This window comes from Miscanthus floridulus, chromosome 7, assembly GCF_019320115.1.
Source record: "Miscanthus floridulus cultivar M001 chromosome 7, ASM1932011v1, whole genome shotgun sequence".
Lineage (NCBI taxonomy): Eukaryota > Viridiplantae > Streptophyta > Magnoliopsida > Poales > Poaceae > Miscanthus > Miscanthus floridulus.
Window position 1 is genome coordinate 18,775,194 of NC_089586.1, and position 71,371 is coordinate 18,846,564.

General features: G+C 46.4%; 5 protein-coding genes and 1 pseudogene across 6 annotated transcripts; 2 read left to right on the plus strand and 4 right to left on the minus strand.

Annotated features, from left to right (window-relative positions):
• Nucleotides 1–13,535: 13,535 nt before the first annotated feature.
• LOC136462715 (uncharacterized) lies at nucleotides 13,536–15,593 on the plus strand. 2 transcript variants are annotated; one of them, XR_010760800.1, is made up of 5 exons: nucleotides 13,536–13,900; nucleotides 13,981–14,319; nucleotides 14,504–14,663; nucleotides 14,775–15,005; nucleotides 15,122–15,593. XR_010760800.1 is itself a non-coding variant. In XM_066461773.1 (3 exons), the coding sequence occupies exons 1-3, from the start codon at nucleotides 13,844–13,846 to the stop codon at nucleotides 14,705–14,707; spliced, it is 600 nt and encodes a 199-aa protein (XP_066317870.1). In that variant the 5' UTR covers nucleotides 13,536–13,843; the 3' UTR covers nucleotides 14,708–14,840. The 2 variants fall into 2 exon arrangements, 1 of the variants encoding a protein (XP_066317870.1); XM_066461773.1 differs by lacking the exon at nucleotides 15,122–15,593 and having other exon boundaries at nucleotides 14,504–14,840.
• Nucleotides 15,594–19,198: 3,605 nt separating this feature from the next.
• Nucleotides 19,199–20,419, minus strand: LOC136465172 (phospholipase A(1) DAD1, chloroplastic-like; annotated as a pseudogene).
• Nucleotides 20,420–24,755: 4,336 nt separating this feature from the next.
• Nucleotides 24,756–25,493, minus strand: LOC136465173 (3-ketoacyl-CoA synthase 1-like). The gene is made up of 2 exons (XM_066464018.1): nucleotides 25,470–25,493; nucleotides 24,756–25,373 (listed from the first exon to the last, which is right to left on the minus strand). Exons 1-2 carry the CDS (start codon nucleotides 25,491–25,493, stop codon nucleotides 24,756–24,758), a joined length of 642 nt encoding a protein of 213 aa, XP_066320115.1.
• Nucleotides 25,494–41,058: 15,565 nt separating this feature from the next.
• LOC136462716 (uncharacterized) lies at nucleotides 41,059–45,330 on the plus strand. Its single transcript, XM_066461774.1, has 3 exons — nucleotides 41,059–41,476; nucleotides 42,302–43,288; nucleotides 44,953–45,330. The coding sequence occupies exons 2-3, from the start codon at nucleotides 42,357–42,359 to the stop codon at nucleotides 44,993–44,995; spliced, it is 975 nt and encodes a 324-aa protein (XP_066317871.1). The 5' UTR covers nucleotides 41,059–41,476; nucleotides 42,302–42,356; the 3' UTR covers nucleotides 44,996–45,330.
• Nucleotides 45,331–46,876: 1,546 nt separating this feature from the next.
• On the minus strand, nucleotides 46,877–52,676 carry LOC136466665 (putative adagio-like protein 2). The gene is made up of 2 exons (XM_066465131.1): nucleotides 52,193–52,676; nucleotides 46,877–49,083 (listed from the first exon to the last, which is right to left on the minus strand). The coding sequence occupies exons 1-2, from the start codon at nucleotides 52,432–52,434 to the stop codon at nucleotides 47,484–47,486; spliced, it is 1,842 nt and encodes a 613-aa protein (XP_066321228.1). The 5' UTR covers nucleotides 52,435–52,676; the 3' UTR covers nucleotides 46,877–47,483.
• A 421-nt stretch (nucleotides 52,677–53,097) lies between these two features.
• Nucleotides 53,098–55,574, minus strand: LOC136466666 (adagio-like protein 3). Its single transcript, XM_066465132.1, has one exon. It carries the CDS (start codon nucleotides 54,024–54,026, stop codon nucleotides 53,211–53,213), a length of 816 nt encoding a protein of 271 aa, XP_066321229.1. The 5' UTR covers nucleotides 54,027–55,574; the 3' UTR covers nucleotides 53,098–53,210.
• Between the last annotated feature and the right edge of the window lie 15,797 nt (nucleotides 55,575–71,371).

Consider the following 71,371-nt stretch of genomic DNA (forward strand, 5'->3'; position numbering starts at 1 on the left):
GAACCTACCCCGAAGGTGAGGGTAGCTCAATGACACGCTTTACTAAAGTTGCTCTTCGCGGCTCCCGCGGGGCGAGCACAAGTACCCCTCACAAGCTCTTCTCCGGAGCGCTACACAAGCTTATTGCGGGCTTCGATGGAGACCACCACCAAGCCATCTAGGAGGTGGCAACCTCCAAGAGTAACAAGCACCACCGACTTGCAACTTGATCACCTAGTGCCACTCGATGCAACCTCACAATACAATCGCACTAGAATCGCTCGCTCACATAATTGAATGATCACTATCATGTATATATTTGATTGAGGGCTCCCAAGCACTCACAAGCATGGACACTAAGTCCCCTTAGGTGCTCAACCTCAGCCATGGTCAAAGGCCACTTCTATTTATAGCCCCAAGGGCTAAACTAGCTATTACCCCTTCACTGGGCAACTGTCGGGTCGACCAGACGCTCCGGTCGTGTTGACCGGACGCTGGACCTCAGCGTCCGATCACCTAATGACAGCCACATGTCACCTGCGTTCAACGGCATTCTTCCAATCTCAACGGTCATCTTCTGACCGGACGCAGTAGCTTCAACTGACCGGACGCTAGACCCTCAGCATCCGGTCGTTTATAGTAAGGTACCGACCTTGACCGGACACGCCCGGTCGGTCGTGATCGGACACAGCCCTAGTGTTCGATCACTCCCCAGCGACACTACTTCGTCCGACAACAGGACCGAACACTACCACCAGTGTTCGGTCACCTTTAGAGCTAGCATCCGGTCAAATGACCGATGCTGCACGCTGACTGCCACCACTAACTGGACGCTGAGCCTCAGCGTTTGGTCACTGCGTGACCAGAGTTTGGTCCACTCTGTGGGACCTTTCTCATCTCCATTTCTTCACCGAGTTGATCCACATCAACTCCAACTTCATCTCCTTTGTAAATGTACCAACACCACCAAGTGTACACCACCATGTGTATGTGTGTTAGCTTTTCACAATCATTTCCCAAAGGGTTAGCCACTCAACTTGCCACGCCACTCAATCCTAGCGATAATGCGAAGTTAGATCACTCAAGTGGCACTTAGATGACCGATATGCAAACAAGTTTGCTCCTCTTGATAGTACGGCCATCTATCCTAAACCCGGTCATAAACTTCTCTACACACCTATGACCGGTGAAATGAAATGCCCTAGGTTATACCTTTGCCTTGCGCATTCCATTCTATCTCCTCCTATGTCGATGCAACACATGCACCAACACGATCAACAATGATATGATCCACTTCATATCATCACGTGATCATATTGGTTCTTCGATCTTGACTTCACTACTCTTCACCGTTGCCATCGTCCATTGGCGCCAAGTCATGCTCAAGCTTCACCGCCACGCGGTCCATCACTCCAAAGCCTTCAACTTGCCCTTCACGCTTGCAACCGGTCCATCAAGCCAAGTCTTGTCTTGATCTTCTCCACCTTGATCACATGACTCAATGTCATGTCTCATGTGCATTTAAGCTCCTTCATCATCACATGTGTGAGCTTTGCAACATCTCCAAGCCATTTTCACCTTCATGGTATATGTTGCTCACACACATGTACCTGTGGACTAATCACCTGTGTATCTCACATAAATACAATTAGTCCACCTAAGTTGTCACTCAATTACCAAAACCAAACAAGGACCTTTCAATCTCCCCATTTTTGGTAATTGATGACAACTCTACAAAGATATGGAAATTAAGCTCTTTTGGATTCATGTTGCTTGCCTAAGCAATTTTACCATGTGAAAATGATTTTGGACAAGTACCACAAACCCAAAGTGGTAGTATTAGCTCCCCCTACATATGTGCTAGAATGTTTGATTTTAAGCTTGCACATATGCATAGATTAAAAAAGGTGGGAGAGTAAATACTACAAAATGATGCTAAGGTGTATAGAATAAACCTTTGAAGCGTGTACCAATCGGAGTTGCACCTTTAAGTTCATCCTTAGCACCATGGTTAGCTAGATATCACTTGGAAATAAAAGCACTAGATACCTTGTGAGATCAACATTAAAAGCAAGGTACTAGCATTACTTGAAAAGCATACCAAGTGTCTAGCTATCATCCTATGCATGCTAGTTATCAAATCATCATTCAAGTTCTACAACTAGCATACACCACACAAGCATGCATATTGAATTTGAAAGTTTATGCAATGCAAGCAAGCACATGAATATGCACATATCAAATGCAATCACTCAAAGTTCATGAGCTTGCTCTCCCTACTTATGTGTTTCTCATTGTCCAAGAATTTTGATCCTTCTCTTTTCTCCAATGTTGCTCCCTCTTTTTCATGTTCATGTCCAACTTCCTAAGCTTTCATATCTTATCTCTCCCCTTACACAATTTATCTCTCCCCCCTATAGAGGCTTTTATATCTTTGTACAATCTCTCCCTCTTTGTCATCAATTTCCATAAAAGGTGTGCTTCTCATTGATGCAAAGGTATGTATTTGGGGTAGATGGTTGTGGCTTGAATCTTGCATTTTTTATGGACATCTTTCATGATTGTTGGAATGACACCACTTGAGGACACCACTTGTAACTTAGACCACTTGTATCTTGTGTAGGGCTTCTTGAGATACCACACATAGGATCTTTGATCTTGATATCAATTTGTGTGACACCTCCCCCTATGTGATAGCATGGGTCATCCATTATACTTGAGCTCTTGTAGTTGAGGGATGCATTCTTCATTTGATGATCACTTAAAGTTGAGGATCACTTGTGGAACCATCATTATGTGTAGATACCATTTGTAGGAATGAATACCATTTGAAGGAATCTTCTAGTATGGAACCACTTGTTTGATTTATCAATAAAGACTATTTCTTGGATATTTGCTATCTTCATGAGTACCACTTATAGGATATTATTTGTGAGTTGATCTAGATATCACTTATGAAATCTTGATGAAATACTTGAGTCTAGATACCATTTGAAATAGACAAACTAGATATCCATTTGCATTGTTGTCTTGTGCTTATACTCTTATCACCATTATGAGCTTCTATGATTGACTTGAACTAAAATGATTTGCCTAAGCTTCCAAGTTCGGTTTGAACCAATGACAAGCTTCTTCACACCTCTTGCAAGGGTTATCTTGCCAATGTTGTACTTGTCACTTGTTAGCAATCCAAATTAAGTCAAGTACTTGGGTTCACTAGCTCATGAACAAATTCATGTACTAACCACTAGATCAAGTAATCATTCAAACAATAGTGGTAGGCTATGAATTTAAACATTTCATTTGTTATGCATGATCCTATGAAGCATGTACTATATGTACTAACCGTATACTAGTAAGGGATGAAATGATCACGCACATTACAATGATACCTTTGCTATGTTGGAGTAGAGGATAGTCACAGATTCTAATTCATTACTCCAATAGCAATATGAAGTCCAATTATAAGCTTGGTGAAGACCAATAGATACCATGTTGAATTTCATTCTTCACCCATATGAAATAAGTACCACTTATGATCAAGTGCACTTTCTTGTTGTGGTTGACTTGCTTTATCTTTTGATCTTTGCTTGCATGAGAGTATCAATTTGAGAATATCACTTGAAATATTATGATTAGCTCTCTTTTGGGTGTTGCTTGCTTTTCTTGATCAACCCTTTTGATTGCTTCAACTAAGCATCTCAAATGTTCCTCGGATCACCACTTCCATGTTAGCCTTCCAAGTACCACACTCGGCTTAACTACACATAGGCGGCAAGCCCCTACACTAGGGAGAAGTGACCTCTCTCCAAGAACCATTCTTGATACTCACTTGAAATGACTTGATTGATTGATCCTAGTGATGGACTTAACTTAATGAGTAACCTTGATTCCTTCTTTAAGTCCTTTTCTTTCTACTTGTTTAAGTCCTTTTCTTTCTACAAAATGATTTCCAATAGTCACTAGAACTTAACCTTTCAACTTCATCTTGAGTTTGATCTTGATCTTTCAATTTGAGTACCGAATGTGTGTAAAGTACACTTCACAATCAAATGGCCTTGTACTCATATCTTGTCATGCTTCTAGATCATCTCAAAACCAAACTTAGATACCTCAAACACTTGTAAACATGTTTCCAACTTGAGGACCTTTCAATCAAAGTGACTCTAGATTAATCCAATATTTGTTACTTTTCTGGCAGATTCTGTACCCTTCAAAGAAATAAGCATATCTCCCAAAGTACAAATCCAAATACCACGAAATTTGGTGGAGATGTTTTTTACTAAGTTATCTAGAAGCTGTAAAAATTTGAGCTTCATTTGACTTCTATATTGCTGACATATATCAATTCTTCCACCACTGCTATATGCTGAAAACTGCTGCACTATAGCTGACAAGATCCACTCCAAAACCAAAGCATTTCTTATCCAATTCTCATGAAAATTGTACAGCATCTTATACCATAAGTCTAAAGCATGTACACCAATTTTTATGCCAATCCAATAGGTTTTGATTGCTCAAATATGGCTAAGATCATAGCTAGCTCAGATTCTCAATTATAGGGCAGATTTTAACAATTGAGCTATACTTCATCCAATGTGAATCAAACTTGAAACTAACTTGTTTGAATACTTCCATAAGACATACATCCATTCAAACCACTTACTAAAAGTCATCTCATGAATTTATCCAACACAAATCAATCCAAACTTGATTACTAAGCAATTATCCATTCAATCATCTTATAGCAAGCAACATTGCATATTTATCCAATTCAATCAACTCATATGCACCCAAATGAAATGATCAATAAAAGATATACCTTTGGTTAGCTCATGATCATCCAACTAGAAAGCTTCAACTCAATTATTTGCTAGTCATCAAATAATATCCAATGAATCACCACAACTTGAATATGACACTTGTATGTTGTAGCACATTTGGACTTCACTCAATTTGTCATGGCATTGGGATAATGATCATCACTTAGCAATATTTGGCTCAACTATATGATCAACAAGATGAATATCATTTGAACCAAGCCTCCAATGCCGATGGTACCTACAAACAATCATCCACTTTTTGATGGTACCCAAACAACTTTGGGTCCTCTCAAGTTAGGAGCAACATACTTAGGCGATGCCTTAGTATGAGTAGCGGAATGTTTTGCAATAGCAACCATAGAGGTACCATCACTATCCTTTCTAAGCATATCATGATCATCAACTGAAATAGGCTTAGAAATTTACCTAGGGGACATGAATGTGTCATGTGTCCTCTTTCCTGGCATGAGTAGCACTTTCTCTTTGCTTGAGCCCTTTCTTCCTTGCTCATGTGGTGCTTCTCATTGCCTTGCCTCTCATGGTTTGCTTGAGCCTTCTTTTCAAGCTTGGTAGGACACTTAGAGGCAAAGTGTCCCATACTTCCACACTTGAAGCATTTGATGTGAGCATAATCTTTCTTCTCATCTTCATTCTTGCTCATCATCTTGGCATCTTGAGTTTGCATTGGATGCCTTGCCTTTCCACCCCTTCTTGTTTTCTTCTTCTTTATCATCAAATCACCACCATCTTCATGGTTGACCTTGATTTGCTCTTAGGGTGTCTTCTCTTGCTCAACTTGTGGCTTTGGTTGAGGCTTCACTTGTTGCTTCACCAATTGCTTGGTTGGGCACATTAAGGTAAGATGACCCTAAGTGCGGCACTTGAAGCACTTCACATGCCTTAGCCTCTCTTCTTCTTTCTTCAACTTGAGCTTTTCTTTATTGGGGCAACCATTTGCAAGATGTCCCACTTTATGGCACTTGAAGCACATGAAATGAGAGTGCTTCTCTTGTTCTTGCTTCTTCATCTCTCTTTCATATATTCTCTTGCCCCATCTTTTGCCCTTGATCTTGCTCTTGTTGAAGCCAATGCCACTTATGTCATTGCGGCTTTCTTGATGATTGACTTTGCTAGTCTTGAAGCTGACTCCACTCTTGTCACCAAAGTTTCTTTGAGTCTTCAACACATGTTCAAAGGTGACTTGAGAATTGTAGCACCTCTCTAACTTGTTGCTCAATTTCTTCACTTCACTTTTGAGCTCCATGTTCTCCTTCAAAATGTTAGTCTCACAAGACATAGAAGTAGAACAAGCATCTAATTGTGAAGAGCATGGCATATCTAATAAATCATCATAAGAGGTGGATACATGCTTCTTGCCTACATCACAAGGGTTAGCAATATTTTGCAATTTATCATCTGATCCATGTGATGTGCTCTCATTATTTTTAAGTTTCTTTGTAATCACTTTAATGAGAGAAGCATGCTGTTCTAATAATTCATCATGAGATGCAAGTAGTGTCTTATGATTCAATTTAAGCTCATCAAGTGAAGATTTATAAGTATCAAGTAATTTCTTATGTTCTTCACAAGAGTTCTTTAGAAATGAGTTTTTATTTTCTAATTTTAATGTTTTAGCTTTCTTATTTTCTAAAGACATGGTCATGCTAGCAAGTCTACTAACAAGCTCATCATATGAATCAACATGATCAACCATATTATCATTTGATACCTTGGTGTCACCTTGTGACATGAGACAATGTGGTGTAGTGGATGGGCTTGTAGTAGCATCATCATCATGGCTTGAGCATGAACCAACATCACCATTAAGTATGCATGGGGTAGCATCATCACTTGCAACACTTGTGGCATCATCATCAACCTTGTCAAGTGAACTTGTGGTAGATCGATCATCATCATTGTCACTTGACCATGAGGTGGAGCAATCTTCCACAATCACCAAATTGTGGTTATGCTCAACACACTCATGCACCTCCTTCTTGGGCTCATCCTCCTTGAATTTGCCATCATCCTATGTGGAGGAATCACCGAAGGTTTCCTTGATGGACTCCCATATCTCACGAGCGGTTCCCTTGATGTTTACTTGTTTCATCAAATCAAAGCTTAAAGCATCCATTAGAAAATAACAAGCATGTGCATCAAATTCATAGAGAACTCTTTGAGCTTTGGTGAGATTTCTATGGTCCAAGACATGGGTGAGACCACTTGTGACAACCCACCAAAATTTAGGTCCCTTTGCACGAAAATGATCAAGCATGTGATTTTTCCAAAGTGCAAAGTTTGTGCCATAAAAAATGTGTGCCTCACAAACATCTAGCCCATTAGATGCCATCCTCTTGGGTTGGTGAAGACCACAAATAAGAGACCTAGCTCCGATACCAATTGAAAGGGTCGAGATGGCGACTAGAGGGGGGTGAATAGTCCTTTTTAAAACTTAATCACGTTGGCTAACCGAAACAAGTGCGGAATTAAAACTATCAGTCTAGCCAAGACTACACTCCTCTATCTATGTTCTCTAGCACCTTCCAAAGATACTAATCAAGCAACAAAGGTGCCGGGCTAGCTAGAGCTCACCTAACCAATTCTAGGAGCAATGTCACACAAACCTATGCCTCGAGTACTTTAAGCAACAAGGGAGCTCCTACACATGCTAGTAAGCAAAAGCCCAAAGCCAACTAAGCTCACTAGCAATGCTCAATAACAAGGCAATCAATGCCAAATTAGAGAGCGTACTACACAAACTAAGTAATGTGACTAACAAGGTTACACAAACCAAATTAGCTACGTAAGGGAGCTACTTCTATGCTACACAAGCAAGAAGGTAATTAGCAAGCTATACAAGCTATCTAATTACTAGAGCAACTACATAAGCTTAATATGTATAAAAGTAATTGCAAGCTTGTGTAATAGGGATGCAAACCAACGGGAAAAACAAGGTTGACACGATGATTTTTCTCCTGAGGTTCATGTGTTTGCCAATACGCTAGTCCCCATTGTGTCGACCGCTCACTTGGTGGTTCGGCGGCTAATTGGCATCACCCGCCAAGCCCGCACGTCGGGCGCCGCAAGAACCTACCCTGAAGGTGAGGGTAGCTCAATGACACGCTTTACTAAAGTTGCTCTTCACGGCTCCTGCGGGGAGAGCACAAGTACCCCTCACAAGCTCTTTTCCAGAGCGCCGCACAAGCTTCTTGCGGGCTTCGATGGAGACCACCACCAAGCTATCTAGGAGGTGGCAACCTCCAAGAGTAACAAGCACCACCGGCTTGCAACTTGATCACCTAGTGCCACTCGATGCAACCTCACGATGCAATCACACTAGAATCGCTCGCTCACACAATCGAATGATCACTATCATGTATATGTGTGATGGAGGGCTCCCAAGCACTCACAAGCATGGACACTAAGTCCCCTTAGGTGCTCAACCTCAGCTATGGCCGAAGGCCACTTCTATTTATAGCCCCAAGGGCTAAACTAGCTGTTACCCCTTCACTGGGCAACTGTTGGGTCGACCGGACGCTCCGGTCGTGTTGACCGGACGCTGGACCTCAGCGTCCGGTCGCTCGATGACAGCCATGTGTCACCTGCATTCAACGGCATTCTTCCAATCTCAACGGTCTTCTTCTGACTGGACGCAGCAGCTTCAACTGACTGGACGCTGGACCCTCAGCGTCCGGTCGTTTACAGTAAGGTACCGACCTTGACCGGACGCGTCCGGTCGGTCATGATCGGACGCAGCCCTAGCGTCCGGTCACTCCCCAGCGACACTGCTTTGTCCGACAATAGGACCGGACACTACCACCAGCGTCCGATCACCTTCAGAGCCAGCGTCCGGTCGACTGACCGATGCTGCATGCTGACTACCACCACTGACCGGACGTTGAGCCTCAGCGTCTGGTCACTGCGTGACCAGAGTTCGATCCACTCTGTGGGACCTTTCTCATCTCCGTTTCTTCACTGAGTTGATCCACATCAACTCCAACTTCATCTCCTTTGTAAATGTGCCAATACCACCAAGTGTACACCACCATGTGTATCTGTGTTAGCTTTTCATAATCATTTCCCAAAGGGTTAGCCACTCAACTTGCCACGCCACTCAATCCTAGCGATAATACAAATTAGATCACTTGAGTGGCACTTAGATGACTGATATGCAAACAAGTTTGCTCCTCTTGATAGTATGGCCATCTATCCTAAATCCGTTCATAAACTTCTCTACACACCTATGACCGATGAAATGAAATGCCCTAGGTTATACCTTTGCCTTGCGCATTCCATTCCATCTCCTCCTATGTCAATGCAACACATGCACCAACACGATCAACAATGATATGATCCACTTCATATCATCACGTGATCATATTGGTTCATCGATCTTGACTTCACTTGCTGTTCACCGTTGCCATCGTCCATCAGCGCCAAGTCATGCTCAAGCTTCACCGCCACGCGGTCCATTATTCCAAAGCCTTCGACTTGCCCTTCACGCTTGCAACCAGTCTATCAAGCCAAGTCTTGTCTTGATCTTCTCCACCTTGATCATATGACTCAATGTCATGTCTCATGTGCATTTAAGCTCCTTTATCATCACATGTGTGAGCTTTGCAACATCTCCAAGCCATTTTCACCTTCATGGCATATGTTGCTCACACACATGTACCGTGGACTAATTACATGTGTATCTCACATAAACACAATTAGTCCACCTAAGTTGTCACTCAATTACCAAAACCAAACAAGGACCTTTCAAGAGGGTCAGGTAGCCCAGAGCTCAGGATCAGACGATGATGGCACCCAGTTTCACCTTGCTCCTCGTACCTCAGCGCCCGGCTCGTCCGCTGCAGCCCCGCCGACTGACCCGTAGGTTTTGGTGTTTGACGCCAAAGGGGGAGAGGGTTCGAGTATGTTAGGCTTAGGGGGAGCTACTTATCTAGGGGGGAGCTTAGTTATTATATTAGCTTATCTATTTATATTTGGAGTTTCTATTTGTGAGATACACTATTATGCTTTTGTGTGTGTGATACATTATGCATTCATGTTTACTACTATATCTATATGATAGTGATATCTACGTGATCATGATATATGACATGTGTGCTCTCTACTTTGAATTCATTATATGTCATATCACATGTGCTTTGCTCATTTGCCCTTGCTTCCACGCTTTACTCCGATGCAAATGAGCTTTATTACTTGTACTCATGCTTATTGTATATCTTTTGAGTACATCATATTGGCTTGGGTCATATAAGCTTGTCTAACACTTTTGTTCTTATTGCCAAAAGCTTATATGGACCAAGCATGTTAAAAAACTCATCTCTTCCACATACTAGAGGTAGTATTGTTATCAATCACCAAAAAGGGGAAGATTGAAAGCATCTAGGCCCTTAGTTGGGTTTCGGTGATTAATGACAATACGTGATTACTGTGACTAACGTGTGTTTTGCAGAAACAATTGAGTTAGGTCACGGTAATGGAGATCGATTGGGCAATCATGGTTGTCATGCTCCTACGATGGAAATCATTTTAGTGTTCAAAGGATGGACGACAAGGTTAAGGATGGACTAGTTCTAAGTGTCGATTGGAGTTGGAGAGACACTTAGAGTAGTTTAGGACTTTGTTTTTCCTTTGGCCATACTATTGAGGGGGGTATAAACGGATAGCTTGACCTAGGTGAGACTATTGAGTTAGGTGTGGTGCACACTTGTTAAAACTAGCACTAGGTAGCTCCATAAGAGCCCTTTGATCCAATGGAGCAAACTTCATTCATATATGTTCGAGAGTTGGAATTGAATGGAGGGTCAAATACTGACCGGATGCTGGCTCAGAGTCCGGTTAGTCCATTTGACCAAGGTGAAATCGTCTAGAAGTGATCGGACGCTGTGAGGTCATGGTACCGGACGCTGAGGGCCAGCGTTCAGTCGACTCCAGTAAGGCCCCAAAGAGGAAGAATCCTGATCGGACGCGTTCGGTCAAAGCTGACCGGACGCTGATCAGGTTCCGGTTACTGATCGGACGCTACTCAGCAAGTGACCAGACTCTGGAGGTCCAGCGTTCGGTCGACATCAGTAAGGTTCCAGTAAGGGGAAAACGTGACCGGACGTGTCCGGTCAGTGTTGATCGGACGCTGCCAGCGTCCAGTCAACTCATAACTACTGGAGCTCGGGGAATATTGGCCGGTGGATCCGGTCAACATGACCGGAGCGTTCGGTCACCCCGCAGAGGCACATAACGGTTCATTTTTCAGCCGGTGTTATAAATACCACCTCCGCTCATGTGTGGGGGTACTTTTGCTCATTCCAACAGCTGAGAAACACCTTAGAGAGTGCCAAAAAGAGCAAGGTCCTAGTGAGGTGATTGAGATTTAAGAATCCCAAAGAGAGCCCTCATTAGTGAAGATTAAGAGTAGCAAAGTATGCATCCATCTTCTCATTAGGCTTGCTATGGTCAAGTGAGAGTTCGTGCTTGTTACTCTTGGTGAGCGTCATCACCTAGACGGCTTAGTGGTAATTGGGAGCTTAGTGATCATCCGGAGAGCTTGTGGATGACCCAAGCCAAGTTGTGAGCGGTTATGGGTGATTCACCGCGATGGAGTGTCGAAGAATCAACCCGTAGAGAGCACTTGATCCTTGCGCGGATCAAGGGGGAGCAACACCCTTGCGCGGGTGCTCCAACAAGGACTAGTGGGGAGTGACGACTCTTCGATACCTCGGCAAAACATCGCTGCATTCCTTCCTCTCTATTTACTTTGAGCATTTGCTTTGAGCAATTCAATTCATGTCTTTACATTCTTAGAATTGCCATGCTAGAGTAGGATTGGAACTTAGGTTGTAAGTCTTTTGTGCGGTAGAACAATTAGAAACACTTTCTAGGCACAAGGGGTTAATTGGGCTAACCATAGGATTTAATTATTGCGAAAAAATTTAGAATTAGCCCAATTCATCCCCCTCTTGGGCATCTTGATCCTTTCACACCCCATGCCACGACATGGGCATAAGACCATGACGATAACCACGGCCAGACATGCGCTACAAGATGGCATTCCTTGCAAGCCAAGTTAGCTAGGTTCCTTCTCTCAGGCTTACGACCTCTTGGTCGGGAGAACCTCCTTCTTTGTATATGGTCTGGCCCCGGACTCTATATAAGGACAGTCAGGTCACCCTTCCAAGGCATCAGACTCTCGAAACTCTCATTCGGGCAGTCCATCTCCTAGCTTTAGCTCCACTCTCCTATCTCTTCCACCATTCTTGTACCCCCCATTGTAAGAACTTCAGAGCATTCAAGCGAGGAACACGCACTCGATCATCTCTGAGACTGGACGTAGGGTTCTGGCCTGAACCAGTATAATTCTTCGTGTCTTTTGGATGCTACCATCGTTTTTCTGGAGCAGCGCGACAATCATTTAAATCTACTAGTCGGTCTACAAAACACCAACAACTTACAACGTACGTATATTGCCACTGCAACATATGCAACATCCAGATAAAATACTTGCAACTTACGTTTGAAACAACTGAAATATTTGAAAACATACACTTGCAGCGTACGTGTATAGCCAGTGCAGCATATGCAACATACAGATAAACCACTTGCAACGTACGTTTGAAAATAGCTTAAACATTTAAAACATACATTTGCAACATACGTGTATAGACATTGCAACATATACAACACCAGATCTACTTTTACAACATCAAGATAAAACATATACAACATACATCTGAAACGTATGAAATATACTGTTGTAACGTGTGCTCATCTACTTGCTGCCGTCCAATGGAGGCTCATTGATGCGGAGCTTGACGCTAGCGCGGAGCTCGATGCCACAGCGCGGAGGTCACCCATGGTCCACGGACCTCGGCTATGCGCAACGCGAGTCCGGGCGGGAGGCACGGGCGACGTGAGGCATGAACAGTGCATGGCACAAGGCAAGAGGTGTAGGTGGGGGCGCAAGGCGTGAGGCACAGGGGCAGGCGGGTTTGTCTCGTCCGGCCGATCGGACGCTTGGTCGAGAGCATTATCCTTGACTATTGAGGGCGTTAGCTACTAGCGGGGTTCTAGAATTCAAATGGCCAAAAAAAATCAGATCCGACTAAAATGAGTGAATCTCGAAAATTTAGATAGTTTTGATCGGGACTCACTTGTTCTGACCTGTCAAAATGTTCAGATGTAGCTAATATTTGGCCGAATTTTAGCCAAAAACAATAAGAAATATTTACAGCTGGATAAATTTCCAGTTCTATATTGAATGAAGAACTTGTAGGTTTGTTTGAGCTCTAGACTTTGGTCTGTTCGGTTGGTATTAAAGTCGACTGAACCTATTTTGTTGTGAGAAAAAAATACTGTAGATTCTATTTGATAAGCTGGCCGATAAGTTCAAGCGAACAGGCCTCGACTAAAAGTTTAAATGTCACCGAAATTTCTGTTTCGCGCCTCACTGGAATGGGTGGATTTTGCCGAAATATTTCGGACCGAATCCCAGACTCCAATCCGATCTGGGCCTTCCCTTCCCGCGGACTCCGGCCAGCCTCGCAATAACAATTCGCGGCCAGCGCGGCTCGGAGCTATCGCACTCCTCGAAGTGGGACGACGACGTTCACGAGCCGCACGTACTAAAACCGCTGCGTGCGCGAGCGCAGGCAGCCAAGCTGCTTGCCACACCACCACCACCACCACCACCGGGCAGGCGCCGGCCATTCGATTCACCGCCACCGCGCACCTAACCTAACACGAAATTAAGCAGCGAACACGAAGATGCTCCCCCGGGCGGCGGGGGACGAGGAGGCGAGAGAGGGAGGAGAGATGGGGCTGGACCTGGACCTCCTGGGACTTGGCTTGCTGCCGCCGACGATCGGAGGTGGTTCATCGGCGCAGCAGCGGCCTTATGAGAAGACGGGCTTCGACGAGCCCCTACGTTTCGCCGCTGCCACCGAGACGACCCCTTTGACGTTGACGACGGTGCGCCGCGGCCCCGGCCCGTGGACGTGGACGACGGCGTCGTCGTCCTCCCTGCACCTCCGGCGAGCATGCCGCCGAAGCAGCAGCCCGCGTGGGCGCCAGCAGCTCAGGCGTCGTCCCCGAAGGTCTGTGTTCCGGGCCCCTGATCTCCAGCCAGGAAGTCGAGACCGATCTTCTCTGACAAATCGTAACGAGCCTCTCTCAGCTCGGTTCTTTCAGGGGGGTCTGCTTTCAGGTTCCGTCGACGCCTAGCAGCAGTGATCAGCTGCTGGCCGCCGCCGGCCAGGGCAGGGCGCACGCCGTGGCCACGCGTGCGTCGCCGCTGATGCAACGCGCTCCCTGCCCTGGCCCCGCCGTAGGCGGATTATTTTTTGGCAGCACCAGCTGCAGGCCGCCGCCGGTTGCCGTAGGACGACTCATCTTTGAGCGCTTCGCCTCCGCCTCCGCGGCAGCAGCACGGAGCACTCGTGACGGTTCCACCGCGCCAATGACGATAATCTATGCGGGCTCTGTGCGTGCATATGGCGGTGTTACCATGGAACATGTAAGAATATCCACGCCTACTCTGGTGCCGTGCCGACGAATTAAGTTTTTGTCGATCGCGCAAAAGGTTTGCCGCGTCTTTGTGTGCCGACCAATTAAGTTGTCGATGTGTGTGGCACTGTGGCTGTGACTGCGAGCGCAAAAATACTGAACAAATCAGGGATGTATATATGCCATACATGCAGGCCGAGAAGATCCTGGCTATGGTAGCAAAGGAGGCTCGTGCTGCAAGAATCCTGGCAGGAGGGCCGCAGTTAGAACTAGTTGCTGCACCCACAGCCACAGGTGATGCAGCGCTGATGACAATGCATTATTGGAGATTGGCTCATCATCATGTCAACGATAGTAAGGACTCCCTCCTCCCTGAAAATTGCATTGCACTGCAGTGATATATATACATACATACACGGATAATGTGCACCTTAATTAGTCGTGGCTTGCATTATATTGGTTTAGGTCTTAAGAGGACGGCATCCCTCGCCCACAAACGCAAGCAAAGGCAGGAGCAAACTCATGCCATTATCTTTTTCAATCTATGCCATGACATACCATATATATACCTTTATTAACACGTACTCCCCAATGCAAGCAAGCACATCATATCTTCACAGGAGCTATGCATGGCTTGGGGGTCTCTCTTCGATCTCTAGCACAAACGTACTCCTAATCTCAGAGGGGCGGTATATGGTATGGGCAGCCTACCTATATATCCCGATGATCGGACTGCGCTTTGTGGTGTGCTGAATCTGTCTGACTCTAGTGTTGTTTTCCTTGTTGTTGCGCTTTTGATTTGCTTCTTGCAGGGCGGAGAGTGCAGCGGCGACAATGCTGCATCGCCCTCGCAGAGACAGAGATGAGGAATGGTTCCCTGCTGCACAAATAATGGCCGCCGCCGCTCAACCAGCTGCTGCCACGGTTTCCGAGAGAACCAGCGCCTCGCTTGGCGGCATGGATCGGCGGCCACGGGCCTCCCAAGATCACCCCAAGAGAATGAAAGCAAGTCATGGCGAAGAAGAGGCAGGCAGTCGGCACTGAGCTGAGGATCTAGCTGCTGGGGCACAGCATCCGATCCATCGGTTCAACAAAGCTTCTCGATCTGACTGGGGACAATCCAGCAGGCCAAATCATCATGGATTTACTTACTATGGCGGATGGGTTGATGAGCATGCATGCACCGGATGCAATGCAAGGTCTCGTCTCCGTGAGTTTCGCCGGAAAAACAAGTCGAAATACTATTTCAACTGATTTGTTACGAGATAAAAGCACGATTCTAACTAAAAAAATAAGCTGAAAAAAAACTGATTACAAGAGAAACGAATAAAGCCTTATTATCATAGTCTTTTATTTATTTTGACTTCATTTGGTTTCCTGGCCACATTCTTGGGTTCATGTATTCAGGCATCAGAACCCATTTCCAGTTTATTATCCAATCGACAAAAAAAAAACTTTGGGCCGGGAACCTGAGCTAATATTTTGTACCTGCTAACAGTAAAAAAACACTAAATCTGTACGTTACTCGGACAATTCTGTGGCCTGTGTCACTCGATTTTTTTGGCCGTCCGATCGCGGGGCTCACACACCACGCCCGCTCCCCCTCCGACACAGGACGGGACTGGACGGGGCGCTGCAGAGCTGCGAGACGGTGGAGAGGGTGGAGATGGCGTGCATGCTGCTGCAGCCTGCAGGTGCACAGAGGTCGGGTGCCTCGTTTTTGCGGTTAGTACTGGATGTGCATGTTGTGCGCCTCGTTTTTTTTTTGCTGCCCCAAGACCACCGGCTACCCACTAGCTAGGCATGCATGTGTACAGCTGCCTAGTAGTGTTGCAGCAAGGCTGATGGACCAGCTCGCTGCTGATCCGTCGCTATCACGTCACCTCGCCCTTGATACAGATTTATTCCTTTAACGGGAGCGGATTACATTGTATCGAACCACATTTTACTATTTCTATTTAGGTGTAAATTCTATATTTAATTAGTGTAAATTAATTATCCGTAAATTAGAGTAGTCAAAATTAGTCAAACAGTTGTCAGATCATTTTTTGGCTCTTTTTTATTTGTCCGTATGTTTTATTTGGTTCCTTTTGAAATCTTCTAATTTGCCTTTTCATAGAAATAATCTAGGTATTTTTTTATTTTATATGTTCCGTCTGTTTGAATCAACTTTGATCATTTGATCTAAATCCTATTGTTTGTCCGTACGTTTTATTTGGTTCCTCTTTAAAATCTTCTAATTTGGCTTTCATAAAAATAATCTGGATAATTTTTTATTTTATATGTTTTATCTATTTGAATTTATTTTGATCATTCCCGTGGTTATAAAATTCGAGTGTTTTGTGGCCTTAGAACACTCGATTCTATCAACCGGCTAGTTTCGAGTGTTTATTTGGCATGTGTCACTCGGTGTCACGTTACTCGGGTAAAAGGTAGATAGACCCCAAAAAAAATGGTAATTGCACATATTCTCCATAAGGCACAATTTTTTGGGGGCTCCTTTGTTCATGCTAGAAAGAACGTACTAATTTTATTTTCAGACTTGCATTTATTTGTTCGTGCTAGAAAGAATGTGGTAATTTTTTAGACTTTGCGTGTGTTTGGTGCTAGTAATAAATTCTATAACCGGTGTTGTACCTGCTCACTGTAACTACTAACTGCACATCTTGTCGGTAATGTAACAATTGTTTTGGGCCCTTACATGTGTCAATTCTATAACCGGTGTTATACCAGCTCACTGTAAGTCTGTAACTGCAATAAATTGAACATTTTCTCCGTAATGTATTTTTTTTTTTTTTGGCTCATGTGTTCATGCTAGAAAGAATGTAATACCTTTTAGGCTTGCATTTGTTTAGTACTAGTAGTAAAATCTGTACCCGGTTGCAGACCAGTTCAGTCCTCCTTCCGAGGTAGCACGGTGAACCGGCCGGTCCCCTTTTCGCTCCAAATCCTAGAAGATGTCTTTGAGCCTAGTCATGTTTTGATTAGTTAAGTTCATGGATAGCTTTCAAAGTATATATTTTGACTATGGTTGTATCTATTTATTATTGTTATGTTCTCAGTGCCCGTTACTTCTACATCACAATACAATCATTCAAATTTTACCTAGAAAATTATAATCACTAGCACAGTCCACGCGCTTCGCTGTGTGCGCCCATTACCCGTTGCACGTGTTTTTTGAAGGGAAATAATAAAAACAAGAAAAAAACCGTAAAAAAAAGAAAAGGAAAAGGAGAAAAAATAAAAAATAAAAAACAAACAGTGGGCGGAGGGCAGAGGAGGCAGGGATTCGTGTCTGGTTAAAGAGAGCAGTTATTCGAAATATCTTTTATTTCTGCTAGTCTTTTGCTTAATTTTCTCTTCCTCCTTAGAGTTCGGCGTAGGCTGTGTTTAGTTCGCGAAATAAAAATTTTTGGATATCACATCGAATGTTTCGGGATGTCGGAAGGGGTTTTCGGATGCTAATAAAAAAAACTAATTACATAGCTTGCTTAGAAACTACGAGACGAATTCATTAAGCCTAATTAATCCATCATTAGCGCACGTTAGTTACCGTAGCACTTATGGCTAATCATGGACTAATTAGTCTTAAAACGTTCGTCTCGCGATTTCTAACTAAACTGTGCAATTAGTTTTTTTCGTCTATATTTAATACTCCATGCATGTACCGCAAGATTTGATGTGATAGTTTAGGGTGAAAATTTTTGGGAACTAAACCAGGCCATAAAAGGAAAGGGCAAAATTAATATCAAGCAACATCATATTGCCTCCTACTTCTTACTCGCAATCCTGCTATTGCAATATGGGTCTATGGCACACTTCATATCGTTTGAAGAATTTGAATTTCAACTATGACGAAATTCACATATAATTTTTCTTGGTAGATGATTTCAAATGAAAAAAGTTGTCAACTACAAATTTGCACAACTTTTCGAGATCTACAACTTTTATTTTGGTCATTTCTTCATCCGAGGCCATTTGAAAAAAAATGAATTTTAAATTTGAGAAATAAAACGTAATTTTCGTTGAATAGATGATTTTAAATGAAAAAGTTATCAACTACAAAGTTGCATAACTTTTCTAGATCTACAACTTTTGTTTTGGTTGCTTCTCCATCCGAGATCCTACCACTACACACTCGCTTATGACTATAAAGCATATGTACTCCTTCGGTATTAACTTATATAAAATCTTGTGAATCAAATATTTCGACATCAAAATGACTTTAAATAAAAAGGTTGTGAACTACAAAGTTACATAACTTCTCAAAATCTACAACTTTTATTTTAGTCGCTTCTCTATCCAAGATCCTTAACAACCATTGTATATCACTGCCAGTTCAAGCTATGAACCAATAGTGATGACCCAATATCACTCTAGGCGCCGCTGCGTCAGTTCATGGCTAAAACCGGCATTGATATGGACTGGCAGTGATGATCACAATATCACTAACGGTTTTAGCCACAAACCAGCAGTGATCGGTCAACAAGCACTATCACTGCTGGTTTGTAAGAAATCGGCAATGATGGGCCAGCAGTGAAGATCAATTCTGTAGCAGTGTTACAAAACATAGTGGTGGTGTTGATGTGAGAAAGAAGCTCAAACATTTAACCAACTGATGAAGATGCATGGTAAAAACGATCAAGTCCTATGAGATGGTAAAATGACCAAGTCCTGTGACGGCCAATATCAATGGAGATGGAGATAGACGAAGCCGTCAATCTGCGGATGCAAGTGATTTGTGCATGAACATACAACACAAGATGGTAGACAAAGTTTGGACCCTGGTCAGTTTTGTAGGCCATGCAGCAGAGTGCCAGAGTGACATGTGTCTTCTAATCGCTTTGCTCTACAGCATGCACTACGGTGTACGTAGGTCATTTTCCTATCTAGTCTGTGCAGGAAGCGACGAGCTTGAGGTACAGGTCGAGGTCATGCGAGGCCACCACGTTGGGTGCCGAACCGGGCCTGGCTGCTGCTGCTGCTCAGCCGCAGCTCGCGCCCCACGTCGCTGTACGCCCACCCCATCTTGGAGACACTAGCCACCTCGGCAGCGCCCTCGCCTTCATCATCCCCTTCGCCGCGGCTCGCGCCGCAGTCGTCGTGCTCGTGCACCGGGAACCCCGGCAACTTGGTCACGATGTCGTCCGAGTTCACCACGCGGAGCACCTTGCTGCCGCTCTCCTCCAGCCTGCGCCGGAACGCCGCGTTGCCCACGCGCGGCCCGCCGAACGACACGGCCGTCACCATCATCTTCGGCGCGTGTTCCTGTCGCTGCTGCGCCGTCGCGATCTCGTGGGCGGTGAGCGCCGCGAGTGCCGCGCCGAGGCTGTGCCCCGTCACCGTGATGCTTAGCGACGGCGTGCCGCTCCCGCCGCCGTACTCACAGGCGATCCGCCGAGCCTCGTCGCGCACCTGCTGCTGCAGGCTGCTGTGTGCGCCTCGCCGCCTCGCCTGGCGCGGTGAAGAGCCTCCAGAACCCGCTCTCCACCATCGCCTCCTCCTCTCCATTCTCCTCGCCGGTCGGGACCGGGAGCCGTGTCAGGCCGGACTTAAAGTTGTCCACCCACTCGCCCCACGTAGCGGTGCCGCGGAGCGCGACGACGACGTCGCGGCGGCCGAACCGCTCGATCTCGCGCTTGTCGTTGCACACCGCGACGAAGCCGATGTAGCTGGAGGCTGCGGGGCGGCGTCGGCGACGGCAGCCACCCGGACGCCGAGGTGGACGTGGCGTGGAGGAGGCGCGTGACCCGCCGGTACCCCGTCCCCGGCATCCCCGCGCAGTGCAGCAGGGAGTAGGTTGGGAACCGGCAGGAGCCGTAGGACGAGTCGAAGCTGGCGTAGGCCGCGCGCACGAACTCCCCGTACCGGACCAGCTCGCCCCGGAGCGCGCCGTCCAGCGGGCTCAGCAGGCCGTCCCAGTCCCGCGCGCCCTGGAGCTCCGCCCACTTGCTGCCGATCAGCAGCGTCGAGGGCGGCGAGCAGGGCATCAAGAAGCTCCTGATGATGGTGCAGCCGCTGGTGCGTCGCTGACCGCCGCGGGCCATTGGGACGCTAGGGTAGCAGGTGCGGGATCTGGAGATAGACGCCGCCGCCGCCGCCGCCGCCATGCATGTGTGAGTGTACGTCTAGTCTAGCTAGTTCTTGGAGCGGAACCAGCTGCGCTGCACACCCTCTGATCGAGCTTTGCTGACTGAAGCTTGTGGTGGCGTGCTATATATAAAGCTGGCGGAAGGTGCTTGGGATTTGAAAACGCCAAAACGGCGGGAAGGAAGGGAAGCTGGCGTTGCAGGCAAGCAGCGTGCCGTCTCCAATGCTCCTGCTGCTTGGGTATTTCAGGTAAGAATATAAAGCGGTTATGCGGTGTGCTGTCCTGTGCCGGTACTGAGATTTTCGGGGTCTAGAGCTAAACTAACTCTGAGGTCCCCTGAATATATAAACACTATATAATTAAACACATAAACAGAACATTACCAATAAACACTTAAAGAGTATCAAAAGCAATATTCATATCAAATTGCTGCACCTACTCACGGCACGCTACGTTGCATACTAGTTTTTTTTTAAGAGAGAATATGCCACGCTCTTTATTGATGGAGTTGGTCATACGAATTACAAATGCCGCGCCAATAGGCGGTTCTAACAGCCAGACATGCTTGCTTGTAACAAGAGAGATCGAGCTCCTAGCTAAATTATGAGCGTCGACATTGCACGCTACGTTGCAAGTAAGTTGCTAATTACTGCTACACTTTGTTTTGCGCCAGGCCCAAATGGCCAATTGACAATTGTAAGGGCTTGTTTGATAGAACTCTAAACTTTAGAGCTAAAGTATTCAAACAGGTGGTCTAAAATTATCACTAAACTTTAGCATATCTCACATTAGAGCTAGGCCTTAAATCTGAGCTAAAGTGCTCTAAAGTGTTTGGACCTCTACAGTTTAGAGGAGGGGATCAAAACAAGCTCTAAATTGCTACTTTCTAGCACTAGCTTGCTTCCTAGGTGCAATGCCGCATACTATACCAACTAAGCTGCTGTTCATTTCGCTAAAATTTGGCTTATGCTGATTTGTTGTGAGAGAAAAATATTATTCGTTCGTTAAAAAGTACTACTGAAGTAGTGCAGCAGAAACAACTATACCATAACATACTATCTGGGAGGCCCCTTGGTTTGGGGGGGGCGGCCTGGAGCGGCTGCCCCACTCGTCCGCCTCCAGGGGCCTAGTGGTGTCCATGGCCGTCGCCGAGCTTGAGTTGGGCTGTACCACGAGCCTAGCTAGCTCCATGAATTCCAAATCGAACTCCAAAAGTTGATCGGCCAAACCTCCCGAAATGTTGCCTGCCTCGTTTCTTGGATTGGGAGCATTCTATGAATATGTATAACCAACCATTATGGAAAAAAGGAGCTAATCAAAACCACTGAGGATCGATCTGTGAAGATTGAAAGCATGACGCAAAAATAAAACTGGTGACCAGTACCATTTCCTCTTGATGAAATGAATATCAAGAGGAAAAAATGATTCGCATGGACGCCAGGAACATAAGAAGGCCACCGAGTATCCTACGGTAAAGATGATCTGATCTTGTCAAATTGAATCAGCATATGAAAGGAGGTCCTACAAATAGCAGCAGCAAGTCAGTAACGGAATACCAAACAGATTGTCGAGAAAATGTGAGAACAAAAGGAAATGGTTGTTTATCAGTTGTATATAGATATGTTGTTTATCAGCTGCCGCACCCAACGTGCGGTTCGATCATTTTATTCCAAAGGCAACTAAGCAACAGCACGGACATCCCGTAGATGTTTGAAAATATCAAGGACACACATGATGGTAGATACTTTATGTACATACATCTAAAGAAGATAAACCATTGGCAATTCAGAAAGAAAAAGGAAAAAATAGGCAGCACTGAGAATGGAGAAAGTTACGTAGATGAACCTTTCACATGGATTGTAGATGTTGGGTAATATATGCGGCCCTTCCATGTATGTAACCATTTCATTAAAGAATCTCTACATTAAAATAGCATAGCATGAGTTGGAACTAGGTAGGCTACAGGTTTGTAAAAGGTTGTTGTTGAAGGACACAAATATGAAAGAGAAATTTCTTGTGCAAATATCAGGTAATCACCTATAAAAAAGACTTATGCTGCTGCATGGGCAATCCTTCAGCAGCTGAAAAAGGATCAGACACCTACAATTAAAATCGTTAACACTGGTACAATGTAAGCAGCATGAACAAAGGAAAAGATAACACGCACCAATCCCTTTTGCTAGGCCAAGGGTTTTGTGGAGGAACACAATCGTTTCATATAAAAGACATAGCTTAAAAGTATTTTGCATGCAACTTATGAAAAACTTCCAGTTAAAACTTTAGAAAATTTTACTGATGTTTTGTCACAGTGTTTTAGAGCCTAGTAATGTAATGCTGCAGGTCGTGAAGGATGGCTGCTGATTCTTGGCGCTTATGATTCACTAATACCTAATAATAATCGAAGCTCTCACTCTAGTGCAGACTAAAATGCAAGGAAACAGTCAAATCCGTTTCAAATAGACTAAAAAATCCTCAAAAAAGCAGAACTCGTAACATATGTTACCTCACATAGTGGGCATGGTCGATGTGGACCTCCGAGTGGCCTGGATGGCTGCTGTAGTGGCGGATCTCAGCGCTTACATGGATCTAACATATGAGATCCACATGTAAGTAACAACCTTACAAAAATCGTATCTTTTTCATATAACCTCTGATAAAAATGATTTGTATATGAAAATTGTAACCCTCGATGAGATCTATAACTTTCTTATTCTTATTTTTTTTTATTTGAGAACGTTAAGATGCTGAAAAAATATTATAATTTTCAGCAACATATTAATCACGTACAAAATTTATCGTCTTAGAAAAATCATATCTTTTATTGTATGGTGTTAAGTAAAGATACTTTGTATATATAAAATTGTAGCTCTTCATAAGATTTATAAATTCATAGTATTATATTTTATCATTTGAGGTTGTCAAAATAACAAAATAATAATAATATAAAGTTTTAACAACATATTAATCGCTTAGGAAGGTCATCTTAGAAAAATTATAACTTCATGTATGCGCTCGTGGTCATAAACCGTAGTGCCGAGCCTCGAGGCCTGGGTGGCGCGACGGGACGACTTGATGCTGATGTGACAAGAACTCGGTGCCATAAATTGTAGGGAGAATTATTTATTTGGCACTGAAATAAATCAGTGTTTCGTATTTGGCACTCGAAAATTTGAACTTTCTTATCTGGCATCAAGTTGAAATTTCCTTTCGTATATGGCACTGCCGTTCATTTAGGACAGTAACGGTGTCAAGTGACCGGCAAAAAGACATAAATACCCTTGTTTGCAGCAGAAACTCATGGTGCCAAATAGGGAAGTTCAAGTATTTTCGTATGGTGCCAAATAGGGAAGTTCAGGTATTTTCGTATGGACGATATTGACCTCAACTACTTTCCTCATCCTAGTCACTGACGTGTAGGCCCCACGCGTGCTCATAGTCAACTGCAGCCACCAGCAGTTCCCGTACGTGTGTACCCATCAATTAATTAGCGGATTGAGATGCTGCAGCGAACCCCGGGGTGCTATATGTGTAGCGACGAAACGTTCAGCTTATTATTTCGTAGTTATATGCGAACGACTCGTGGTTCGAGATTTAAGTCGTCTGAAATCGAACTTTGTTTTATGTCTGCATGTGTGCTGCTCTAACTCACGCGTATGAGAGATTTAAAGATTTATCAATGGTCGTGTCATGTGTTCTGATTCGCTTTAGGGCTGGATTCCAAACCATATATGAACACTTAACTTGGGCATGTAAGAGAATGGCAGATTATGGAAACACTTCATATTTTAATTCGTTTTTTAGATCGGACTTCGTAACATGTTTGCATACGGTATTGTAACTTTTTGTACTCCATCTGACGGTAGTGAGCGATGAAGGACGAAGAACATTTCGCTCTTTAATAGATTTTTCTCTGATCATATATTTAGATAAATATATTGATGTATTATCAGAACGTATTTTTAAAATATATTGTCGTAGATTTGATATGAAGTTAAAAAAAACTTATTAGAAACGAGCCAGAATAGTTTGACACGACCAAACTGAGGCAAACACCAGTGCACCACTACCAGTGTCGAGTGATCAGTTTGCTAGAAGTGCATGCCCCGAAAGCAACGAGTACGTTCCATCGAGCAGTCGAACTAGCGCCTGGAGGCGTGTGTTGCCTGGACATAGCCGCCGCCTCCGCCAGCTCCGGTTGCCGGCAAGGCTGTCCTGGCCCCAGCGCGCGAGACCAGCGGCGGCTCGGCGGCTCGCTCGCGCGCTTGCCCGGCAGCAGCGTGGCGGCCTGCTCGCGCGCGCTCACTGGCCATGGCGCGGCTGCCTTCTTGGCCATGGCAGTCGAGCGTGCAGGTGCCTCAGCTGCTGGGGAGCCTGCTGTTCCTGGTCATCGGCAAGTCCGGGATGTACGTACGGACGCTGCGGGAGCGGAGGAAGCGACGGAGCACGAGGGACCTGAGGAACTTGAGCTGCTCCGACAGCGGGAGCACCAGCGGGCCCAGGGTGGTGATGTTCGTCTTGAGCGCGTCCCCGGCGACGACCATGAGCTCGCACGCCAGCGACACGCCGACGCGGCCTATGCCGTCCTCGCGCTGGTACACGCAGCCGTAGCACTCGTCCGCGGCGCCTTTGTGGGTGCGCACCGTGTGCAACAGCCGGTACTTGACGCGCCCAGCGTCGGCGCGGCGGCGCCGCCCATGCGGAAGATGCAGTTGGACAACAACATGGAGCGGTCGTTGCCGAAGTACCAGTTGAGCGTGATGTTCTCGGTGCTCACCACGACGGCGTAGCACCCCGGGGTTCGCCTGCAGCATGTCCCTGGCGAGGTCCACGGTGATGAGCCCCGCACTGCACCCCGTGCCGCCAAGGTTGAACGACTTGACGTCCTCCCGCATCTTGTAGCGGTGCACCACCATGGACGCCAGCGACGGCGTCGGGTTGAAGAGGCTGCAGTTGACGATGAGCACGCGTGAGGCCTACACGGCAGTGACTAGGATGAAGGAAGTAGTTGAGGCCAATATCGTCCATACGAAAATACTTGAACTTACCTATTTGGCACCATACGAAAATACTTGAACTTCTCTATTTGGCACCATGGGTTTCTGCTGCAAACAAGGGTATTTATGTCTTTTTGTCAGTCAATTAATACCGTTACTGCCCTAAATGGACGGCAGTGCCATTTACGAAAGGAAATTTCAACTTGATGCTAGATAAGAAAGTTCAAATATTTGAGTGCCAAATATAAAACACTCGTATGGTCGTGACGTCCGAGCCGTCCGATTGGAAAAATCTCAGCGATGGGATGGTCGTCCGTCCTAGAATGCCTCGTCATAAAGAAAATCAGCTCCTTCTAGAATCTAACACTGGTATCAAAGTCCCTTTCCTAGGCGCCTCCGCCGCCGGGATTCGCTGGATGTCCCTTCGCCGCCGCACGAGCACTTCACTCGGCTGCAGCGTTCGTGGGGAGTCATGGAGCCCAGTGTCAAGATGGCCTTCGACGAGATCCTCAAGCGCCTCGACGGGATCGACGAGCGCTGGGAGTAGCGCTTCACCGTCGTCGAGGACACGGTGGCGAAGAACCACCAGCACATCGTCGCCCGCGTCGCCGTTCTCGAGGAGCACAGCGGCGTCCACACCGAGTCTGCTGCTGACGGTTGGATGAACCACTTCGATTCGCGCATCGTCGACCTAGAGAACCGGATGGGCGAGGTCGAGCTGGTGCGGTTCGCTGAGATCTGCGACGAGCGGGACATCCGGGTCGCGGCCCTCGAGGACGCGGTCAACGCTCTCAACGACTGGAAGCCGGGCGTCGACGGGGTGCTCGACACAATGCGCACCGAGACGAAGCGCCTCACTCAGCACTGGGATCGGACGGTTCGTGAGCCGATCACCGCCCTGATGCCCTCACCGGAGTCGGTCGCAGCGCGCCCATCTGCCGGAGTCACGATCGACTGTCCCAGCGGGCACCGTGAAGAATCGACTACACGGGAGAAGGGCTATGGTTCGGTCACGACCATAGTCCCGACCCCGGCCAATGGTACGCACTCCGTTCTTGCCTCGCAGTCATTCATCTGTTGCGGATCCGTCGATGCGCACCCACCTCCTCCCCGTCCTGCACCGAGGTCCCCAATTCCGCCGCCACATAATCCTCATCCTCTTCACAAACCACCACCACCTCAGTTTCCACCACCTCTTCATCTACAACCTCATCTCAATCCCCCACCGCCCCCATTCCCACCGCCCCCTAACCCCCACATTCATCACAACCATCCCCAACCCATTCATCACCATACTGCTCATACTGATCCCCATTCTCTCCATTCAGATCACTTGGGCAAGCACCCCAAGTTCGACTTCCCCACCTTCGGTGGCGAGAATCCCCAATTCTGGACCACGTGTGCTAAGAATTATTTTGATATGTACCATGTCCATCCCTCTGTTTGGGTTCGTGTCTCTACCATGCATTTCACTAGAGCTGCTGCCCGGTGGTTCCAGTCTATGGAACAACAAATTTCAGCTTCTGACTGGCCTACCTTCTGTGCCTTGATCCATGAATGCTTCAGTAGAGACCAACACGAACTCCTCCTTCGCCAACTCTTCAATATTCGCCACACTTCCACTGTGTCCGACTATATCGACAGATTTGTCGCTTTAGTGGAACAGCTATCTTCTTACACCACTAACCCAGACCCTCTTTATTTCACCACTCGCTTCATCAATGGGTTGCGCGACGATACACGCTCTGTGATCTTGATTCAGCGTCCGTCGAATCTCGATACTGCTTGCACCGTCGCTCTGTTACAGGAGGAGGCTCTGGACCAAGGCCGACGTCGTGATTTCCAGAAGTACGACCACTCGGCGTTCACCAAGGCGTCTGCCAGTAAGGGGCCCTTGCCATTGCCGCCCCCACCTCCTCGTCTGGCTGATGATAAGAAGCTGCCTGACGACAAGAAGCAGTTCCAGCGACCCTCTGTCGATGATCGGCTGGCAACTCTTCCTAATTACCGCAAGGCCCGTGGTCTGTGCATGCACTGTGGTGAAAAATGGGCTCCAGGTCACAAGTGTGCAACCAATCTGCAACTGCATGTGCTGCAAGAAGTCTGGGATCTCTGTCATGTTGATTGCCTTGAAGAAGATTGTGCTGATACTAATGCTCCTCAGATGACAGATTATGATGATTTCAGCCGCAGTTCAGTCGGAGCAGCCCTCTCATCGTACATTGCAACTATCAGGCGAAATTCAGGGCCATCCTATTGTGGTGTTAGTGGACTCTGGAAGCAGTCACACCTTCTTGAACGACAGTCTTGCTTCAATCGTTTCGGGGGTGGTTCCTTTACATGCTCCGACTCTGGTTAAAAGTGGCTGATAGTTCCTCTATTCAGTGCTCCTTGCAAATTCCAAATGCTGAGTGGTCTGTTCAGGGCTTCAAATTTCATTCAGCTCTCAAGTTGTTGCCTCTGGGATCCTTCGACCTCATTCTCGGTATGGATTGATTGGGCTTTTTCTCCTATGAAGGTGGACTGGATACAAAAGACGCTGTCCATTCCTTATGGCTCCAGGCACATCACTTTACACGGAATTCAGCCTTATGCTACTGATTGCTCTGTCCTTCAGCTGTACCATATTGCAGATAGCAATAGTTCTTCTGCTCCTGTTGCCCCAGAAATCCAACAGTTGCTGGACGAATTCAATGCAATCTTTGCCGAGCCATCGGAGCTTCCTCCTCGTCGTCAGTGTGACCACTCCATTCCGCTGGTACCTGGTGCTCAGCCCGTGGCAGCCCGGTCTTACCGGTATTCTCGTATGTTGTAGTCGGAGATAGAGCAGCAGGTTACTGACATGCTGAATCACGGAATTATTCAACCGAGCACCAGTGCATTTTCTTCTCCTGTGCTGCTTGTCCGGAAAAAGGATGGATCATGGGACTTTTGCGTCGATTACAGACAACTGAATGCACTCACAGTCAAGAGCAAGTTCCCTGTACCTGTCGTTGATGAGTTACTCGATGAACTGTCTTCAGCAAGCTGGTTCTCTTGTCTGGATTTGCGGGCTGGGTTTAACCAAATCAGGCTTGCTCCGGGGGAAGAACATAAGACGGCGTTTTAGACCCATTGGGGCCACTTTGAGTTCAAAGTTATGGCCTTCGGCCTCACAGGTGCCCCCAACACGTTCCAAGGCGCCATGAATTCCACCCTCAAGCCTCTCCTCCGCAAGTGTGTGATTGTGTTCTTTGATGATATCCTTGTTTACAGTGCCACCTGGGAAGATCATCTTCAGCACTTGCGTCAGGTTTTTAATCTGTTGGCCAAGGACAAATGGTTAGTGAAGCTCTCTAAATGTCGCTTCGGGCAGCAAAGTATTTCCTACTTTGGCCATATTGTCAGCAATTCTGGAGTGGCAACCGACCCAGCTAAAATCGATTCCATCAAGCTGTGGCCTCAGCCTTCTGATGTCAAACAGTTGAGGAGCTTCCTCGGGCTAGCTGGCTATTATCGAAAGTTCGTCCAACATTTCGCCGTCATTGCTAGGCCTCTAACAGATCTGCTCAAGAAGGGTTCGTTATTTGTGTGGACATCTGTTCATTCCTCGTCCTTCTTAGCCTTGAAGAATGCACTGGTCCAAGCTCCGGTTCTGGCACTTCTGGATTTTTCAAAGGAGTTCCAGCTTCAGACTGATGCCAGCGACAATGGAGTCGGCGCTGTTCTTCTACAAGGTGGCCATCCTCTGGCCTTTGTCAGCAAGGCTTTGGGTCCTCGAACCCGGGGGCTCTCAACATATGAAAAGGAATTTTTAGCCATTCTAATGGCCGTAGAACAGTGGAGGTCCTACTTGCAGCATGCCGAGTTCACAATCTTTACTGATCAGAGAAGTTTGATGCACATAACTGATCAGAGGTTACACACACCATGGCAGTTGAAAATGTATACTAAGCTGGCCGGTCTCCAATATCGCATTGTCTACAAGCCTGGTGTGTCTAATCTTGCTGCTGATGCCCTTTCTCGGCACCCCAGCGCCTCCGGCTCAGTTGGCTGCAATCTCCTACTCTTCCCCGACATGGCTCGCCGAAGTTTCCGACGGCTATGCAAAGATCCTTTTTCTGCCAGCTTGTTGCAGGAGCTTGCTGTGTCTCCACTGTCCAGGCCTCATTACTCTCTCGTCAGTGGAATCATTCGGTACATGGGACGAGTTTGGATCGGCGACAATAAACAGCTACAGTCCTGGATTATCTCTGCATTGCACAATAGTGCCATTGGGGGCCATTCTGGCTTTCCAGTAACTCACAGCTGGATCAAGAAACTTTTCGCGTGGCGCGGTATGAAGAATGACATCAAGTTATTTGTTGCTGGCTGTACCACTTGCATCCAAGCAAAATCGGACCGCTCAAAATACCCAGGGCTGCTGTCTCCTCTCCCTGTTCCATCTGAAGCCTAGCAAGTTATTTCGATGGACTTTATTGATGGCCTTCCTCGTTCTGGGCACGCTGACTGTATCATGGTTGTGGTGGATAAATTCAGTAAGTTTGCACATTTCACCCTTTGCTGCATCCTTACTCTGCTCAAAAGGTTGCACAAGTCTTCCTTGATAGTGTCTTTCGCCTCCATGGTATGACCACTCACATTATCTCGGATCAAGACCTGGTCTTCACTAGTACATTTTGGAAGGAGCTGTTCAAATTGGCCAATACTTCACTCTGTATGAGCTCAGCTTATCACCCGTAGTCCTATGGCCAGACGGAGCGAGTGAATCAATGTCTGGAGACATATTTGCGCTGCTTTGTGCACTCTTGCCCTCGTCAGTGGCTCAAATGGATTTCTATGGCTGAATTCTGGTACAACTCGAGTTACCACTCTGCACTCGGCCGTTCTCCCTTCGAGGTACTGTATGGGCATTCACCTCGAAATTTTGGGCTTACTGATGCATCTGTCTCACCTGTACCTGACGTCGCCGCTCTGATGGCGGAACGAGCTACAATGTGGGCTTCTGTTCGACAACACCTGCTACACGCCGAGCAGCGGATGAAATCTCAAGCTGACAAGGGACGTTCGGAGCGGCAGTTCAACATTGGCGACTACGTCTTCCTCCGATTCCAACCCTATGTGCAGTCGTCTTTGGCGCCTCGTGCACATCAAAAGCTATGCTTCAAGTTCTTTGGGCCGTACAAGGTCGTCGATAAGATTGGCTCCGTCGCCTACAAGCTGCTTCTGCCGCTGGGTTCGTCCATCCACCCGGTCTTCCACGTCTCGCTCTTGAAACCGGCGCCGCCTTCTGCTTCTCCGCCATCAAGCTCTCAGGTTCCTCCACCGCCGGACCTGTCTGATGGCCTTCAAGTGCCTGAGAAGATTCTGCAGCGTCGACTGTACCACCGCGGCTCTAGCACTGTCCCTCAGCTCCTGATCAAGTGGTCTGGCGTCGACTTTGAACTCGCCACCTGGGAAGATGCTGATTACATTGTGCTACAGTTTCTAGGAGCTCCGTCATGGGGACATGCCATGTCCCAAGGGGGGAGCGTGTCAGTGCCCCTCACCCTGGCGACCCTGACGAAGGCCCAAGGCCCAGGCGCGGCTCAAGGAAGAGGTCCAAAAGCTCCAAGCTATCCGACCCAGAGTGGCAGTGCTCCCTGTGTGTGTGTGAGCCCGAGTGAGGCGTATGTAAGGAAGGGGGATGTACTAAGAAACCTAACTTTGAACTTGAATTAAACTAATCAGACGCCGAGCACTCTGCCGGCTGTCCTCGCCTATCCTTTCTTCTTCCGCAATCCAAAGTCCCTCTTCTCCTATTCCCTTCCTTTCTGCTTCTCGCCGCCGGCGAGGGAGATGCTAACATGGTCCGGCAATGAGATGAGGTTGGTAGCCTCTCCTGCTGATCCAGCAATGAGATAGATTTTATCTTGTGCTGAAGGGCTAGATGTTAACAGGGTTACAGTTACAGAGGCAATGAGACAGGTTTAGAATTTGCTGGTACAAAAATGTTCCCCAGTAGAAAGATATTTGTAGAAAAAGTCGTTGATGCAAGACTAAAACCATTTGGAAGGCGTGCATGTAAAGAAATTCCCAATTAATTTATAGGTGATCTGCTTGTTATGGTACTAATTGGAAAACAATCAATAACCAGGCATACATGATGTCAATTGTCAAACCCTGGACTACATTCCTTGCACGTAACTGTTGAGCATTTTTATAACTGAAGGAATTGCTTCTGCAACTGGTACGGATTAGGACGTACTGTACCATGCATGTACGTGGTGAAGTAGGGCTCTTATTTCATCCGGATATTTAATAATTTATATATAGAAACAAGTTGACTTTCTTACTGGAAACTAGACGACCGTCCTTGGCTAAAAGAGGGAGATAGGGACTTGCATCACCACTGTACAAAATATGACATGCTTGAAGCTTAATGATACGTACGGTACTTGTTACTGAAGAATCTATATGCTCTAAAGAAAATATTTATCTTATGGAGGGCATGCTTGCCGCGTGTGTAAAAGCAAGTGTCTTTTTTTTAGAAAAAAACTTAAAGGCAAGTGTGTTGGAGAAACTTGTCGGCTCGATCCACCAACCGAACCATCAATCGCGTCTCTGTATGATGAATATAACATTATCTAGAGTGGTTTTCAGAAAATATCGATTGAGCATTGTAATAGGGATGTAAATCAGGTGGCGCACGAACTTGCAAGAAGAGCTATGCAATCTAAACAAAATTGTACATGGAACAATGAGCCCCCTAGCTTTATTCGAAACTTTCTTATCAATGATGTAACTACTTTCAATAAATAAAGCTCGATGATTTTGATAAAAAAAACCAAACCATCAACCACGGGCCATGGCTGGCGTCAGAGGCAAGATCATGTGGCCCGCTCCGCCAAACGCAGTTCTTTCTTCTTCTTCTTCTTGCTTCAGGCGCACGTATTCTTCCTCTACATATCTAACGGTGCAGAACAAGAGTATATGCGCTTAGGCATATTTTACTTTCTCACCCGCTCCGCTTATAAAGAATATACGTGGGCACACACAGCCGAAAGATGACCACCACTTATTCCAATTTGTATGCTTATGCTTAAGTGCTTATATAGAATAATACTTCCTCTGTTCCCGAATAAATAAATGTATAAAATCATGTTAGTTTTTTAAAGTTTGACCGAATTTATAAAAAATGCTAGGATTTATAAACCCAAATTAGTATCGTTAGATACACCTAATATATATTTTATAATATAATTATTCTAAATATTTGTGCTCTTTTCTATAAATTTTCTGTCAAAAGTAAAAAAAATGACTTAAGACAACTTTAGAGATGGGTTTATTTATAGACATTCCTTTTTTTAGATTTAGTTTGTCCTTAAACTACATCTATATAGGAGCAAACGTGTACATGTGTTGCGAAAGAGCACGTAGTCTGGTGGTATCCGTAAAGAGAATAGAGAGAGTAAGCGAGGGAAGAAGAAGATGTGAGTGAGGAACGTCGGACCGACATATAACAGTGAAACAGGTTATTCAGTTCGAATACAAGCGTAGGAGTATCATGAATTCATGATGTTAATCTATCTCGATCAGTCTCCACCACATCCCATTCCAACCCAACAGATGTGACGCTTGGGTAGCTTTTTCCTTTTGGGTCCATGATTCCATGATGGATACATATATACTGCACCTGTGACTCGCTGTCATGAAAAGGTTGATTATATTCGGCTTTCTTTTTTCTAAGAAAAGGAAACAAGGGCAGTGTTAGGTACCTGAATGCTGGATCGTCATTTCTTTAAGAGGCTGTTTGGATCTTTTCATTTTGGAGGAATTAGAATCTACTCAGTGGATTAGGCTATTTGGTTTGAAATTTGACATTCCACAACTTTACGAGTTCACATATAAGGCTATCTCAAATTCATAGGATAGGAGATGAAAAAAATGATTCTACACCATGCTATATTTCTATTTTGTAACTTATAACACGTTTTTCAACCCGCTTCCCTACACTAAAATGCAACATATAAGTATCTTCCCTGTATGACTAACAGTAGTATACATGTATCACATATACAACTATATTAGCTTAATTAAACTAACAATTATTAAAATGAAATCAGTTCCAAGAATCTATACGGGACCTAAAGTTTAAACACATCGCAGATACATTACTCACGTATGCATGTTCACACCCCCACGCACACATCCTAATGCAATTCTACTACCAATCCCACGCACACATCCTAATGTAAAAAAAAAAACCATGTAAGTTGTGCTCCTGAGTTATATATTTACATTTAACATCTGAGTAGTTTTGAGTGAAACTCAGATGTAAACATGCTGGTCATGGCGCTTGGTGGCACATCTAGAGCAATCGCGGACTTTAGGAATTTTTTTTTTCAACGCACGGGGGGGTCTCCCGATGCTCTTAAGAAGAAGGTCAGTGCTCGGGTGGGCAGCTTGACCCCAGTCAGAGCTAACCAACCGAGCCCCCGCTCGGTCATCGACTTTGGGATTTATCTCGGCCTGCATTGAAGTAGATTCTTCTTATTAGTGAACGCCTTGGGGATATTCTTTTTTTTTGTCGACCAAGTTTTTTAATTACTCAAGCAGAATTTATTGCTCATACATGCAAGTATACTTGATCAAAGTTGTGGCAGAATCGTCTGAAATAGCACGCTTTCGGAGATGCTCGTCTTCCACCAGACACCAAGCACCTCGAAAGTTGGCTACATCGGACGGTTCCGTCGAGCACACCCCAAGAGAGAACTTGAACAATCCACATTTTTCCTCCAGAATCCAATAATGAGAACGAGTTTACAATACTTAGTCTATTTCATACAACAAGAGTTCTTATAAATACATTATTACAATACCAAGTTCAGAGTTTGGATTTTAAACAGCGGAATTACAATAAACATCCACGGTAAGATACAAGGATCCGTCTGTGCCCACCAGAAGAATCCTCCACACAACAGCCATTACTTAAGCTGCACCTTCAACAGGGGTAAATAAACTCTGAGTACACAACATACTCGTAAGACTTACCCGACTAGTGGGAATAATTTCTCGACTCCAAAGGATATGATAAGCTTTATGGTTTGTTGGGTTCTCTTTTTGCAAAAAGCATTAATAGCAGTGAATCCTTATATATGTATTTTATTAGCAGTGATGATTAATTCCTTAGCTAACTATTCTAGGTAAGCACATGTTCTACTTTCAAGCAAGAGTTGAGCAATCAGATCCATTCATTCTCTTTCATCTTCCAATTCTTACTACGGTGCTAGATCGTAGACAAGTCGTACCTATTACACGACGATTCACGAACCAATGTAGCCCAGCTGGATACCCCAAAACACATGCTCCACTTGTACCCTAGGCAAAAGCAGGACCAACCCATCACTCTCCTGTCAAGGGGTTCAGGTCTCCGTCCAAACTTGGACTCCAAGCCCCCACACCTGAGTCCCGGACTCAGTGTGGTGCTTAGACCTCCACCATCCCCGCCTCCAATCAGTCGGTCCGAAAAGAGCCAGAACCCACGACAAGAGAGCAACGAGCCTTCCCGCTCCCATAAGCAAGTATGTGCTTAGGATAATAAGTCTGTGACCTGACTAGAATCCAATGCAACGATCGGTCCTTAACCGACACGGATAGGGAAAACAGTGTAACCAAGCTATGCCCCGTTGGCCGTGGGACACAACCATTACACCCACCAATACCCGTACCATATTCCTGCCCGGTCTTTATTTTTCTTTTCACCATTTTATTATGAGAGTGATAATAATAATCACCTAATGCGAGTAACGACAGGTTACTCACGCTACGATAGCCTAAGCATGGCAGCTACTCGACCTATACTAGTAGGACTCATAGGTAGGTTTATCTATGCATGTAGTTTCAATATAAATCATGTAACGTAAATGCACATCACATATATATATCCAGTAATCATTCAAAATAAGGGTTATGCATCGGGCTTGCCTTGGGCAGGCGGGGTGTCAGCTCAGTCAGTTAGTGACGGCTCCGGGACCTCCTTCTGCACAAGGATCTCCTCCTCGTACTCCTCAAACTCGTGGTCTCTGATGGTCACGATCTCCGCCAACTCGTTCTCTACATGCATGCGATGATGATGCAACACTTAGTATTACGACAACAGCAACTCTTAAAATAACAATATATCTACCGAGCTACTAAGCTAACTCTAATGACTAAGATACTAAGCTAGCTATCATTTTCATCAAACAAGGTATTGGGTTCAACTAACAACCTTTAACTTAGCAACTAAAGATATATCCTTACTTCCACTAATAATTTAATGTATATTGAAACAAGGAGCATCCAACTACCTTAATACCTAGTCTATTCTAAGGCTATAAAAATTACAGTAAGCACATAATAATACAATGAAGTTATTGTAAAAAATTCATGGCTAAAACTATCACCATTTTGCCACAAAAATTCCTACAATAATTAGTTTGATAATATTAAGTACTCTCAAATGATTTAATAGCTCCTAAGGTCAACACATATAGGCATGAACTAAATACACCAACAGATAGAGCACAATTTTAAGAAACAAAATTTGTTTCACAATTTTTGGACACATACATGATTTTATATGATTTACCAAAAATCAGCTTAGAAATATAATTAGAAAACCATTTAACTAATTCGCTTAAAAAGAAAAGGCGACGAGCACAATGCGGCCCACCACGCGGACGGGGTTCACGTGAGCCGGCCCACGACAGGGGTAGTCCACACGCGTTGGTACTCTTGCAAAAACACGCTCGCGTTACTAGGCATTAGCGCGAGCACTACGCGTACTATTTCTATAGACAACGACTTTGCAAGGAAGCCATAGTATTCTCTCGTCCTCGCATCGGAGAGGTCCCTGACGCCTCCGCACTCATCGGCGCAACACTGGCCGGTACTGAGCCGCTACGCCAGCCAACTGGGACCCGCATAGGCCTAGCTAGGTGGTCGACCCTTACCTACGGGCTGACGCGCAACTCCGGGCAGGGGTGGGACAAGTCGAGACATAGTAGAATGGCTTCTCCATGATGGTGGGCACCCTGCGACGGCGGCAACCATGTTCCGGTGAGCCTTGGCACAAAAGAGGTGATAGAAATAGTGGGTGAGCATCAGGGACTCACCACACACCTACCCGTGGTGGTGGCTTGGTCGGAGATGCCCCGAGCAAGCCCGGTCGCGTGCGCGCGGCAAGAGTGATGGCAGGACACGGTGGCACAGCCACGTTAGTGTCGCGAGGGTAGCCGTAGGGGTACGACTTAGGTGCGCACAGCGAGAAGGGGTGCAAGGCGGGTCGGTGGTGCAGCCAATTTGGCTTGAGGCGGTGAGCTGGTGGCTGCCTACGGTGGTGGCGGGCTGGGTCTTAATGACGTTGTGGCGGGGGCAAAACTCCAAAATTAGAGCTTGGCCAGGCGCCATTCAAAGCGGGGTGGGGACGGTCGACTAGAGGACTTGATGGCGGCGCCAGAGACACGATGCCACGACCCAAGATGACTCCTCCTAGTCGTATTAACTTGTGCGGCTCAATCGGCCATGGCAGGCAGAGCAGAGAGAGAACCGGAGCTCGACATGACCGACCTTGGTAGGATGCATCAGTCGCGATCCGGACGAGCCGCGCATTGCTACTACGGACAACACACGCACACCACCGACCGGCACTGCCTGTGGGGCTGCTGCGCCATAAATGGCAAAGCGACGGTGCGGGCAACAGAGGAGGGGCAAGCCCTCATGCGCGCAGCGAGGGGACGAGCACATCACGGCGCAGTATCAGCAGCAGCGGCATCGCGACAGAGCGGTAGGGACAGCAGAGCAGCAGCGGCTGGCGGCCCGCAACACAACACGAGTGACAGCGACATAGTGCGGTAGCAGGACCGGACGTCTGCGCGGCAGGGTGGCCGAGGCACCGCGCCGGCGGTGGTGGCAACACCGCATGGCAAGGCCAGACGACCAGCTGTGGCCGGCCAGGACGGGGCAGTCACGGCCAACCACGCGCGGCAGTGCGCGAGCGCGCGTCCGAGCCCAGCGACACCGAGGCTCCGTGCGATGGTGACCGCGCACACTCGGCCAGGCAACCGAAGCGTGTCGTGCACGAATTTTAAAGCATCGACTATGACTAAACCGTTGCTTCTAAGCCTAAATTGTCTTCTCTAAGCTCAAGGTGGTATATGAGGCTGCTAAATCGAGCTATAACACCTCATCACTTCTTAACCCAATCTCTTGCAATAATTTGCTAAACACGGTAATGTCTAGCTATTAACATACTTTAAATTTTCCTAAGTTTTTGAGCTGAGTCTTATTTCAAATTGTATTTCTAGGCTATTAGAAATTTTACTTAGCAATATTATTTTTGAACAGAAAGTATTTTATTGTCATCTACAAAGTTTGTACTTCAAACTTTATTTAAGTATCACATACATGTTCTATAGCATTTTTGCTTAATAAAAATTAGTTTTAAACCCTAAGTGATATAACATGACTATCGAATCGACTTTCGTTTCGTATTTCTGTTGATCGTTTCGAGTTACAGAAATTGATCTACACACTCTATTACATGCATTAACACATAAACATGATGCTCATGACATGTTTTAGTAAATGATTTACGGTGTAACACCGATGGTGTTACAAAAGCATAACATGTGCTCCCTCCGACATCTATCCCAAAATAATCCCACATCTTGCTCTTCAAGGAGTCTAAACTTTTTAAACATAACCATATTTACAAATATTAATGTTTATGATGTGTAATATGTGTAATTAGATTGACAGTGAAATATAATTTCATAATAAACTTATTTGAATATAGAAATGTCTATACTAGTTTTTTTATATAAATAGTCAAACTTAGAGAATCGAGATGCGGAGTATCTTTACTTTAAGTTAATTTTTTATAATGTAATAGTAACAACATATGTAAATATGTTTGATTTAAAAACATACATAAGCCTAATGCCTTAATTTATGGTTGCTTAAACATTTTTCATAATAAACATGTTAGATTTGTCTTGACTCTGGGAAGTATCTTTCAAATCAGCATACATTAGTTCACGGGAAATAACAAAGCCGATTTCCCTACTGGGAATCTTAGGCCTTCTTTTCGTTGACTTTTGTTGAACACGCCACCCGGCCTCCGTCATGGTCCTCGTCGCAAACCTGCAAATGGCTTCATGGTTCTAGTGACGAATTAAATTTTATTATCTTTACTCACAAAGCCTAAAACACAATTTTTAACCAGTACTCCGTCCGTTCTAAATTATAAGACGTTTGTGTTTTCTAGATTCATAATTTTTACTATGCACCTAGATATATATTATGTCTAGATACATAGTAAAAACTATAAATCTAGAAATGTCAAAACGTGTTATAATTTGGGACAGAGGAAGTAACAAGCCTATGAATGCAAAGGCCCCGTTCGCGTGCCCTTAAACCCGGCTTAATCCGTTTTTTCCATTCGAAATAGTGTTTTTCTCTCACAAATTCTTCTAGATTCATCAAGATTCCTCTAAAATTCCTCCAAGCTAACGGGGCCAAAGTCAAACCGAAAGCGATCCAGAATAACAACAACAAATAAAGTGATAGAGCCACTGAAATTTTAAGGTCTGTTCGGCTGGTATTAAAGCCGACTGAAGCTGATTTGTTGGGATAGAAAAATACTGTAGATTCTAAGTGATAAGCCAGCTGATAAGTTCAAGCGAACAGGCCATTAGTTTATTCCAGTAAAAGTTGTTGTCTCAATTTTTTTCCAATAAGAGTCGTACGGGGCATCGCAAACAAAGATTACTGCAACAAGAAACTCATTCCGATTCCCATCTTGATGGCTTTCCACCCTTATGCTGACACACCCTTTTGATTCTTTCCACACAACAAGTCACTTTCTTTTGCTCCCCTTTTCACCTTTTCTCCGTCTTACAGCATTCAACTTACAGAACCAAATCAAAAGGTGATGATGGAGTTAGTGGTGAATCTAGAGGTTACTGAAAGTGCCCTTAGACTGCATGCTTTTAAATTTGATGGTTCTTTCAGCCTAATTAGATTACGTTTTCATAATTATATATGTTATATATGTCATCCACATGTATATATCTTTGAGATGAAGGCACTAATTCATCAAACATTTGCACGGGGACTCTGAATGATTGACGAATATTATATGAATTCGATGACTCAATCATGATCATGGAGCTTAGCATGTCACCTCTGATCGATCTCGACAAAAGCTCAGCAACACTTTTTAGGGAAAGATTGGAATAGGCCTTCCTCTCTCTCTAGATGCTTTTGGGGACTGTCCTAGATGCTTTTCCCTAGAGTTTTCCCAAGAAAAAAAATACATGCTTTGCGTGATATGCATTATTGATGTAGACATCGTCGACAGCACTTTCCTGATCGACCAGGCAGCTATCTTGTCTCCTGTGTAAATTATTGCAAATATGTGATGATCACACAAGTAGAGATTAGCTACGGGAACAATTCTCTTAGCCACTGCAATTGGATAATACAAATCTGGATATGAAATCCAGAAACTAGTAATAATTTAATAGTGGAGGAGGTTGGCTTTGGTCAGTAGTACTAGCAGTAGAACCATCATGGATAACTCTTTTCCCCTTATTATATTCCTTTTTTATTTTTTTGGAAAGAAAAAAGATAGCTTGTTGTTATATTTATTTTGTCCTTTGTCTGTTGCATTTGATGGCTGATGTTTCATCTGTTGGACACACATTGGTGCAGTACAGCCTGTTATATTCATTTCCTCAAATTTGTCTATTGCATTTGATATTTTGATGATGCATGATCCTGCTCAGTACATTTTGTTTTCATGGTGAGTTGATATCCCATCTACGGTTGTTGAGACGTGAACATTTTAAGTGTTTGATTTCCCATTCCTATCAAGGGGGGACTAAGCAAGCTTTTAAGTTCTAATAACAAAAGAAAAATTCCATGTTGTACTGAACTTCATTATCACAGCAGAAAAGGAGAAGAAAAGGTGGATATCTTTTGGTTTGTTGCGAATATAATAATAACTTAATAAAAAAAGTGAAACCTAAGAATTAAAACAGCGCATAAATACATTTCCTTACCTAGAAATTCTAAGGCCTGAAGCGCTAAAACCTTGACGTTTACAACTCTTTTTATTTTCTCCAACTACTACTACTAAGAGCTCGTTTGGTGTGTCTTCGGTGTTCGATCGGCTCTCCTAACAAAATATTGTACAGATAATGTTTCACGCACGGTAGACAAAATCACTTTTCTCTCTATAAATTAAAATGATTCAGGAAACACATAGAACCAACTAAGGTGGACGTGGTTGGATTCGCATCAATCCATACGTATTGGAGTGGATTAGAGTGAAACATGAACTAAATTTTTACATATTCTACTTCAATACATGTGAATTAAGATGATCCGACGACATCTAAACAAAATTGATGACTTCACGAGCTCCGCCTCATCTGATTACCTGCTAGAAAACACATGGAACCAAGCTTAGTTGTGATGACTTCATCAGCTCCGGCTCCTCACGCTAGTCAGAGCCCCAGAAGACCTACTAAATAAGCTCTATGTGAAACTTAATATATACAAAACTAAGATTAGGAAAAGTGAAGAGAAAACTATGTGAAATTCACGTGTTTCCAAAAGTCTATCGCGGGACGCAATCGCAGTGAGAAAGAGACCTAGAAATTCAGGCTCCTCCTATCCCAAAGTCGGAATTCGCTCCCTCCTCTCCTCTCTTCCACCCGCTCCGAGAAATGCTCCCAAAATCCAGCCACCGGCGCTGACAAATCGCGCGAACCAAACCGAACCACCCGCATTCCGCGTGCCCTCCTCCGCAGGACCACCGCCGCCGCTCCTCGGCTCCTCCCCTCTGCTGCGGCGTCCGTACCGTCGGTCGCTTGGACTGGACGGGTGCGGCGGCCACGTCTTCGTCTTCGTCTTCGTCGTGACCCACGGAGAGGAGAGAGGGAGAGGCCTGGGGCCAGGGAGGAAAACGTCTCACCTCACCCCGCCTCGTCGTCTTCTGCGGCGTCCGTTCTTCAAACTCTCTCCCCCGTCACCCAACAGCAGCCCGCCCGCCCCCCGAGGAGGACGCAGCGGTACGACTCGTCCCCTCTCCCCTCCACTTCGGCGACTGTTGAGCGGTCTGAGTGTGCGCCGATCACGTGTTCTTCGTCTTTTTCTTTTTTTTTTTTATTTCGAGTAATTCTTCAGTGATACAGTGGACTTTATAGTACCCGATTGGAGCCGCTTCTTTGCTTCTTTTCTGGGATTCGTGGAATCGTGGGAGGGCTGGGTTTAGGGGTAATGATTTGGATGAAGTTTCGTATTTACCACTCGATTTCTTAACCTGATGCCTGTCGATGGTTTTGACATTTGGATTCAGTATTTTTCTTCAGAGGATTTTATTGAGTTCCCCTGCCTCCGAAATCCGTTTAATTTCTAGTTTAAGGTGTGGTGTGGATTAACTTACTAGTTACTACTTACAACTGCATCTGTCTGATACTGATTAATATGGGGGGAGTTGGATACTGATTCATATAGGGAGTTGGCTAGTTGTTGTTTTTTTTTTCTTGAAACATGGTACTGTGTTTCATATCTGCAGAATATAATAACTGATTGTGTTAGCATTTCTCTATTGAGGTCAACTAATTGCAACCATATATTTCAAATTTGGCTGGCTGATCTGAAAAGGCGCTACCATGCTACTGCATCGAACTTCTAGTTGTTTGGCTTCCAGTACCATTAGTTTTGCTAATTATATGGCACAAATGTTATAAAAAAAACTGCTAAAATTTTGATGTAAACACGCTGATATTGTTTCCATATACAAAGTCTGTGGCTTTGATGCACATGGGAAATGCATGTGACATGCTAAACTATAGGGTTGAGAGGCTAATTTTCTTGCTGCTTGATCGATGCAGGTTGCCATGAGAAGATAACTTTGGTAGTGCCAAACATCAGCCTAGTAATTTCAGCATGGGTTCAGGGAATTTGGTAATGAAGAAGGCGATAAGGCCCAGCTCCTTTGACCTGGACATAAAAATTGATCAAAGTTGGATGGAGGATGTTGCTTGCCCAATCTGTCTCGATTTCCCCCACAATGCGGTACTGCTTAGGTGCACCTCGTATGAGAAGGGCTGTAGACCTTTCATATGTGACACTGACCAGACTCGCTCAAACTGTCTCGAGAGGTTCAAAGGCGCTCATGGCCTACCAGCCAATGTCAAAGTCTCATCTCGTACTGTGGCTCCCCTTAATAGCATTCATATCATTTCATCAAATGCAAATAACCGCCCAGCTTGTCCGTTGTGTAGAGGTGATGTGATTGGGTGGTTTGTTATTGATGAGGCTCGCTTGCACCTTAACCAGAAGAAAAGATGCTGCGAAGAGAGTTGCTGCTCGTATGTTGGCAACTTCCATGAGCTTCAGAAGCACACCCAACAAAAACATCCAAATTCACGCCCTTCTGAAATTGATCCTGCTCGCCAGGTTGATTGGGAGAACTTGCAGCAGTCTTCTGACATAATAGATGTCTTGAGCACAATACATGCACAAGTTCCAAATGGTATAGTTCTTGGAGATTATGTCATTGAGTATGGGGATGATGAAGCTGGAGATGACTATGAAGTTTACCACAGGGTTAGAGCAAACTGGTGGACATCCTGCATTTTTTGCAAAGTATTCTGTAGGTCTACAGGAGGAGACCGAAGAAGGACAAGAACAAGGGAAAGGAGAAGTAGTGGAACAAGGAACAGCAACAGATCTAGTCAAGAAAGCTTTAGTCTTGAAGTGCCAGCAAGATCTGTTGACATGAGAGAAATCAGATTTGATGAAATTGATGATGAATATATAGTTACAGGGGCCATGACTAGGGCTGCTGTGTCAAGGAGAATGGCTGCTCATTACAGGTCTGTAGTCACTGTGTTATTTCCTGCTGTCTCTTATTACTCAGAGATCATATGGTTAAAATGACATGCACATACAGATTTAAAACTATCAAGAGTAATGATTTTTTATTTATGTTCTCCATTTGCACACTTTTTTCTTTAGTCTCAAACTGTGCCCAATTCTTCTGATTATTACATGGCTACATTCTTGTCCATATGCATTGCTTTGTGGGGTTCAGAGAGCCCATAAAAAGTTTTAAGAGTTAAATACACTAGCGGCCCTTAAACTTGTGGCTTTGTGCCACTTAGGTCCACAAACTCTCAAAATCGAAATCTGCCTCCCTAAACTTGTCGAAGTGTGCCACTTAGGTCCATACCCCCTTCAGAGGACGTTGACTAGGTTAAAATTTTACAAAAACCACCCTATCTATATCTATCTAGTCATCTTCTATCCCTAGCGCTCCTTTCCTAGGCCCACGGTGCCGGCGTCGCCCGAGTCGGCCTCACCTCCGGCCGAGCACGCCTCCCCATCGCCGATTCGCCGCCCCACACCCTGGCCCACTTCCCGGCGTCCCCGCCCGCCAGCGCACGCACAGGCAGCGGTGGCAAGGCAGCCTCGCGCGCCCAGGACCTCCTGACGCCGCCCGTGGCCGCCATCGAGCGCGCGGACGGACAGCGTCTTGGCGTCAGCAGGGAGGAGTAGGATGTTCAGGGACGTGGGTGTGCGGGGGCCGGAGGCGACGGTGATGGGTTGGCCGCCTCTACATCGGGGGGCGCAGCGCGTGTGTGGCGAGGCACGAGCGGCGGCTGCTCGCAGAGCGGCTGAGCAGCGGTGGCTCGAGTGCGCAAGGCGAGCGTCAGGGAGCTTGCTTGTGGTGCAGCCGCGGGTGAGCTGGCCTTCTCCAGGTTGGAGCAGCGGAGCTTGTGGCCAACTATGCCTTGCTCGTCCGCGAGGGACCGTCGTTCGCCGCCGCAACTAGTAGCTCGCCGAAGGGGAGCTCCACCTGAGACGCCAGGGCAATGCCGCCGGGGTGCTTGTCGTACGTGCGCTGGCAGGCGGGGACGCCAGGAGGTGGGCTAGGGTGTGGAGTAGCGATGGGGATTGGTGAGGCATGCTCGGCCGGAGGAGGAGGCTGGCTTGGGCGATGTCGACACCGCACGGGCTTAGGAAAGGAGTGCTAGGGGAAGATGACTAGATAGGGTGGTTTTTGTAAAATTTTATCCTAGTCAATGCCCTCTGATGGGGTATGGACCTAAGTGGCACACTTTGACAAGTTCAGGGAGGCAGATTTCAATTTTGAGAGTTCATGGACCTAAGTGGCATAGAGCCATAAGTTTAAGGGCCGCCAATGTATTTAACTCAAGTTTTAATCCCCCTGCAGTGATTTTTGGCATCATTTGGCTGAAACTTTGTAATGTTATTATTACGTATTACTCGCTGTTGAAACATGCTATTGGCGTACTGGATAGCCAATAAACATGACAACCAACAGCGCAGTTTGTTTTCAGCTCTTGACAACTAAATCTTGCGCATGGCTTTGAAAATCTCGTAACACTATGCCTACAGCTGTTACAATTTGAAGATCTTGTAACATGATACCTTACATCTATAACAAATTGTGTTCTCTTTTTATTGAGTGAGTTAGCACCCTGTCTCTGATATGCGTTCTGTTTCATCAATTCAGGGATCCCAGATTTGGACACCGCATTCCTAGGATCATCAACTAAGGAAAGCTGTGCTGATGTCAGATGTAACAAAAATCAGAACCGTTCTACCTCTGCTCATTTCTATTTCTTTTTAATTTTTTTTTTTGAAAATGAAAAAAAGAAGAAATCACTTTACCCTGTGGGTTGTACTCGGGCAGCCCAAACTTCATGTACAGATTAGATAGCAGTAAACATTTTCATACTGTTGATTCGCTGCAGATTTCACCATTTTAGGTTCTTTGATGTAAATATTAGCTTTCTACTATCTTGTAGCAATGCTGAAGATCAGCTTCCTGTCATGGAAATCCTTGTATCTCAAATTGCTTCTCTGAAATACAGCCAACTTTTATAGCAAACACCCATAAGACGTTTCCATGCTGATTTTCTCACCCTCTTTCAAAAACTGAATTTGAAGACGCTGAGATCACAAGAGTGTCCCATACGGTAATACAACTTCTGAATTTTGAATTTCATATGGATGTTTGATTGCTTGTGCTGCTGGAACTGTGAACGACCTTCCGTGTTGGAAAGCGCTGAGGTCTGCGTTGCCTCAGTTGATGTTGCCGCTACAGTTGCTCGGCGGTTCACAAAGTGGCTACCTAGTCGCTGTTGATGTTTTGCCGTAGTCGTGTGCAGTTCACAGCGACTACCTGGTCGTTGTTGAAGTTGCTGATGGTCATTCGGGTGTTCACAGTGGCTACATGGTCGCTGTCGTAGTCGTTGCCTTGCCACCGCGGCTTCGTCTTTTGAGCAGGCAACCTTTGTGTTGAACCTTTTCTACAGTCGGTTAGGTCTGTGGTGTTGGGTCCGAGCCGCTCCTTGCTTGTGCTGTGCCTGTCTGTGCATTTGCTTTCGCTTCGCTTTGGTCCGTCCACCGCGGGTGTTGGTCTTGCCGTAGTCGTCTTCTTCTCCGCAGCGGCTACCTGGTCGATGGCGGATACGTCCTCTTCTTTGCAGCGGCTATCTGGTCGCTGGAGGATACTTCTCCTACTTCGCAGTGGCTACCTGGTTGTTCGCGGATTCTACCGGTGGATGCTTTGCCACCACAGCTTCACCCCCTCTGTTGGCGACCATTGCGCGGATGTATCTTTCTTTTTGCAGCATAGTCGGTTGGTGTAGTGTGGTGGAGGTCCCCACTCGTGTTTTCTTGCTGTTTGTTTGTGTTGGGGATTCCGTAGGATTACCTATGAGTCTTTTGTATCCGTGCTCCGGCCTTTATTTTGACCTTTCCTCTTAATTAAAAACGGGTAAAAGATTGGATCGCGAGAAGAAAAAAAAGCTGCTACGGTCCACCTCGCAAGCAGATGTGCTGGACTGTCTGATCTGTGCCTGGGCTTATCGAGAGCTTTCGTGCTAGACTGCCAACCCCGCTGCCTTTGCTCTGATGGCCTCCATGGTGTGTCTGCTTGATTCCGGTTGACTCTGATTGCTTCCATGGTGCGTCTGCTCGATTCCGGTTCACTTTGAATCACCGAGTGGTTTGAAGATGCCTGGCTTTGCCAGGATGGGCAGCTCATTGCCACTGAATCTTGTTCGCCTTTGTTACGCATCATTGTCCCTTCTTCTCTGAATAATAACAATAATAAAAGATATCGACAGAGATGGTGAAATGAAAAACTCTGTTTGCACCCGTTACAGTTATCGATCATATAAACAGCCAATCAGGCAGTGCAGCAGGTCGACCTGAAATGGCAGGTCATGATAACATATAGCAAGATGATAGAAATCATTAAATCAAATAACAGAAACTCTTGACAATAATCACATGGCCGTCAGCTTGATCCTCACCTCACTTGTTGGTTTGCCACCACCAAGCCCTGATCCCAGCTAAGAGAGAGAGAGACCAATTGCAGTTGACATTCAGCACCAGGCCCCAATCAAGTCATTAACGTGCAATAAATGTACAGATAAGATGGGATTGTTGATATTCATCCTTTGATAATCAGATTAAAAAGAAAATGTTATAGGTATCACTATCACCTGAGGTAAGCACGAAGTGATATGAAAGCAAAATTAAATACAACAGGTGTTTGTGTTACAGCTTCTCCAGAAAGCAGCAATTGAGTAAGCACAAAGTGGCGCAAAAGCATAACTAAATACAACAGTGTTACAGCTTCTCCAGAAAGCAGCAGTTGATGGATCAAAAATCAGAAGACCACAGCATCACTTGTCACCGACGGCGGCACCACCAGAACGCGGGCTCCAGCTACACAATGACAGTCCCCTTGGAAACATGATAACAACTGAGATTAGCTTATGGATGCCAGCTATTTCATCATCGTAGACAGTACAAACAACAACAGCAGAGGTAACTTATATTCCTACTTCTAGACCAGCCAACTCCCAGGCATGGCACAAGTAATCAGGTCTGGTTGTCCACTTCACCAACCCTTTTGTTTGCACCCCACTGTTGAAAAAATAATAATCAGCCTCAGTCACATGAACAGGCAGCTGGTCTCCAGAGACATCGATTCAAGGAAGCTGGAAAGCTTGCTGGGACCTTCCCATCTCAGACTAATGAGCTTGCTAGAGAAAGCTCATGTATTTCTGTTAGCGTCCACTCTTCTCCAGTTTGTCCTCCAAGAACTATTGCCTTTGTCCCTCCAACAACACAAGTACTGTGGCCCCAGGCGAACCGTGGAGGATGCCCTGGAACATTCAGAAGGCTCCAGGTTGGCTTCTCTTCAGTTGGATCCAGGAGGTAAAGTTTTGAAGCAGAATGAAGACCCGCCACAGACCCACCAAATATTAAAACTCTCCCACCAGGAAGGCTCACTGCAACATGATCAAGGCGAGGTGGTGGGCCGACTCCAGCAGGATTACCAGCTCCTGGCATCCTGCTGCCAGTAATGCACCGCCAGCAAGGCTTGTCGTCACTCAAATCTAGAGTGAACACATCACTAGATCTAAGTCTTAGAGGACCACTTTTAGCAAGACCACCAAACATCAGGATTTTCCTGCCATCATAGACAGATAGTGAGTGCCCCAGCCTGCAAGGTGGAGACCAAGATGCAGGTATCTCCCTCCAAACAGGTTTTTCCATCGTCACATCTAGGAGGTAGGTATCACTGAGAAGAACACCAGAGTCAGCACATCCACCAGAAACCACCAGCTTGGTTCCATCCACAGTGCAAGAACTATGCCATGACCGTGGTACAGGGGGTGCAAGACCAGGAATCTCACGCCAAGTTGGATGCTGTGCATCAAGATCCAAAATGAAGACATCATTAAGCAGCCCCTGCCCCCCACAGCCACCAAACAGAATCAGCCGCGATCCATTAAGGCATGATAGGGTATGCCCCCAGCGACCAGGAGGAGCTGAGCTCACATTGATGTGCCTCCATTCTGGCTTGTTGGCACTCAAGTCCAGCACAAATGTATCATTCATTGGCTGCATATTAACACCCTCTCCACCAAATAGGACAACACGATTCCCTACAGCACAGGCACTGAAGTTGCAGCGAGATGGCTCCACTGCACCACCAACTGTCAATTTCCTCCAGGCAACAGCTTCAAGGGTGGTCAACTCTCGTGCTAGCCGGCCCCAAGCCAAACTTCTTGATCCTGCCACGGTCTCAAGGGCCCGAGTAGCTTCAGTGCCCCATGCATTCTGACAAACCATCCTCCAAAGGTCTTCATTCCTTGTCATGTGATAAAGTCGCTTGCAAACAGAGTTTACCGATGCTATATCCCTGGGTGACAATTTAGACAAGATCTTCTGGCAAATTACCTCATCGCTCAGCAGAAAGAGACTAGAATGTTCCCACAAATTACCCTTGCCTACTGAAATTGGTGAGTCACTGTTGCCAGGTGCAATCCATGTGGATCTCGCAAGTTCCTTTGTTACAGAGCCAGGCGACGGACCCAAGTCAACATTAGAATCATTGAAAAACTGGATGCCCATATAGTGTGTTATCATTTCATCATCTCCGTATATGGGAGTTAATTGCAGCCTTGCCATGTATGGAGAACCATCTTTTCTAAAATTCAACAGATCACCCTGAAACTCAGTCCCTTCCTCTAAACATCTCCGAATCCCAGTAACAACTGCTGCATCAACAAGGGGATGTCTCCTCTGAGCAAATGGTCCTCTGCATTGTAGAAACCGGCTGCAAAAGAAGCATCAAAACGATAGAAAATAAGACATAAGTGAACATCGTACTAGCAAAATGAGTAACATAGCATGCTATATTCTTTCATTTGATCAGAAGCAAAAGAAAAATAAAATATTAAGAAAAAAATGTATTATGTCAACAGACTAGCAACCATGGAACTTACCCTCTTCTACTAGCAGTTGAATAAAATCAAGCAAGGTACGTTCAGAAGTTCATGGTGTGCTTTCATTATTCAACAACTGCTGATACTGTTAGATTACATTTGGTGTGCCTTAAATGTCTGACCCACATGACTGGTACCGAAGGCCACCATATATAATTTAGTTATTTCTAGTTTCTACCACTAATTCCCAACTATAATTTTCACGGCAACTAAAGCTTTTTCTGCTTTCCTATACTTTTCAAGCAATCCAACCCCCCCGGTCTACATATATCAATTAAAACCCCTTAAGGCATTTCTATTTGGTCTCTAAAAGAACCTAGTTACTATTACCACTGGCAATATATTGTGGTCACCATATGACTTATTATTTAAGATAACAGAGCAAGATTCCGGTTTTGCTGGAGCCACCAACAATCTTTAGTATCGTGCTGGCCAGGTATTACTAAGTCTTTCTTGTGACATCTGGGCAAGTTTAAATTTGGCCCATTGTGGCCCTTGTGTGTGTTTATGTGAGATTGTGGGGGTTTAGTCCCACCTTTGTTGTTGAGGGTGGGTTAGACCAACATATGAGGCTTCTAGACTTCTATAACATCAACCCCAGGTCAACCCTTTTACATGAAAGCGCCCATTGTGGCCCTTGTGTGTGTTTATGTGAGATTGTGGGGGTTTAGTCCCACCTTTGTTGTTGAGGGTGGGTTAGACCAACATATGAGGCTTCTAGACTTCTATAACATCAACCCCAGGTCAACCCTTTTACATGAAAGCGTAAGTTAGTCAGCATGCTGAGTGGATCTTAGATACCAATAAAATTCTCACCAACAATCTGCAGACCAAGAGTGGTGCAATTTGGAGCCAGAAGATGAAACATATGCGAAAAGTAACATATCATCGATGTATTTGTAATTTGTTGCTGCAAGACTGAACTATACAAAAGGAACTTATGTGAAACAGAACAGTTGGCAATAGGACGTTAACAAACTGTAAGAATAGATTAATATTTCTGATTTAGTTTTCACACAAGTCCATCAACAGGCTAACACCACTTCAAGATTAACAACCACTAAGCCGGCACTTTTATTTAGCAAACTCCATCCAATATAGATTTCTAGCTACTAGTTTCACCATAACACAAAATAAAGATCACTGACAGCATATACAAACATATAAATTCTTTTTAAAAAAGAAAAAGAAGAGTTCCATACAGATTAATAGGCAAAAAAAGGAAAACATGTAAACCCAGATTCCTTGTCAAAATGAATCTCCAAAACAGATCCAGGAACAGCAGGCTACCACTAACCATAAGTTATCATTTGAACCTCGTTTTAACCTATGAAATATATTTTAGAAACTAGCTTCAGTAAACAGTTAAACTCACACTGTTGAAGAAAAACAAACCAGCTCCATCAATTCTCAAGGGATACTTTGCACATGTGAAACATAGTTGTGGGCGGCAAATTGATCATTTTCCTTTCAAATCGTGTGAAGAAGTGTAAAGAGACCAAAAATATTCTCCCTCGCTACTTATGCTAGGATAAAATGTAAAGAGAGAAATGGGTTGTTTTCATCTTAGATTCCCACTCCCTAGCAAACAATTTGATGGATTAGGAGTTAAAACTGATTTCTGTTATGCCCGTCCTTCATCTGGTCCTTCTCTGTTACATCTTTCATCAAAACTCTCTGTATTTCCGTTACAAGCTAATGGAAATGGGGTTGCCTCGTGTTGAAAAAAAGGAGTTAAAAACTGATTTGGGCCAACCAATTTTTGAAAACCACTCTTTCTCTAAGGAGAATCTAAAAGCAACATGTCATGGGCCTGCTTGGTTGGTTTCCAATCCTTGACCAACCAAAATCATGGCAAACCGAACTTTTTTTTTGAAAGGTAAATTTCATTCAGAGCTTAAATACAAAATACAGAGACGGGGCAAAAATTGCCCCATATGAAAGTTTTCCAGAGCCATCTGGATAGTACAATTTCTAGAATGTGTCCAAGACTCACAAGAGAACAAACAAGAACTAGGAATTGCAGCCTGCCTTGCTTTCTTTGTGAGATTGTCAGCCACTGAATTTGCATCTCTACCAATTTTAATGATAGAATGCATCATGTTCGCTGTGGTAGCTGTAAAGTCTGCTAGGATTGGCTGAAGTGACCAGTGACCAGGATTATGGAGGAGGTCCCTCCTGTTTGCCGCAGTCGCCAAAACTTCATTGTCTGTTATAAAGACTGGTCTTTGGACATTTATTGCAGCAGCAAGTTTAGCTGCCAGCAACAATGCAGATGCTTCGGCCTCTATGGGTTGTAGGATACGTTGTATAGCCAAAAACATAGGTGTGCATTTGGTTAAGTGCTGTAACAATAGTAGAAAGCACTTTTCTCTCTTATGCAGTTTAAGAAGTTTCTAGAGACTTGACAAAACTTTGGCCATAAACATTGGTGTGCCAATTCGTTGGCAATGAACCAATTAATCACTAAAAGTTTTGGCTTGCCATGATTTTGGTTGGGCAAGAATTGGAGGCCAACCATGCAGGCCCATATACCAAACACCGTCAAGACTCTAGTTGCTGCAGTAGTTCATGCAAGTGGAACCCATGATTGCTGCGGTTCACAAAGCTTAAGCTAACATCAGAAAAGAAAGCAAACTGCCTGTTAGCAATTCAAACTAGCAAAGCAGCTAAACAGCACCCCGATTCGATTCCAGACAGCCATTACAAATCCAAATATTACCTATGGTCTACGGAATATTGCTGAAGACTGAAGTCACCACGAAACAGCAACAAGCACACTAAATAACTTTCCGTGGTGGATCACCTAACTATCCGCGCCCCAAGCGCCTCCTCTAGCAACGAACAAATCCCCGGCCCCCGCGCATCACCACGGACCAACGAGATTGAATTGAAACACGTGGTTATCGAATCGAAGCAGGAGCGTGTCAGTCGGCTCACCAGTTCCTCCCGAGCACCTCCTCGGCGCGGTATCCGGTAGCCTCCTCGAACCCGCGGTTGACGTAGATGATGGGGAAGTCGGGCTCGAGCGCGTCGGAGACCACCATGCCGCACGCGCCCAGCACGCCCTCGATGGCCAGCGAGAAGCCCGAGCCCGGGTCCTCGCCCCCGCCCCCGGGGCGGACCTCTTCTTCCTCCTCGTCATCGCCGCCGCCGCCGTCCGAATCGCTGTCCCACTCCATCGCCGTGGGAACCCTAGCCCATGCCGGGGCGCGCCGCTAGGGTTGTGGTCGGAGCGGGGTTCGACGAAGGGTGCGGGGCGAGAAGGCCGGATTTATACCGCGGCGGGACCGGATTGGCGAGGTTAACCGCGGGGGGTAATCGGGGGGAGGGCAAGGCGGCGGCACTGGACTACTGGAAGGTGGTGGTTGGGGAGGCAGCGACGAACGAGTGGACGACGACGGCGAGGCGAGACGTTTGGGAGGACGGAGCGCCGGGTGGCCGATCTGCGCCATCGGATCTCCGGGTCAGGGAGGGTGGACGGCTGCGATCATCCTTCCGAGGGTAAGTGTATAGAAAAGGTTGAAGAAAAGTATTTTACTACCTCCATCCAAAATAAAAAGTTTTTTTTTATCAAAGACATTATAATTCTTCGAAGTTGGAGAAATGCCATTACAAATCGGGTATTCTGAAACATGGCATTGTAATTTGAGAGAATTCTTTATTTGGCACTGAAACAAATCACTCTTTCGTATTTGGCACTGAAAATTTTGAACTTTTTTATCTAGCATCAACTTGAAAATTCCTTCCGTATACGGCACTTCTATCCATTTGATGCAGTAACGGTGTCAAGTGTCACCTAAAATGACATATATGCCCTTCTATGTACCACCAACATGTAATGCCAGATAGGAAAAAAAATAAATGGACATAATGTCAAATAAGGAAATCACAAATATCACAAATATACTTGTGAATGAAATATAGCATTTTGATAATCGAAGAGTGGCAATAATAATCAATAAATTTGTCCACAGCCTCCAAATACTACCAGCCATGACCCATTCAGCCATGATAGAGTGTGCCCCCACCAGCCAGGTGGAGAGGCAGAAACCTTGACGCGGCGCCATTCTGGCCTTGCAGCCTCCAAGTTAAGCACAAATGTATCATCCATAGGCTTCATGTTGACACCCTCCCCTCCGAAAAGGACAAGACGGTTACCAACAGCGCAGGCACTGAAGTTGCATCGGGAAGGCTCAACGCGCCCTCCAACTGTGAACTTCCTCCATGAGGCTGCCTCAAGAGTTGTTAACTCTCTTGCAAGACGACCCCATCCTACCATCTTGGTGCTCATCTCAAGCCTGACAGTGACATCCCTTCCCCATGCGTTCTGGCAGACCATCTTCCTCAGGTGATCATTCTTGGTTAGTTCATGCATTCTGGTACAGACTGATCCAATGGATGCAACATCTCTTCGTGACAGGAGAGATAGAATGTTGTGTGCAAGAACTTCGTCTGACAATTGAAGTATACCACAGTGGTCTGAACTCTGGATTTTTGGAGCATGCTCATGGGAAGCTGAGTTCAGATCTTGAATGCTGAGCCTGTTGTTGGACTGTTGCTTATACACCGGATATGATACGCTGCTGAGATCGATGTTTGCCTCAGAGAATAGCTGGATTCCAATAACATGTGTCACATAGCCATCATCCCCATGCATCGGAATGAGCCTTAATCTGTTGTAAAGTGGAGCACCATCCTTCCGGAAATTCAACAGCTCGCCTTGGAATTCAATCCCCTCATTGAGGCATCGCCAAATCTCTGAAACAACCATGGGATCAACAAGGGGATGTCGCCTTTGGGCACGTGGATCCCGAAATTGTAGGAATCGGCTGAAAGACAAGTTTGAGTGAACACAGTTCGTGAGATGCTTCAATAGGCCCTCTGTCAAGTTTGTCAGTGTTAGCAATTTTAAAGTTGTACAAGCAAGAAAGCAAGCAGAAAATAACTACTACTACTACCTCTATCCCAAATTATAAGACGTTTTGGTTTTTCTAGACACACACTTTTGCTATGCACTTAGATATACACTGTCTAAATACATATTAAAAGCAATGTATCTAAAAAGCCAAAACTCCTTATAATTTGGAGTGGAGGGAGTACAAGATGTTATAACATAAAATCATTTGGATCGACTAGCCTGACAAAAGATAAATGACATCTCTCTGCTTCCATGTGGATGTTCATTGTCTTATGTCAACATTAACAGGAAACAAGTTCCAAAATTGGCCGTTACCATGCTGCTTTCGCACAACATTTGAATTTCTAAAAATTTCAGTACTGAACTTCTTAAGTAGATCCGATGCTAAATGCCTAGACTCTGTGGTTCCAGCTGCCGCTCACAAGAGAGGCGCCAAGCAAGCAAGCGGTATTCCCCAGCATCACGAATCACCAATCCCCAAGCAGAGGAAAAACAGAGCGGAGAAGGTCGGGAGCAGAGCAGAGCACTGACCAGTTGCGGGCGAGCACCTCGTGCGCGCGGTACCCCGTGGTGGCCTCGAAGGAGGCGTTGACGTAGATGACGGGGAAGTCGACCTCTACGGCGTCCGCCACGACGATCGCCGCCGCCCGGGGCGCCCTGAGCCCCGTCGCCGGCGGCGCGCCCCACGGCCACCCCGGCTCGTCCTCCGCCTCTGCGTCGACATCCATCCCCTCCTCCTCCTCCTCCTCCTCCTCCTCCTCCACCTCCACCTCATCGTGCGCCCATGGTTTGTGTTTGGTGCGGGAGGAGGGAAATGGGAGATTCTGCTAGGGCGGGGAGACATTTCTGCGCCTGGATTTTATAGGCGCGGCACGACCCCACCGCGCAGCATCTTGGAACCAGCCCCGGCGGGCGAGGCCGCCCCGCCGTGCCACTCGCCCTGCGAGATGGGGACAGCACCGGCCGGCGAGCCCGCCCCGCCGCCGCGTCCCCTGCCGGAAGCTCGGCCCACCCCGCTGCCGCGGCTCTGCTGGACCCACGCGTCGATCTGAAACCATGGGGAGACCTTGGCTGAGGGACCGGCGCCTCTAGCTGAAGGAAGGGCACCGGCGGCCGACGGCTCCTCCGCCCCATCCTCATCTCCTCTGGCTTCCATCTAGGGTTGACTGACGGGGAAGAAGGCGAGCGTGCGAGTTTTGGCCGTAGCGACTGCCGAGCAGGTGTGTGCGGGGTATTTTGGTATTTATCAACAAAAACTGACAAGGTCAAGCAAGTCAACAAACGGATGAATGGCTAAAATGGACGGGAGTGCCATATACGGAAGAAATTTTTAAGTTGATGCTAAATAAGAAAGTTCAAAATTTCCAATGTTAAATACGAAAGAGTGATTTGTTTCAGTGCCAAATACAGAATTCTCTCTTATAATTTCGGGTGTTGCTGGTGCTCGCTATTTTCTACGTATGTGAACAGCTCGGGCCCACCGTCAGGTCGAGGAAGGCATACGTGACTTTCGTATGGACATCGATGCCCTTGCTTGTGTGTTACAACCCGCCGCAACCCTCTTTCCCGTTTATTCTATTCCCCACCCATGCTCCTCTCCGTCTTCCTCTTCCTCTGTTCCCTAAGAACCCTAACCCTAGACTATAGCCGCCGCCGGAGGCCTGCGGAGCTACGACAGAGAGCCGCAGAGGTGCAACGGTGGTGTCACGTCTGTGGCCGACGCATCCACCGGAGGAGATGCAGGATCCATGAAGACGATGAGCGGGGTCTTCTTGCATCTGGGCCGTAGTGCTGCGGCGGAGAGGGAGGACTGCAATAGCAGGTAATGTGTGCGCGTCCCCTGTTATCAGTTTGAGCACATAGTGTAGTTGACTTGTGCTTGCCTATTTACACTTTGATTTGGGACTCGATTTGATTGTTGGTAGGAATGGTATGTTCGCGGTAGAGGTTAAAGTCCACGGTCTTGCTACGAAAGACTCAGATCGTAGGAAATCATACACTAAAGGCACTGTGATTAAGTGGGATGTGGAGTTGGGGTCTTTAACGCTTGAACTGTTGGTGTCAAGTATTGCAAATGAATTGAATGTGCCCTCTAACCAGTTACCCATAGTGTGGTTCTTTGATAGAAGACTGCATGAGGATGTCAGATTAATTAGTGAAATCCAAATGGTTGATGTCTTTGAAATGTACAAGGAAGAGATGGGTTGTTAGCTTGTAGTGGGATTGTTTGATAATGATGCTGGGTTTGATGACCTACAGCCTTTATGTGCTATTCCTGCTGAGGTTAGATTTGAGATACCCAACAATGATTTTTTTCATTGCCGATGAACCAAATAGTGCTGCTGCTAACAATCCAGAGGCTCCTGAACCTAGTACTGCTGCTGCTAACAATCTAGAGGCATCTACTGATTTAGAGCCTGAACAAGGTGATGATGTTAATGTAGAGCCTGAGAGGGAGCCTGATATCTTTGATAATCCTGAAGAATATGTTGGAGTTGGTGATGAACAAATCTATATTTCAGTTGCTAATGCACAGCCAGTTAATAATGCTTATGATTCTGTTGATGCTCACCCATCTGATGAAAATGCTTTTGCTGTTGATGATGAAGTTGATGATGCAGACCCTCTTGAGGTGCATGTACTCCATGATCCTGAGAATCCAAACATAGTGAAGGGGGCACTGTTTCCTGATATCATTGCATTCAGGAAAGCAATTAGGCACCATGCAGTGAAGACTGATTTTCAGTTTGCTGGGCTCAAAACAGACAAGACCAGGTTCTAGCTCACTGTGCCGTCGAGGGTTGTTCATGGCGCATACATGCATCCACTATTTATGATAAAAACAATAAAGGTAATTGTCGACAAAATATGCTCGGTAGTCCTCCGAGGGGTATCTCACAAAGGTAGATTGATCGGTGGAGGTGCGCGTGATCAGGAACCGGATTATGACACAAGGCGCAGAGACAACGACTTAGACATGTTCGGACCGTCTGATCGACGTAATACCCTACGTCCCGTGTCTTTGTTGTATTATATTAAATATGAGATGTATGTAGATGACCCCTACCTCTCCTTATATATTCTGGAGGGGTAGGGTTACAAGGAAGTATCCTATTTGGTACTATACAATATCTTGCGGTGCACGTCGACCAGTGCCGTGCACGCCTTGATCTTGTGGGTTGGGCCACCTCTAAGGGTGCGGCCCATATCTTGTCTTGTGGATACCGGGGGCCATACCCCCATAGCTAGTCCCTGAGCATGATAGTAGGTGACGTAGTCATGTGGTGTCTGGGTCAAAAAATAGAAGAAAGGTAGAAGACCGTCCGAGCAGACAACCAGTCTACGGGCGGAGCCTTGAATTGAAAAGCGCACATTCATCGCAAGGTGAAGTATGCCCACTTAGTCCCCGAGCCTGCTGAAAGATGAAGAATGAATCTTGTAGCAGGGTCAAAGAAAAAGAAGTCTAAAAGCTTGTCGACATCGTCTGACATACACGTATCAAGACCCCCAGACGTGCTGCCCAAGATCAGCACCCTGATTCGAACAGCATGGAGCAGATTGATAGTACACCGATGAGGCGTAGCAAGATCCGAGCACCGAGGGAGTCCTCGGCGTAGCTGGCGATGTCCGAGCACCAAGGAGTCCCCGGCGTAGCTGACCATGTCCGAGCACCGAAGAGTCCCTGGCGTAGCTGGCGATGTCCGAGCACCGAGGAGTCCCCGGCATAGCTGGCGATGTCCACAAGGTGAAGTGGGGTGAAGTGTGCCCACTTAGTCTCCGAACACGAAGAATCCGAGCGCTGAGGAGTAACCGACGTAGCTGGCGATATCCGAGCACCGAGGAGTCCCCGGCGTAGCTGGTGATGTCCGAGCACCAAGGAGTCTCCGACATAGCTGGTGATGAAGCACGAGCGATGAACAGTCTGGTCAACTGGTCGACGACGAAGTGAGCATTGAGTAGAAGCGACCGGCGAACAATCCGATCAACTGGTCGGCGACGAAGTCTATGAACCTAGCGGTCCGACCAGTTGATCGGTGGAGAAGTCTGAGCACCAGGTGGTCCGATCACCTGGACGATGATCATGCAATACAAATATGTAGAACGGGTAGTACATGATCTAAAAATATATGAACTCCGGAGAAAAATCAGCAATGGTGATGAAATAGCGTATGCAACTCGGCGATCAGTTGGTGTAAAGATGTATTTATATTTAATATAAACCGCTCGACTAGTTAGTGTGTAGCTGAGTCTCCAGTCCTAGCTAGCCCGTTAACCATAACGCGGAGCGCGGAGCTCGTGTGCGTGTAGGAAGAACGAAACGTCGCTAAAGAGTCATTGCCGACCACCCATAACGCAGAGGGCAGACGCTTATGTACGTGTAGGGAGGAGCTAGAGACAGGGCCATCTCTGGGGACATCTGAGCGTCAACATTACTGTTCGGGGGTTTAAAAAATTGTTTGGAGAGTAAACATGGAGAAAATAACTCGAAGAAACATTATGGTGATATACGAAGATCGGAGAATATTTAGAAGAATATTAAAACGTGACTTAGCATTACGGAGTTACCCCGCGTAGGGAGGCAAAGCCCGTGTCCGACAAGGTGAGGCACAGTCCGAGGTCTTCCTCCCGCGTACATGCACAAGGATTTGCTTGCTGACCGATGGGATCTTGTCGTCCGGGCGCTTGGGCCAAATTTGGGCATGTAGCATGTCGTGCATGCATGCACCCGTATGTACTAGTTGGGCCTTGATTATTAAATACTTGCATGGCTTGTAGATTGGACGTGGTCAAGGAAGTCCGCTTCTGATTTGAATATTTTAGTACCTGACTTTTGAGCATGACGATCGGCCAGAAAACTCCTCCGCACACGTAGCTCCGTCAATGTTGGAAAGAACTTGTGGCACCTCATGCCCGTGTCGTATTCGGCATCAGGTGGTCAAAGCCTTCACGCCTCTGATCCTTGGCCGACTGCACGGACGTCTTTATGTAGATTAGAAATTGCGCTGTCGAGACGTCCGAATTTTTTACTATTTTGCTCTTTTTTTTTTTTGAAAGTTTATTACAAATAGACTCTTGTCGGAAAGAATTCCGGAAATAGACCTTTGGCTCGGTGTCAGAGTGACTGGTGCCGAGCTCGGCGCCATGGTCACTGGCGCCGAGCTCCTGGGCACGGGAAATGGCCTGCCAGGGGGCTCGGCGCCGAGCCCCCTAAATATCTGCCGCCCAACTTTCTTCATCTCCATCTCGCCCTAGCTGCCCCTGCTCGCGTCGTCGCCGCTCCACCGCCGCGCCCGCCCACGCCACCGCGCCACGCCGCGCCGCGCCCGCCCGCCCGCGCCCGTGCCTCGCCCGCCTGCGCTGCGCCGCATCGTCTCTGCTGCTCCGGCGGCCGAGCCCGCGCCCTCGCCGCTACCGCACCAAGATTTATAATAAGTTACATTCTTGTACAAAAGAAAACAAAACTAAATGCTATCTGTTCAGAAGTCTTATTATTGAAAACTTTGTTGCAGGGCAATACACTGAGAAGCTCAGTTGAAGAGATCGAGCGCGTTCGACCGAGAGTCAATGACGACTACATACTTGGCTTTCTAGACGTAAGATTTAAAATATTCTTTCAAACAAATCATTAATACGTTATATTCTTTCAGTTAACATAGTTTTGTATAACAGAGGCTGTCACGTTGTCTACGCCGTGCGGCTGATCGTTATGGTTGCAGGATAAACACGACGCATGACGTGTACGATCCTTCCACACGAAGAGGAGCCTTGGGTTCCTCTAGTCAAGCAGCTACAGGGGACGGGGACGGGGACGAGGACGAGGAGGACGACGACGACGATGACATGGACAAGAGGCACGATGAGCTTGGGCCCTCTCAGCTCCATGACGCTCCATCGACTCATCCTACACCGCCTCTAGGCACTAGGAGACGCCGTCCGCGTGACCCTTACACTCCAGGCACCAGCGCTCTGGGTCACAAGGGTAGGGGCAAGAGTAGGAGACAGTGAGGGACGTGGTAGGTATTACTATGAACTATTATGAATTTTGTATTTACATTTTTGTAACTATTCGGGACTGTATGGACATTGTGGACTATTTGGACTTTGTATGACATATTATGTTGGTTGTGATATTCGTTGTGGTTGCATTATGCTCGTTGAATGATTAAATATTTGGAATATATATTGATGTCTCTGTTTGTAGCTATGGATGCTCCTAATACAAGACCGTATCTTGCGAATTTTTTGCGCGAACCTTTAATCATACTACACTTGTACAAAGGCACAAATATAGTACACAGATTAACTATAAATTTATTACGTGTATAATCCAGGAATATTTGTACATACGCTGTGTAGAAGAATCTAGGATTACCAAGCAACAGTGAACGAATCTATGCTTTTCAGACAATAAACATAGACTTTTCAGATACACGGACAACATCGAATTATCACATCACTGATATAGACTTTTCAGATACACGGACAACATGCAAGGAAGCACAACTCCACTCTATCTCCACCATCCATCTTATGACTGTTTGATCTAAGGGCTGAGGTGAAGAGGCACACGGATCGCTGACATGGCACATGCCATTGACAGGCCTCCATTCCTCCTCTCAACCTATAAATAACCACTCACTCCCTCTCATTCACACAAACAATAAAGAAGAAGAACACTCCTTAGCATTTGCTTTCGTTGCAGTACCAATGTCTGGAGGGTCATCTAGAGGGAGAGTAAAGGGGAAGGAAACTACCTGAGGGTGGGAGGGTCCTCTTGGTCCTGATTTCTTTGAGGAAGCTCTTTATGAGAGGTTCCCAGTTGAGAGCAAAAGTGATTTCACCAAAGAGGCACCACTGAGAGAATACGATGAAAGCAAAGAAGAGTGGCCAAAATGCATGCATGGTGAGGACTGCCTAGTGCAGATGTTCACCGAGGGAATAGATGGAGGTCGTCGTTTCTTCAAATGGCCGCGAGCATGGGTAATTGCTATTACTATTTGTTTCTTCAATATGTTTGTCTTGTATATCACTTACACGACATACTTATTGTAGTCTTCCTTGACCGAAGAAAACTGTGGGTTCAGTAGGTGGGTCGATCCTCGACCTATTTATCCGCATGCGGAATACATCTACTACCTATAAGACCGTATCTTCAATCTAGAAAGGGAAGTTAGCAGCGGTTACAAGGACGACGAACAGGATGACAACAACAATGGTGTCGATTCACATGAGGCACTCTGCAATGATCCATATTGCACCTGCCCTAACCACAAGAAGAAGGGGCCTCCCCCGTCACCCCCGCCACCACCAACAACAACAACAGGAGGCTACTATGGAGAAGGTGCAACACAATTTGCTATGTGGCCACACTACTAGGATGACTTTATCTTTTTCACATGTACCCAGGTTTAATTACCTAAGGCATGTTAGGTTTAATTACCTAAGGCATGGTTTAATTACCTAAGGCATGTTAGGTTTAGTCAAAGAAAACTCTATACCCAGGTTCGGTACATGTAGTCACATGCCATTTAATGTGTTTCGTGTGTTGATTTCTATAATGCCGTACGTCGTTAAGTGTTTTTGTAGCACGTGTTCAAATTTAAATACGTCCGTATCATTAAGCGAAATATTAAGACCATTGATAATGAAAACAACCACATAATGAAAAGTTCGATACTATGCCACATTACACAACATATTAATACTACAACTACGTGCCGACAGTAGACATAGGGGCAAATGCACTTCCAAATCCTTAGTCTGAAATGTACTGAGTAAGCAACTCATCATCCGAGTACCAGTCCTCTACTATAACCCTATTGCTGTGGCTAGGCTCAACTACGTTGCTCTGACCTGCCTGTCGCTTGTAGTAAGCGGCCTTCGCTTCACCTGCGGCCGCTACGGCCTGAGTGAAGAACACGTCGTCATCCTCCTCTGCCTGTAAGCCCACGTCTACTAGAGCGATGAGCTCGCTCAGTCTGCCTGTGTCGTCGTCAGCCTCCTGCGCCTGAATGCTCACCTCTGCTAGAGCGATGAGCTCGCTCAGTCTACCAGTGTCATCCTCAGCCTCCTACGCCTGTATGCCCGCCTCTGCTAGAGCAATGAGCTCACTCAGTCTTCCAGTGTCGTCCTCATCCTCGTCTCCATCATCACATAACACAATCGATGATTGAACGGTGCGACCAGCTCGTGATCTATGGCCATCTAACTTCTTCTCCTCATACCTTGCATGAGCCACCTCTACAGCATGTTCCCCACTATGGGGGTATTAACCCCTATACCCTTATGGCTAGGCTTGGGCCGGCCCGGATCAGGGGGTCCAGCCCACTAGAAGACGACGCGTGGCCCGGCCAACCTGTTCGGAATCCCGCGCAAGGAATCAAGCCAGATTTGGAGATCAAGCAAGATCCTAGTCGGTTAGAATAGGAATCCTTATCCGGCCACCTATGGCAATTGTAACTGGCTAGAATTAGTTTCCAGATCTGTAACCCTACCCCCCGGACTATATAAGGCGGGCAGAGGACCCCTCTAAAAAACATCTCTCATTGACATACAGCAATACAATCAGACGCAGGACGTAGGTATTACGCCTTCGCGGCGGCCGAACCTGGATAAAACCTCATGTCTGTCTTGCGTCACCATCTTGTTTATGGCTTGCGCATCTGTCTGCCGACAATCTACTACCTTGGGCATACCCCTAGGTAGATTGCCGACCATATTTCGTCGACAGTGGCGTGCCAGGTAGGGGGTGTGCGTACTGCTCTCCAAGCGAACAAGATGGTCATCATCTTCGGCTCCATGGCTACGCCGAACGACCTCACGTTCACCATCGGCCAGATCACCTAGACCACTGGCTCCGACGACTTCATCGCCATGACCACGGAGGAGGCGCGGATTCAATCTACGTCGACCACTACTTCACCTGCATCGGCTATGGCTCCGACCATGGTGGATCTGGCTTCGACCACGCTCGGATCATCTTCAGCCATGCCGACAACCCGTCGTCCACTTCCTCGCTACAAAGGGAAGCAGATCGACAACACCAACCTGCTCGACTCCATCGATCGGGTCAGCACCAAACTTGCTAAAACCCTAGCTCTGGTAAGTTCAATTCAAAGTCAACCTAATGAGCAGGTAACCGCTACCCACAACAGATCTACCTGACCAGCTTGGGCCAATCGTTCTACATGACTCGGTATGGATCTTGTGGTCACATCTACTCCTGAAGGGCGCTCCGCTTGTCGCCGGCCAGCCTCCGCGACGGGTCTCCGGCTCTCTGAGTACGAAGCCTCAATGGGGAACTATCAGGCCCAGCCCTATGGCCTGCACAACTTCATCAACATGGTCCAGATTGAGGATTATCGAGAAGGATCCGTCCACACAGTTCAAGAGGGTGGCTCCAGCTCCTCGTCTGGCATCGCATCTAATGCCTCCGTCCACACTGAGCTCCAGCATCATGACGATGAAGGCCTTGAATACGATCTGGATATCCTAGACCACGCCCCGGGGTTCCCACAATTCCCATCTTTCCCACTAAGGCGAGGGGACTTGATCAATGTTGTCAGTAATGACGAACCACCGATAGTTGGCGAAATAGAACAAGAAAGGCTTGCATGTGAAGCACGCAAATATTGACCGGATTAATCACCAACAAATCGAAGCCAAGGTAGAAGAGGGGGCATGACGCATAAGGGTCTAGCCATGCGACCTTAACAATGCCTTCGACTGGGTGGGGGACAAATAGGTCTTTAGGACTCCAAGCGCCAACGTAGCTATTGCTATGGCGACAATGCAATGACTATCCAATACCCCAGAAACCCAGGCAGTTCGCGATGATATACAAGCTTATTTGACGGCTGCTATGGCCCAGACCGCAGAGATTGTAAATCAAGCCCAGGCTCCATCCGTCTCAGTCGAGTCAAGCCACAGCCGCCAGTACTCAAGTCGCTCACTGCCACCCAACCAACGTGGCTCGCGCAACGATGACCCCTCAGACAACCGTCAAGGCAGAAACAGTGGCCATGATTGTGGTTGGGACGACAACCACCGCAACTACCGGGACAACAACCGCCGAGACAACCGTGACAATCGCTGTGATATCCACGGTCGTAGGGTTAACTAGGGTGGCAACCGGGATCACCGCGATGGCAATAACGATCTCCGCCATTACCTCAGAGAACGCGATCTACGCGATCGCATCAACTAGAGAGCCCACGATCGTGCATCCCACGAAAGCCATCGCCGTATGGAATACGATACTACCCACGGCCCTCCGGGTTTGAAGCAGTTTACTTCTCACCTTCGCCAAGTCATATGGCCCAAGAACTTCAAGCTCGAGAAGCTTTAGAAGTACGACGGCAAGGAGAACCCCAAATTATGGGTTATGCTCTATGAAACCACGTGCAAATCAGCCATGGCTGACAAGCATGTCATGTCTAATTACTTCCCAGTCGCCGTCGGCCATGCAGGCCACCAATGGCTGGTCAGCTTGCCGGTGAACTACTTTGATTCTTGGTAGGAGCTCAAGCAAGCTTTCATCGACAACTTCATTGCTACTTGTGAGCAACTGGGCAACAAATATGATCTACAGCGGATTTGAGATCAGAAAGATGAGCCACTACGCGAGTACGTCCGGCATTTCTCGGAGATGCACATCAAGGTCCCGTCAATCTCCAACAACGAGGCAATCAAGGCTTTCATCACTGGCCTCCACTTCCACGATGCCCTAAGGGACAAGCTCCTCTGCAAGAGACCTGAATTAGTCACAGCGCTCCTAGCCACTGCTAAGAAATATGCGGATGCCGACGATGCTAAAAAGATAATTATCGAAGAAGCAGCATGGGTTCCACGCTCTGACCACCCCTCACACCACGACGACTACCGTGGCAACCATGATCGGAATGACAATTTTGACCGCCGCTACCAGCCCAACGACTCCCGCGACCATCGCGATCAATGTAATCAGCGGCGTAACCGCTGTGACGATTACAGGGGCAAGCGTGCTCGGGAAGACAACGGTGAGGTCAACACCGTTAAAAAAGGTGGCGAACATCGTAACTATGAAGAAGACTACGCCAAAGCATTGAAAGGGTCCTGCCAGCTCCATCCCAAGTCAAACCATACCATGGAGAATTGCCGTGTTCTCAAGTCTATCTACACGCGTCAACAGGCTCCGGATACATCCGACAAGCCTAACGACGTAGGGGAACAACGCAACGAGGACAACGACAATGAAGACATAGATCCCCATCACAAGTACATCAAGCCAACCGATCATGTGCACACCATCATTGGAGGCAAAGTGTCCATCGAGACTAAACGAGAACGCAAGCTGCTCGCCCGCGCCTGCTTGAACGTGGCCAACACCGACAACCTCATCACCGATCTGCGGCTCCCTCCTTGGTCTCACCGCAAGATCTCCTTCAATAGAAAGGACCAATGGGCTGCAATACCTGAGCCAGGACGTTTTCCCCTGGTCCTCGATCCTTATATCAACAAGGTTTAGTTCGATAGAGTGCTGATTGATGGCGGCAGCTCCATCAATATACTATTCAAGAATAGTCTGCCAGCCCTGAAGATAACCCAGGCGAATCTCAAGCCATACGAGGCATAGTTTTGGGGTGTTCTCCCCAGACAGAGCTCTACACCTCTTGGGTAGATCACGCTACTTGTGCAATTTGGGACCCCGGACCACTTCCGCACCGACTACGTCAACTTCGTGGTCGCTGACTTCGACGGCACCTACCATGCTATCCTTGGTCGACCATCGCTCACCAAGTTCATGGCCATACCTCATTATAGGTATTTGGTGCTCAGGATGCCTACCGAGAAAGGGGTTCTAACTCTCAAGGGCAATGTATACGTAGCTTATACCTGCGAGGACGACAGCTTCAAAATAGCAGAGGCTCACGACCTCTCTATTCACATGGCCGAGACCATGATCGATGCCAAGAAGACCTCAGCCGACCACCTAGAGATCCTAGAGCTTGAGGCTCCATCAAAGAACATTAAGTCCAAGGAGCACAAGGTGATCCAGCTGGTCGATGGTGACCCTAGCAAAACGGCCCTTATCAGGGCCAACCTGGATCCCAAATAGGAAGACACGCTCGTTAGGTTCTTGAGGAGCAACGTGGATGTGTTCGCATGGAAACCTGTTGACCTGCCCGGTGTACCTCAAAACTTAATCGAGCACTCCTTGAATGTCAACGGCAAGGCCAAACCTATCAAGCAGAAGCTACGATGGTTCGCTCACGACAAGAAGGAGGCGATTAGGGTAGAAGTTACATGGCTTTTGGCAGCTGGATTTATCAAAGAAGTGTATCATCTAGAGTGGTTAGCCAACCCGGTTCTTGTACGCAAAAAGAATAATGAATGGAGAATGTGCGTTGATTACACTAATCTCAACAAACACTACCCTAAGGACCCCTTTGGCTTACCTCGCATAGACAAGGTCGTAGATTCAACCGCCGGTTGCGAGTTACTTTCCTTTCTCGATTGCTACTCTGGTTATCACTAGATCGTTCTCAAAAAGGACGACCAGATCAAGACATCTTTTATCATGCCTTTCGGTGCCTACTGCTACATGACCATGTCGTTTGGGCTCAAGAACGTCAGGGCTACCTACCAACGTGCCATACAGGCTTGTCTCAAAGATGAGATAAAAGACAACCTCGTCGAGGCTTATGTTGATGATGTAGTTGTCAAAACCAAGGAAGCACATACCCTTATTGACAACCTGGAATGCACCTTTGCAGCCCTTAATACATTCCAATGGAAATTAAACCCAAAGAAGTGCATCTTTGGTGTTCCTTCTGGTATACTGCTTGGCAACATCGTCAGTCACGACGGCATACGCCCTAACCCGGAGAAAGTCAAAGCTGTCTTAGACATGAAGCCGCCCAAAAAGGTGAAGGATGTTCAGAAGCTTACCAGATGCATGGCTACTCTCAGTCGTTTCATATCAAGATTAGGAGAAAAAGGACTACCGTTTTTCAAGCTGCTCAAAGCATCCGAGAAGTTTGAGTGGTCGGAGGAAGCAGACGCTACCTTCACATAGTTGAAACAATTCCTTACATCACCTTCGGTCCTCACTGCTCCCAAAGAAGACAAAACCCTCCTACTTTACATTGCGGCAACTAATCGAGTGGTCTCCACTGCCATGGTGGTCGAGTGCAATGAGCCTGGCCATGCCTACAAGGTACAACGACCAATCTATTTCATCAGTGAGGTACTCAATGAATCCAAGACTAGGTACCCATAGATTCAGAAACTGATCTACACCATACTGATAACATCCCAAAAGTTGAAACATTACTTCGACGGATATCGTGTGGTGGTCATGACCGAGTACCCTCTGGGAGACATCATTCGCAACAAGGATGCGAATGGGCGCATCGTCAAATGGGCAATGGAGCTATGCCCTTTCTCCTTAGAATTTGCAAGCCATACTACAATCAAGTCTCTGGCACTCGTCGATTTCATCGTCAAGTGGATAGACTTAAGCACACCTACCTCTCAGGGGCCCGATGAGTATTGGAAGATGTTGTTCAACGGCTCTATCAACATCAACGGTGTAGGAGCAGGAGTCCTTTTTGTGTCACCATCCAAGGAGCAGCTCCGGTACGTCCTCAGGATTTATTTCCTAGCATCGAATAACGTTGCCAAGTACGAAGCATGCCTACATGGTTTGTGCATTGCGGTCGAGCTCGGTGTCAAACATCTCTATATCTACGGAGACTTGGCTCTGGTCATCAACCAACTCAACAAAAATCAAGCAGCAGATGCGCTGTCAAAGTTAGGATCATCCCGAGCCAAAGTCCCACATGGCGTATTCGTTCAAGACCTGCTCACGCCTTCCATCAAAGAGGAAGATTCCATGGTCGACAAGCTTCCAGACCAGCTATTGGTGGCTATAGTTCCGGTGTCAAGCACCATCGAGCCACCTCCAACCACCAATGAGCCCAACTAGAGAGAACCTTTCATCAAGTACCTGACAGATGGTAGCGGTTACACTGATCGGATAGAAAACGAACACCTGATGCGTCGCAGTAAGCAGTATCTGCTCGTCGATGGCAAATTATGGCGCAAGAATGCAAAGGAGGAAATCTTGATGAAGTGTATAACCAAGGAGGATGGTGAACATCTCTTGGACCAAATCCACTCTAGCTAATGCGGCAACCACGCGGCCTCAAGAACGCTGGTTGGCAAGGCTTTCCAAGCAGGGTTCTATTGGTCATCAGCTGTAGCCGATGCAGAGAAGCTAGTCCACCATTGTGAGGGTTGTCAGTTCTTCGCCAAGAGAATCCATGTACCAGCACACGAGATCCAGACAATACTAGCCTCTTGGCCCTTTGCATGCTGGGGACTAGATATGATCGGGCCCTTCAAACCGGCTCCTGGGAAATTTACATGTGTCTTTGTGCTGATCGACAAATTTTCTAAGTGGATAGAGTACATGCCCCTGGTATAGGCATCTTCAGAAAAGGCTGTCTCATTCATCGACCAGGTCATCCACCATTTCGGCATACCTAATAGCATCATCACTGATTTGGGTACTCAGTTCACCAGGAATGCTTTTTGGGACTTCTGCGATGAAAGGAGCATAGTAGTAAAATACGTCTCGGTGGCGCACCCTAGAGCTAATGGATAGGTCGAGCGGGCAAATGGTATGATCTTGGATGCACTTAAGAAGAGGATGTACAGATAAAATGACAAAGCTCCCGGAAGATGGCTCAAAGAGTTACCGACCGTGGTCTAGGGCCTTAGAACCCAGCCCAGTCGTAATACCAACGTATCACCATACTTTATGGTTTACGGTGCTGAGGCAGTGCTCCCAGCAGATATAGCCTTCAGATCAGCAAGGGTAGAGAACTTCGACGAAGACAAGGTCAATGAAGTGTGGGAGCTAGAATTGAACAGTGCAGAAGAGAAGCGACTTGATTCTTGCGTACGTACAGCCAAATACCTTGCTGTTTTACGTAGGTGCTACAACAAGAACGTTAAGGAGCGGTTCTTCATGGTCGGAGACCTAGTCCTGAAGTGGAAGACGAATCAGGCTGGTGTTCACAAACTCGCAACTCCATGGGAAGGCCCCTTCATGATCAAGGAAGTTACACGACCAACGTCTTACAGGTTAGCTCACCTGGACGGTATGGACGTACCCAATTCATGGCACATTGACAAGCTTAGGCGTTTCTATACTTAACTACTAAGATATCTACTCCTTTTGTACTTTCAATTTAATTCAATAAAGCTATTATGATTTCTACGACCACTCTAATGTGTTACTTCGAAGTCTATTGTTATTCTAACTCAACTAGTCAAAACCGACCACTATTCCTTCCTAGGTTTTCGGAGCAAGCCCTGTCTCCGATTCCTCCCAACGCGTGCATGGGATCTGCTCTCTATGCTATGAGTGATCAGCAGGTCCACTCTAGTTTGACTTGTGTGTGTCTACGTGTGCACAGGCCACACACCTCACACTCCGACCACATGGCAAACCAGGGCCGTACAAACCTTTCAGGATGACGTGTCGACTAAACTAGTACAACTAAATAGAATGCTAACATGTTCTCACTTAGTAACACCAACACGAGTTCCAAGCTTAAATATGTTTTATACAAAACAAACAAGCTTATGCAGATATACAATTACGTTATTACAAGCTTGCCTGAAAAGGTCCAAGTTTACAATAACACAACTACATCTTCTTCTACAGCTATAGCCTATCCTATTGGCTGGTCAGGGCACGCAGCACCTGCTGCTCGCTATGCCCGACATCCTGCTCGAGTCTTGGGGACTCTTGTACTGGTCGAGCTAAAGAAGATGGCCCCGCCGATGCCTGGCTGGTCGAGACCGCAGGCTTCACCGGTTGGCTTAAAACTGATGGCGCTTCTAGCTAACTTATTGATGGCATACCCTGTACAGGTGTTGTCCCGCCTCCACACAGGTTAATGTCGCCAATTATTTTTGCCAACAAGTCTAGCTGGGTCATCCAAAGCTCCTCAGCCTTGTCTGGATCTACCTCCTTTGGGTATCCAGCCTCTAGGCGCTTGAGATCGATCAAGGGGTAGTGAGCACGCACCATGCTTAGCACATGTGCGCCTGTGTACTCACCCGCCTCCTTCACGAACTCCTAGAACCATCCCCATGCCTTCTGGCATCTATCGACCAGTCCGAGCTATGGCGTCCTTGGCACGTCCTCTATAAGCGCTGGATCGATAAGGTTGAGGACCAGCAAAATGCCCGTTGCCACTTCCTGGCATCGGTTTTTCCATGTGTCCCGATCCAAGGTGATCTCTTCGCACTACACCTTCTAGCCGTCATGATCTTTTATCATGGCCTCCAGATGCTTCTTGGCATTGACTTTTAAAACTACAAACTGCACAAGCTATTAGAACGTCATACCACGACAAGATAAGGCGGGCAACAAAAGTGAGCAAAGGGGTTTGGAAAACTTACTTTTCAGTTCCTCTTTCATCTTGGTCGTGCGGTCCCGGAGCTACGACTGGTCATGCGCTAGTTTTCTATTGTCCTCCTTTAGGCGATCACACTCTACGACCGCATGACTGTTCTCCTCTCGGATTCGGACCACTTCAGCTTCTAAGCCTATGCTACAGCTGTTACTACCAACAATGCAACAACACTTGTCATGCATTCGTAGTGATAAAGTGACTACTTACTTGTTCTTTCCTACTCTTTGTTACTGAGCTAGACAACCAGGTTCTAGTTCTATGACTCTTGCTTTGTCCTCTCATGGTTGGCGGCTTCAAGCTGGTGGCGCAAGCGTTCCACTTCGGCCGCTAGCTCTTGATTGCTTGCAGTGATCCCCTCAATCTAGTCGAAGCATTTCTTATGGTACCTTGCGGTCTTCATCAAGTCCTGTGTGCAAGACGATAAGTAAGAAAGTTTGACTAGACAGCAAGATCAGATGGTGAAGCAAAGCATACCTGGACCTCCGTCACCAGTCGTTTCACCGCTCATTCAACTTTCATGGTCTCTTCGACCTCTGGGATTTCTTCATGAACAACCCATTGGTCGTTCCGCCAGTGCGACACATATACATGTTGTTGCCTATCCTATGGACGGCTTAGGACCTCTTCTACTCTGTCCTCTTCTTCGGGTATCGGTGCTAGTCCAGAGTTGGCAGCTTCTACGATCACTATGGCCTTTCCACAGGCTACAGCATCGACAAACGT

Excerpts from the sequence above, each read along its gene's own strand:
- LOC136466665 (XM_066465131.1), bottom strand. The coding sequence starts at position 52,434 with ATGGAGTGGGACAGCGATTCGGACGGCGGCGGCGGCGATGACGAGGAG. Across the intron at positions 49,084-52,192 it reads GAGGTGCTCGGGAGGAACTG|CCGGTTTCTACAATGCAGAG; the intron begins GTGAGCCGACTG and ends CTTCTTTTGCAG.
- LOC136462716 (XM_066461774.1), top strand. The coding sequence starts at position 42,357 with ATGGGTTCAGGGAATTTGGTAATGAAGAAGGCGATAAGGCCCAGCTCC. Across the intron at positions 43,289-44,952 it reads AGAATGGCTGCTCATTACAG|GGATCCCAGATTTGGACACC; the intron begins GTCTGTAGTCAC and ends TCATCAATTCAG.
- LOC136465173 (XM_066464018.1), bottom strand. The coding sequence starts at position 25,493 with ATGGTGCCAAATAGAGAAGTTCAA. Across the intron at positions 25,374-25,469 it reads TGCCAAATAGAGAAGTTCAA|GCCTCACGCGTGCTCATCGT; the intron begins GTATTTTCGTAT and ends ACTGCCGTGTAG.
- LOC136462715 (XM_066461773.1), top strand. The coding sequence starts at position 13,844 with ATGCCGCCGAAGCAGCAGCCCGCGTGGGCGCCAGCAGCTCAGGCGTCG. Across the intron at positions 13,901-13,980 it reads CTCAGGCGTCGTCCCCGAAG|CTCGGTTCTTTCAGGGGGGT; the intron begins GTCTGTGTTCCG and ends AGCCTCTCTCAG. Across the intron at positions 14,320-14,503 it reads GCGGTGTTACCATGGAACAT|GCCGAGAAGATCCTGGCTAT; the intron begins GTAAGAATATCC and ends CCATACATGCAG.
- LOC136466666 (XM_066465132.1), bottom strand. The coding sequence starts at position 54,026 with ATGGTTGTTTCAGAGATTTGGCGATGCCTCAATGAGGGGATTGAATTC.